General features: G+C 37.9%; 1 protein-coding gene across 1 annotated transcript; it reads left to right on the top strand.

The window, feature by feature from the left end:
* Positions 1 to 47,682: 47,682 nt before the first annotated feature.
* On the top strand, positions 47,683 to 61,625 carry LOC111914829 (uncharacterized). Its single transcript, XM_023910535.2, has 6 exons — positions 47,683 to 47,715; positions 47,835 to 47,888; positions 48,071 to 48,185; positions 48,372 to 48,426; positions 48,564 to 48,577; positions 60,634 to 61,625. Exons 1-6 carry the CDS (start codon positions 47,683 to 47,685, stop codon positions 61,623 to 61,625), a joined length of 1,263 nt encoding a protein of 420 aa, XP_023766303.1.
* Positions 61,626 to 72,089: the final 10,464 nt, after the last annotated feature.

Here is a 72,089-nt window from a genome sequence, read left to right as displayed (position 1 = left end):
CACTACAGCTAGATCATTACAGTACATTACTATACTATTACATAGATAAGTTTACGTTGTCAAGTTTACATGAGTACAATTACATGATCACACTTACACGAGTACACTTACATATACATAGAACAGATGTCACTAGGTGCTATAGCATGGACCCAGTTCAGGATCTAACTATACTGATGAATCGCAACGTAATTGTGATATCTATATCGAGTATACATGATCATAGTAATGTGGATGCTCACGGCTTGCAGATATGCAGGGGTCGTGGGTAGGTCCCAAAATCCCTTTGATAGGGGAGCGTACAGCCTGGGATCTAGACATCACATTATACATTATCCCTCAAATAAGGCAGCGGAGTACCGATGTAGTTATTTATTACAAATACTACAGTACTTACACGATTACCCTAGACATAAGGACATTGGTACGGTTGTAGTTCGACACTACAGCATAGTACTATCTCGTTTTCCCATTTACATTCACTTCGTGAACATTCACACGACGCACGGAAATGTAGAAACTATATTTTTGGTTAATGATAGTCATACCAGGGAAAATACATACTCTTACAAGAGATACATGCACAAACACTAGATGCCTTGGTAGAAGGCTACATTCAGAGCAGCTAGGTCTTGGTAGAAGACTACCTTGAGAACAGTTAAGTCTTGGTAGAAGACTCCTTTTGTTACTAATAGGAATCATAGGGATTTCTAGGGCTTTTCAAACGTTTACAGTTGTTTTACATACATTTTCATACCTACAGTTCATTTACATTTTCAATACTTACAATTCGTATACATACAAATACTTACATTTCAAATACATGCAAGTATTTTCATACAAATTAAGACACTAACATACTTATGATTCACCTGCTTTAATGTTGATACTCTCTTTCAAAATTACTTGTATCCTCAGGTCATCATAGACAGGTACCAATGCAAGGATTAAGGAAGATGGAGCTCGTTCAGGACTCATCTTCCATTTTGATTTATTCATTTGTGTCTATTATACATATCAGAATACACATGTATTAAAATTATATTATTAATGCAATGGATGATGTTGTTGCTTGTTTACTACTTTTCATTGTTGTGATACTGTACATGACGTCCTCCGCCCCAGAACGTTTCCGTCGTTCAATGGTTTTGGGGTGTGACAGATTGGTATCAGAGCATTGTTTATAGTGAATTAAGTATATCAACCCATAAAAGATATACTAACTATAAATACATAAGGGATTAAAAGTACTCTGACCAAGAGTTTATACTTTAAATAATAAAATATTTAAGTAAGTATACGTGCTGCATTCATACTAAAATCAGTGTCACTAGGACAGTACAAAAGAATTACGATTGTTGGGCTACACAAGTGGGCTTAGAGTCATATGGTCAAAACTGGGAAGATATAGCCTGATCACCGATATTATCCGAAGGTTGACTAGCATGTGCCTAAGGTTAAGTGTGTGGTTGCAACAATGCTAAAATCTTACTAACCCTACCACAATGAGAACAATAGAACATAACATTAAAATTAAAATACTATAGGAGTATTTGGTGTTACTATAAGTACTTTATACTTGAGAACTAAAACGGGGTCTTCATTACTAAGTTGATAGTTGATAAGTGGATACACTAAGGCTATATGTAATTAGGATGTTAAAGACTTAGAATCTGTGGAAATTTTACTTTACCCCTATTCTGTGTGAATTTGGAGTTAAGATCACTTATTCGAAGGCCTATCCTGTTTAGTTTACACATAGCTGGTATGCACTTCACAAATAGCGATGTAACTAATGAATTTTTTCTAAATAATTATCTAGATAGTTCGTCTAATAGTTATTCTCTTACCCTAAATTCTCGCATAGAAAAACATAGATGGACTCCATCCCCTCGGCAACCATTATCTTCCGAATGAAGTCATAGCTGGTTGGTTTAGAGAAGAACCAGATAATGATCATCCTATCCCTTTGAATGATCACCATGATGAAAACCCTTCGGACGATGCTAACTCCGAACCAGAGGTTGAGAACCTACCCTAAGCAGCTCCCTTTCCAATTCCTAACCCTCGTCCGGCTTTTCATGGCCCAACGCCTGAGTGGGTGGCATGTTCAAAAACATGGAGCCAAGGACAAGATCAACCCATGCCATTTAATGGAGACCAAAGCTTTTACGACCTGAGCAATGGGGGCTTAGCAGATAGAGTCTTGCGAATCTTGGTCCGCAGAGAGGCCCGAAATGAGATTTAAGGTAGGACAGCCCTACATCTGATTACTGAAGTTGTCGCCTATGCTAGAATGCATACCCTCTGCACCATTCGTCTAGAAGATGCTCGCGACAGATCTGAGAGAATCCATGAGATCCTGCTGCAAGCATTGGCTGAATCACGAGCCGAAGTCATAGAGCTCCGAGTACGCTAGAGGGTGTACGAAAGACACCTACTTGATGTGGAACGTCAACTGGCTAAATTGAGAGTTCACCAAAGGGATGACCCTCGCCGGTAGAAGACGCTTTACTTTATTTTTCCTTGTTAACAGGAATCGTTTTCTATCTACGCCCGATGTGGCTTTTTCTATGAAATTATCTTGTACCGTAAGTACTTTTGGTTAGATCTCTAGGCTGTCAAGAACTATCTTCTCCGGATATGATGTAAGACCTTTACAAGATCATTTTCCCAAACTTTTACGTCATGAATATCAAAGATATTAACAGTCGGCTAAATTTTGTGTCATTCTTTATTCAAGTACTCTTATCATACTTTTATTGGAGTCTATCTGAATCATGCTTTAGTCAAGTCATTGGACTATAGTAAATTAGCTCCGGAGACATTCCAAGTCTCTTTTAGTGTTTGGATCTTGTTATTCACCAACCCACGATACCTCGACTTGAACGACAAACGTCTTGAGACCATTCTACAAACTCACTTCCATTCTGTACTAGGACTGCATCATAGGGATGTAGGTCAAACCTTTGTGATCATACTTCCAATCCGTTCTAGGACTGCATCATAGGGATGTAGGTCAAACTTTCGAGAACATAGTCGTACTCTTTTACATGAACAATCTAAGTACATCAAGGGTCAACCAGAATTGCTCAAAAAATCCTTATCTTTCGTGTTACAGAATCATGTCGTCACCCGGAAACAATCAGTCGAACAGCGAGACCTCTGCCTTTACTATGGACGCCGCTACCTTCCAAACAGCAGTTACAGCTGCCGTGGTAGCTGCCGTAACCGTTGTCCTTGCTCACTGTGGCACTATCAGCACAATCAATATTGTTGATGGGAATGAATTTTCCAATCGTGGTATCCATCCAGGAAGTCATTGAACGGTAACGGCCACAGGCCCGCAAAGCCAAAAATCAAAGAACAAGAAACGGAAGCGTCAAGCCCCGAAAGAATGCAAGAAACCTGAAAACTTGCCATGCAACAAGAAGTGGAAACCTCTGCCATCCCCGTACCGAGCAGACCATACAAAGGAACACTCCCGAAGTGCGACCGGTGCAACTACCACCACGAGGGAATGTGTCGAGCCTTGCAATGCGATAATTGCAACAAGATGGGGCACATTGCTTGTTTCTGTAGAACTACCTCCGCCACTGGGGCAAGCCTAGCTTGCTATAATTGTGGTGAGTTTGGGCACTATAAAAGAGATTGCCCGAAAAAGGAATTCAAGGAAAGAACCCGCGTCCCCATAACTCCTACTAAACACTTCACTTCCACCACCAATGTGGGTGCAGTCCATATATGTCACCAATGCGGTGAAATTGGACAACTCAAGAGGGATTGCCCGATAGCGAAGAACTCGGGTGCAGATGTGAAGATTCTTAGGATCACAGCTGCAAGGGAACCTACTTCGGAACCTTCGTTAATGTAATTTAAGCGTTTCGTAGTAACAGACTTATAAACTATCCAGAACTAGTGCAACTAGGGTCTTACCTTTTGCGAGATCCTGTCTTTATAGGGATGCTCGTGCTGCGTATACTTGTCTTTTGCAGTATATCTTATTCGCAGCAATGGCCTTGTTGTAAATCTAAAGTACTGTAACTCTGTTCATGGTTGCACGGTTGTGTTTTGTCCGTAAACGTCTTATGTTCAAATCTAATGTCTTTAAGTTTCTGTATCATTCCGACATTATCATACAACTAGATTCAATTTGATCGACACCATACCAGCCTCATACGTACATATCTTTCTTCTAGATCGCTTTTCCAGCGAAGCCGACATATCAAAACACCAAAGTACTCATGCCAGGAGTACCTCTTAGATATTTTCTTTCCGAAGAAATCCCCAAAGTACCACTCGTGCAGTACGTCAAGTTCAATCCAAGGATTCATACGATTAATCTATCACTGAGGAATGTATACATAAGAGTGATATATAATCAAGGTTCTACAGGTTTAGAATTGATGATTCCACTTTAACTTCTTTTTCCCCGTTGGGATGTGAGCTTAAAGAAGAATCAGTTATTCGACTACCTTTTCAATCTTAATTACATACGACTCATATACACGAGATTGTGATTGTGAAAACATGTATGAATTCTAATATGAACTTCAGGACGGAGAACTGCCTAAGCCTACGAGTAATCGCATCGTCATGTGAACAAACTTAGAACCCAGTACGACTTTTGTAAACAGATCGCCCTATAGTCTAAACACCTATGGAAATACCAGAACAGTACAGACAACTTAGCGAACCACACAGAAATAGAATTAGAAGACTAGGCTTCCTACCCTAGTGAACCCCAGTCTTATTCTTCCAGAGATCGACGGATTGCATCGTATGTGCCTCGGATATCGAGGACTCCGTCAAGATTTTCATTAGAAATCGTTATCTCTGCCTCGCATAGATGAAATGGTTGAGCAAATGCAAGGAAATAATTACTTTCAGAAATGGATCGGAGATCCGAATATCACCATTTCGAGTGTTAAGGAAGGATGTCCGGAAGATTATCTTCCGAACTCGATGCGGACACTTCGAATCCGTAGTGATACCCTTCGGATAGGACCAATACGCCCATAGCTTTCATGAGCTAAACGAATAGGTAAGAAGGAACCAATGGAAACATTACCTTCAGAGGAACTTTTCGCAAAGTTCTATGAACTCGAGTTTTGGAACTGAACTGTCAAAAATTCCTAAAGACACACTATTAGTGATGTGGAAATTCTTGAGTACTCTGGAAAATTATCCGAAATCGTTCAGAGTTTGTCAACACCAGAGACACCGACAGAAATTCGCCAAATTCTAGGTCTTGCATACCTACTGTCATAGTTCATCTAGAACTCCTCGTGAATCATAGAAACCCTTTCGACATTGACCCATCAAGGGGTGGCCCTTGACTGGGAAGTTAAACAAGAAAAAGAAACCTTGGAGATTCTAAGTGAGTGACCAAGTTCTTTAGGGGAACTCACTCTGGGAATGGCTTAAAACGCTTCGTATCGCGTAGAAAGCTAAATCCAATACAGTTAGGACCTCCGAGATTCTTATCAGAATCGGTCCTGTGCCTCGCTCAAACTAGACCTACTCCGTGAACTCAGTTGCGTACATTCTACTCTTCGCGTCTCGATCGTGAAACCGTATCTTTCCGTTAGGACTCTTGTAAGTCCACTCGTCGAGATCCATGCCTTTGTATTTGAATCGTAGTGATCCTCGACCGAGAGGTCAAGCGGACGAAGCATCGCCACCTCCCATTAGTGCAGGTTCGTTGTGATACCAACCAAGAACCCGATTTCACTTAGGAGCGCTAGAACCAATCGATTAGAAAGTTTCCTGCTCATGACTCGATCATTCGTACCTACTTCCTTGTCTAATTTTCTAATTTCGGGACGAAATTCCCTTTAACGGGGGGATGATGTGACAACCCGAAAATTTCTAGCTTGCATTCTTCATTTCTTATCAATAATAGACTGACTCGTTTTGTTATCTTGTAGTACCATTTAGGGTCTATTGGAACATTCTAAACGTGTTATAATCAGGGTTGGAGTGTGGAAATGGGTTAACTCAAAGTGTAGGAATCAAAAAGAGGCCAAACACTCCAACACATGGAGTGTGCGGCCACACACTTGAGTGTGCGGCCACACACATGTGTTTGCGGCCTCACACCCTTCCCAACCGCACACTCCACCTATATATACCACACTTAGTCATTTTTGAACACTTCTTTCACTTCTTCAAGCATAGGACTCGAAAATCCTCTCAAGTATCATCCATTCTCCTTGAAGATCTTCATAAAAGGTACCAAGAACACCAAGAACACCATCTGGCCGCACACATGGCAGCACACACCTTCTGGTAGCACACATGGCCGCATACAGGGCCGCACACATGTGCTGGCAGCACACTAGGCCGCACACCTAGCCGCACACACACATATAGTGTGTATTTTGGCCATACATTCCTTTGTAAAGCTTTATACCCCTTCATACAATCATATATGGTTGTAACACTTCAATATAAGTGTTTACTAGTCCCTAAGGTGGTCCTAATTCATTAATTAGTTGTTCAAAGCACTAATTATACTCATATATGTGTCAATATATGCTAAATAGGATCCGCGTGTGTACTCAAGTCACCACTTGATACTTAGCAACTGATCCAACATTTTCATCAGAACCACTCACTACAGGTGAGTTCATACCCCCTTAAATAATGTTTTAAACTACTTTTAAATGTTTTATGGGGGGGGGGGGGATACAAGTAGAATTATGCTAGTTATTATATCAATCACATGTGATTAATAAGCAGCATTCAAATGATTGGCTACTCATTAGCCGTTTTACTAAACAGTTTCCTTCAAATGACTTTCATAAACACTATATGTGTTTCAAACTCCTTATTTCTCTGTACATTTTACTCCGTATATCACTTTTCAAACTTATTTACAATTGTGTTTCAAACAAACGTTTCTTTATACTCAACTGCTTTATCAAACCCATGCCTTCAAAACCACTTTATAGATCGACACCAAGTCGGTCTTTTCTTAGAAAATATTTATGTTCAAAGGTTTTACAAATCTTATTTTATGCTTTTAAATTATAAATTGCATGCCTCTATATGTATAGTTATATAAGAAATGGTTAAAAGACTTAGGAAGGCTATCCACCCTATTTCCTTTTCGCGCTTGAGATGTGGTCTGGTGGGATATCGGGTATTCGTCCGAAGGTCGCATAAACATTAGTTATATATCACATATACATAAATAGTCATAAAGGTCTTTCCAGTTCATCCCATACCCTTGGGTAGCAAGGGTATACATCCATGTCCATACGTACCAGTTAGATTACTAGTAAACTACCATGCAGGTAGTTTAGGAAGATACTAGAACTATTACTAGAATGCGATACCATACAATGAGTCAGTTCATTCATGAGTCAATACTTGCTAGAACATTACAGTACATTACTATACTTGCTAGATAGAGAGCATGTACACTACAGCTAGAACATTACAGTACATTACTATACTTGCTAGATAGAGAGCACGTACACTACAGCTAGAACATTACAGTACATTACTATACTATTACATAGATAAGTTTACGTTGTCACGTTTACATGAGTCTAATTACATGATCACACTTACACGAGTACACTTACATATACATAGAACAGATGTCACTAGGTGCTATAGCATGGACCCAGTTCAGGATCTAACTATACTGATGAATCGCAACGTAATTGTGATATTTATATCGAGTATACATGATCATAGTAATGTGGATGCTCACGGCTTGCAGATATGCAGGGGTCGTGGGTAGGTCCCAAAATCCCTTTGATAGGGGAGCGTACAGCCTGGGATCTAGACATCACATTATACATTATCCCTCAAATAAGGCAGCGGAGTACCGATGTAGTTATTTATTACAAATACTACAGTACTTACACGATTACCCTAGACATAAGGACATTGGTACGGTTGTAGTTCGACACTACAGCATAGTACTATCTCGTTTTCCCATTTACATTCACTTCGTGAACATTCACACGACGCACGGAAATGTAGAAACTATATTTTTGGTTAATGATAGTCATACCAGGGAAAATACATACTCTTACAAGAGATACATGCACAAACACTAGATGCCTTGGTAGAAGGCTACATTCAGAGCAGCTAGGTCTTGGTAGAAGACTACCTTGAGAACAGTTAAGTCTTGGTAGAAGACTCCTTTTGTTACTAATAGGAATCATAGGGATTTCTAGGGCTTTTCAAACGTTTACAGTTGTTTTACATACATTTTCATACCTACAGTTCATTTACATTTTCAATACTTACAATTCGTATACATACAAATACTTACATTTCAAATACATGCAAGTATTTTCATACAAATTAAGACACTAACATACTTATGATTCACTAGCTTTAATGTTGATACTCTCTTTCAAAATTACTTGTATCCTCAGGTCATCATAGACAGGTACCAATGCAAGGTTTAAGGAAGATGGAGCTCGTTCAGGACTCATCTTCCATTTTGATTTATTTGTTTGTGTCTATTATACATATCAGAATACACATGTATTAAAATTATATTATTAATGCAATGGATGATGTTGTTGCTTGTTTACTACTTTTCATTGTTGTGATACTGTACATGACGTCCTCCGCCCCATAACGTTTCCGTCGTTCAATGGTTTTAGGGTGTGACAGATTGGTATCAGAGCATTGTTTATAGTGAATTAAGTATATCAACCCATAAAAGATATACTAACTATAAATACATAAGGGATTAAAAGTACTCTGACCAAGAGTTTATACTTTAAATAATAAAATATTTAAGTAAGTATACGTGTTGCATTCATACTAAAATCAGTGTCACTAGGACAATACAAAAGAATTACGATTGTTGGGCTACACAAGTGGGCTTAGAGACATATGGTCAAAACTGGGAAGATATAGCCTGATCACCGATATTATCCGAGGGTTGACTAGCATGTGCCTAAGGTTAAGTGTGTGGTTGCAACAATGCTAAAATCTTACTAACCCTACCACAATGAGAACAATAGAACATAACATTAAAATTAAAATACTATAGGAGTATTTGGTGTTACTATAAGTACTTTATACTTGAGAACTAAAACGGTGTCTTCATTACTAAGTTGATAGTTACTAAGTGGATACACTAAGGCTATATGTAATTAGGATGTTATAGACTTAGAATCTGTGGAAATTTTACTTTACCCCTATTCTGTGTGAATTTGGAGTTAAGATCACTTATTCGAAGGCCTATCGTGTTTAGATTACACAGAGCTGGTATGCACTTCACAAATAGCGATGTAACTAATGAAGGATTTCTAAATAATTATCTAGATAGTTCGTCTAAAAATTATTCTCTTACCCTAAATTCTTACATAGAAAACATAGATGGACTCCATCCCCTGGGCAACCATTATCTTCTGAATGAAGTCATAGCTGGTTGATTGAGAGAAGAACCAGATAATGATCATCCTATCCCTTTGAATGATCACCATGATGAAAACCCTTCGGACGATGCTAATTCCGATCCAGAGGTTGAGAACCTACCCTAAGCAGCTCCCTTTCCGATTCCTAACCCTCGTCCGACTTTTCATGGCCTGACGCCTGAGTGGGTGGAATGTTCAGAAACATGGAGCCAAGGACAAGATCAGCCCATGCCATTTAATGGAGACCGAAGCTTTTACGACCTGAGCAATGGGGGCTCAACAGATAGAGTCTTGCCAATCTTGGTCCGCAGAGAGGCCCTAAATGAGATTTAAGGTAAGACAGCCCTACATCAGATTACCGAAGTTGTCGCCTATGCTAGAATGCATACCCTCTGCACCATTCGTCTAGAAGATGCTCGCGACAGATCTGAGAGAAACCATGAGATCCTGCTGCAAGCACTGGCTGAATCATGAGCCGAAGTCATAGAGCTCCGAGTACGCCAGAGGGTGTACAAAAGACACCTACTTGATGTGGAACGTCAACTGGCTAAACGGAGAGTTCACCAGAGGGATGACCGTCGCCGGTAGTAGACGCTTTACTTTATTTTTCCTTGTTAATAGGAATCGTTTTCTGTCTACGCCCGATGTGACATTTTCTATGAAATTATATTGTACCGTAAGTACTTTTGGTTAGATCTCTAGGTTTTCAAGAACTATCTTATCCGGATACGATGTAAGACCTTTACAAGGTCATTTTCCCAAACTTTTATGTCATGAATATCAAAGATATCGATAGTCGGCTAACTTCTGTGTCATTCTTTATTAAAGTACTCTTATCATACTTTTATTGGAGTCTATCTGAATCATGCTTTAGTCAAGTCATTGGACTATAGTAAATTAGCTCCGGAGTCATTCCAAGTCTCTTTTAGTGGTTTGATCTTGTTATTCACCAACCCACAATACCTCGACTTGAAAGTAGCCTTCTACCAAAACCCGATTGTACGACTATTAATAACATTGACACTGGAATTTTATATACTTCTGTAATTGTCGTAATGACAGTGTAAGTACTGTATTTGTAATAAGTGACTACTTTAAGTACTATTTTGCCTTAATTGAGGGTTAAGGCATAATGTGATGGCTAGATCCTATGCTAAATGCTCCCTTTTCAAGAGATTCTAGGACCTACACGCGACCCCTGCATGAGTGCAAGCCGCGAACATCCACATTACTATGATCATGTATACCCAATATAACTATCACAATGCGTTGTGATTCATTGGTATAGTTAGATCCTGAAAACGTTCCATGTTATAGCACCTTACTATGTTCTGTTCTGTTATCGTATATTGATATCGTATCAATGTAAACGTATTGCATTAGTATAGACTCATGAACTGGACTGACTCTATGTGTGCTTCATTTTCCTAGAAGTAATGAATAGCATTCTCCTAAACTATACCTATAATAGTTTACTAATGCTCTACTTGGACTGTTACTGAAAAAGACTCGTTTCACTACTAAGTTATGCTTGTACTTTAAAAAACGGAGTTTTGTATAACTATAAAGTAACATAACCTTTAAAAGAGTTTGGAAATGTTTTGACAACTTATAAATAACATAAGTAACATTTTGAAAGATGTTTATAACAAACATTTACACAATTATCATTGTGTTTAACTTGTATCCCCCCCCCCCTAAAACAGTTAAAATAGTTAAAAGATTCATTACGGGGTATGAACTCACCTGATGTGGGTGATTCAAAAGGGGTATGCGTGTACGGATGAGAAGTTCCACGAATGAAGTCCCAAGACACAATAAGTCCTAAATGATATATAATGACACATATTGGCATGAATATAGTGTTTATAACAACTATATGAAAGGAAACACCTTCCGGGACTAGGAAAGACCTTGACCAAGTGTTGGAATCACATGTGATTCAATAAAAGATGGTAGAATGGCACTTACATGAGTTTACTACCATGGGTTTATGGCCCAAGGGAGTTTACGGCCGTAAACTCATGGTTAATCATGTGTAAATGCAAGCTTGAAGGCTATAGATGTTTTAGGAACCTTAGCTCTACCCTACGATGAGGACGACCACTTTCTTTGAAGCTTTTGGGGTGTTCACGACCCTAATGAGTTTACAACCGTAAACTCATGACCATTTACGTTTATGAGATTTGTTTAGGGTACTAAAAGTCATAGTGAAGCATCCTAACTTCAAGTCTAAGCCTTAGGAAGTGTTTGTGGCACCAATACACCCTTAAATTGAGTTTTCGGCCCATGGACTACATTGACATGTGTTTGCGGCCGTAATCACCTATGGGTGATGGTATTTTGATTGTTTTGAATACTAAACACATCAAGCTAAAGAGGCAGGCTAGTCTCTAGGCTTGAGGAAGGAATTTGGGGCATCTTTGCACCATAAAAGGGAGTTTACGGCCCAAGAACATCCTTGGCCGTAAACTCTCTTCTAACCTTTGTTTCTTGATGTTTCTAAGGTCTAGACATGTTTAATATAGTGTACAACAAGTTATAATAAGAGTGCTTACGATATAGGAGCTTGAACTAGTCGATTTGGCCAAGAACACTAGTGTGTGTTCTTGGTGTTCTTTTGAAGATCTAAGGAAGAAGGTTGGATGATAGTTGAGAGGATTTGGGAGAAAATCCGGCTAAGAAAGGAAGAAATGAGAAGAAATGACCCAATGCCCTATATATACTCTTGAGTTTATGACCACGTGAGTTTACGGCCATAAACTCATGGTCTTGTGGCCGTGAACTCACTTTGATGGGGATTTGGTTCGATTTGCTACACTGTGGTTCTAGCGGGTACTTTCTAACACTTAATCCTTAAGTTTTTTAGGCTCAAAACTCCTTAGAATGACTTGTAACCATGCTAGAACTTTGTACTAATGATTTTGACACTCAGTTGAGTTGACTGATTGAGCTTATAAAATAAAAATTTTCGGGTTGTCACATCATCCCCATGTTAGAGGGAATTTCGTCCCGAAATTAGCTTTCTTAATATTACAACTGGGGTTGAGCTCTTCTGCTTTGTAGAATACTCACTCGTAGACCTGGCAACTTTGCCCTGGTGTTCCTGATAGGATTCATACTTGGTCCATCTATCACTACCTCGTATATACAAGTCGTATATAATTAGGGTTAGTAAGACGGTCGGATGTGCGACTCTGCCCCAGGTCCACAACCCAACGAGGACAGGAGATAGGGCGGAAACACACATACTATGTCTGCGTAATCATAATCATATACCACCTTCGCGTATAAACCCAATAGTAATAGGTGGGCTGTATTCGTCCATAGCCTCTATGCTCGAACTTGGTCTGTTGGACGAGTGGTATTTCGTGACAGTCTGCGGACGTCTGACGATAAGGCTTCGGAGGACAAAGTACTCTTCACACGACTACTTCGGGGGTTTCAGAATGCAAAAGATAAAATTTTTGATTCAGGTCGGACTTTCGATACGAATGATGAAAGTTTCGAGAACTTGCCGATTGAGGCGATAGAAACATATGGACTCAGTATGGTGAGGACCACGCTAATTCATCACGAAAGAAAACAACAGACTCTATACTGAAAAAAAAATTTGGTCAAATGAAAGAAACGTCTGATAAACGACGATGTATCCCTGGCATGCTCGATATTGCACTTCTAGTATGTTCAACAATGTACTCTTTGTAACTGATCTTGTGTTTCCTGTTTTCTATTTGAAGTTAACACTCTTATGTATCATACCGCTATGTGCGCATACATACAAACAAAAGTGCTTTACTAACCGAAGGGATACTTATATACCATAATCCTTCCTGGTACCACTACCATCGCCCGTCATATACAAGTTATGAATATTTAAGATGAGTCTGGCAGTCGACTGAGCATCTCTGCCTCAAATCCTCAACCAATTAAGGAAAGGGGACCTAAGCGGAGTCACTCACTCTAAGTCTGCAACATCTTAGTTGCGCACAACCCTGATGTATATGGTGAGCCATAATAGCTTCTCTAAGGGATCCTTTTAGTTCTCTTGAATATTACGGCCTATTTCAACATGTGAGTTGTGATAGTTACTTTTAAGTGTCATCCCTAAATTTTAAATCTTATATAAATATAAATTAATTTTAAATGTAATTACTATTTTGAAAACATACCACTACTCGTTGACGACTCCGGGGTAGATTCTCCTGCGGTGATCATCAGAATACGTCCATCCGCGCCCGAGTTCCTGATTATCAGGCAGTCCCTATGATTGTGTCCAATCTCACCACAGCCATAGCAGGCTTGGTTTTCTTTAGCTCCGAGGACTTGGGAGATCGATTGAGCCAATGCCCTGTAGTAACAGACTGTGTGTCCCTTTCTGTGGCAGTTCAGACACTTCATTTCCCGGTATACTCCGGTGTGGTGAAAGTTGCACTTTCCACACTTTGGAAGGTTTCCAGCATATCGACTGGCAGGTGCTGAAGCAGTAGGCGTCGTTGCGGCGTACATAGTACTTGCTTGTTGCTCTTGTGGGGTGTCTTGTGTTGTTTGCTTCTTCTTTCTCTTGTTCCCCGACTTCAGATTATAGTCCTCTTCCCTCGATGGCTCGGGAATTGGGACTTTTACACCATGGCCGAATCCATGGACGGTGAGTCACTGAGCCATGCGTTTAGCACTATCGAACGTGGCTGGGTTAGAAGACAGCTCATTTCCTTGGGTCGGAGCAGTCAGACCCCAAATGTATCTTTCTATCTTCTTGCTCGTCGAGGTAACCATCTCGGGGCATAGAGCTGCTAGTTCGATGAACCGGTCCGTGTAGGTCACTATGTCTGAGCTGACCATAGTGAGATCCCACAGCTCTTGTTCCAGTTTTTGAATCTCGCCTAACAGGCAGTATTCTTCCCGCATTAACTCTTTTAGGTTTTCTCAACCTATTGAGTTTGCCACTGATAGAATCAATGAATTAACATGGCTGTTCCACCATGTTAGGGCCTTGCTAGAGAAGGTGCAGGCAGCAAACTTCACTTTGCTTCCTTCTGGGCATAAACAAATTTTGAAAACCAACTATGTTTTCTCAAACCATTGCATGAGGGCAATGACTCCTTCAGTCCCTTTAAAGGAAAATGGTTGGCATCTGGTGAAGTCCTTGTAGGACAACTCTCCCTGGCACACAGGGACTTCACCTTGAGTACAATCAGTAGGCGTTTCACCTCCACTTGTTCTGATGGGGTGATATTGAGCCATGGTTGTTGCCACAGCCGCGGCCACTGCAACGTTCAGAGTTGTTGCATCGATTTTTGGAGGAAGTATTGGAGTTATCGGAGTATTGTGTCTTGGTGATCTGTGAGGAGGCATCTTTGCTAAAAGAAAACAAAGATGAGACAGAATAAGTCTTTAGCGATGTACACAATCCGAAAGCTGAAAAGACAAGGTTATCCTAGTTCTGGATGTATCAGGTCCTGACTTCCACAGGGTTCTAGAATAACTGTTACCAGCTGAAAAGACAAGGAGTATTGTGTCTTGGTGATCTACGAATTTGAAATAACTATCCTCGAATGAATATATGTTTCCTGAATAACTGTTACCAGCTGCATGCAAGAAAATAATCCTAACACATGTAATGTGAGCAGTGTTTCCACTCGCTCGACCAATTAACAAGATTAATATTTATTAGTGTGACGTGTAAGACGTTTTGATTACCCCGCCTGATCCTTCCTTGAAAACTTCTCATGAACTTGTCCTTGTTCCTCCTGGACTCTTCTGTTGTATACTATGAGGAAGTGGTTACATCTATCTGGGCTTGTCGCGCGAGAATGAAAGTGACTAAAGAACCTATGAGCTTTAAGGTAACTTTATGGGGGTGATCCTTACGGAATCCTCCTATAATTGTACAAGGTACACAAGTTTGTATATAATTGAAGATCAAATAGACCTTCGAATAATTGATCCCACCTCAACACTACTTCCTTAAGAGGAATGGATAGCGAAGAGTTGGTCATAGATTCTATGTCTATAAGATCTTGATTATATATAAAACTTTAGGAATATACCTTGTAAGATTATAGACCTATCCGCAAGGGACTTTTAAGTTATCACATAAGTTATTTATATGGACTAAAATACTCCTATAGTATTCTAACGTAATGTACTTAGTATGTTCTAAACTCGTTATCGCGCTATCGTATCATAGAATACTCCCATAGTACTCTAACTCTAACTGTGCTTGTTCTGGCGTTCTCTTGACTGGTGTTCCGGTAAGTTTTAACCCTGTTGCAACACCACATCATTCCCAACCACATGTTGGTCATATCTTGAATGAATATAGTTGTTCAGGCTATATTGATCCTAGCTATGATTACATAAATGTTCAGGTTGACGACAGTGCCCAACCTTTAAATACTTTTAGTTCTGTTCTCCTCGTGACACTAGTTCTATTATATACACGTATAAGCAAGTAGGTATATTTTTATAACTTGTAGTTATACTCTAAAATATATCATTATCTAGATCACTTAAGACCCATTGTATTTATAGACGTATATCTTTTATCAGTTGATATACGTAGTTCTCTATAAACAATGCTCTGATACCAATCTGTCACACCCCAAAACTGGAACGGCGGAAACGTTCAGGGGTGGAGGACGTCATGTTTAGTATCACGAGATATGTATATGGTAAGCAAGTAATGAATGAACAACCATTTCATTTAGAAAGAAAGTGTTTACAATGTGTGTGTTCACAAAACATAGAAGTCATAAACAAATAACAAAACAAGACTTGAAGCTATAATGATGCATCTTCTGAAGTCCCAGCACTAGCACCTGTCTAATAGTCTCCTGAGAATACAAGCTATTTGAAAGAGTTGATCAACAATTATGTTGGTGAGTTCATAAGATTTTAGTGATGTGAGTAAGTTGTAAAATGTGGTTGAAAATGTATATGTACATGTGATGTAAACTGTAAGTTCTATTTTGAAAAGTTCGCCTGTTCCTCTAGAAAATCCTATATTTCCTACTTGAATGAAAGTTAAGTAAAATGACACTACATGTCTTTCTATGGGTACTAAGTGAGTCCAAGCTATATACACTCATAATAAACAAACAATCGATTGTGCGCATCTGCCCTAAGCTCACAACCCAACGGGGAACAGAAAGTAAGGCGGATAGCACACATTCAATTGGTTGTTAGATCATTGTCATATATAACCCTGGTGTATTCAATTGTTACTCATGGAGTTATTTGTAATGGTTCCTTTATATTTAATGAAAAGTTCTTTTAAGAAAACCTATATTTCTTATAGTAAAATATTGACCACAGTGACTACTTTTATAAAAGCTTTGTTTATACTGCTATATATAATCTGATATCGGGTAGAATAGTTAATTGGGTGAATCTGCCCTAACTCCACAACCCAACGAGGATAGGAAGTAAGGAGGAAAACACACATTTAACTATCTATTGGGTATTAGTTTTATATATAAACATGGTGTATAAACGAAGGTGTTATAGAGCTTTTCACCTAAAGTCTTCAAGTGTATATTGGCTTAATAAAATGGATTAAGCCCTTATCTGGGAAGTTTCTAGTTTTGTACACCAAAAGTAATGACTTTGAAAAGTATGTTTTGTACTAGAAAAGTTGTGCTTTGACTCTTTGTCCTATAACCTGATCCATACCTGGTACCCTTATGATGACTTAATGTATACTAAGCATAAATATATATAGATTCGGGTAGATAATAGATTGGGTGAACTCGTTCCAAGCCCACAATCTAACGAGAACAGGAAATGAAGCGAAGTGAACACATCCTATTAGTTGTCGGAATCTATTAGTATATATGTATCCTATAGTGTATACATTAAGAAATCAAAAGATTAGCATTATCGTCCTAACTTTTAAAAGTAGCCTTCTACCAAGACTCGACTGTTTTGAAAGTAGTCTTCTACCAAAACCCGACTGTACGATTATTAATAACATTGACACTGGAATTTTATATCCTTCTGTAATTGTCGTACTGACAGTGTAAGTACTGTAGTATTTGTAATAAGTGACTACTTTAAGTACTATTTTGCCTTAATTGAGGGTTAAGGCATAATGTGATGGCTAGATCCTATGCTAAACGCTCCCTTTTCAAGAGATTCTAGGACCTACACGCGACCCCTGCATGAGTGCAAACCGCGAACATCCACATTACTATGATCATGTATACCCAATATAACTATCACAATGCATTGTGATTCATTGGTATAGTTAGATCCTGAAAACGTTCCATGCTGTAGCACCTTACTATGTTCTGTTTTGTTATCGTATATTAATATCGTATCAATGTAAACTATACCTATAACAGTTTGCTATTGCTCTACTTGGACTGTCACTGAAAAGACTCGTTTCTCTACTAAGTTATGCTTGTACTTTAAAAAACGGAGTTTTGTATAACTATAAAGTAACATAACCTTTAAAAGAGTTTGGAAATGTTTTGACAACTTATAAATAACATAAGTAACATTTTGAAAGATGTTTATAACAAACATTTACACAATTATCATTGTGTTCAACTTGTATCCCCCCCCCCCCTTAAAACAGTTAAAATAGTTAAAAGATTCGTTACGGGGTATGAACTCACCTGATGTGGGTGATTCAAAAGGGGTATGCGTGTACGGATGAGAAGTTCCACGAATGAAGTCCCAAGACACAATAAGTCCTAAATGATATATAATGACACATATTGGCATGAATATAGTGTTTATAACAACTATATGAAAGGAAACACCTTCCGGGACTAGGAAAGACCTTGACCAAGTGTTGGAATCACATGTGATTCAATAAAAGATGGTAGAATGGCACTTACATGAGTTTACTACCATGGGTTTATGGCCCAAGGGAGTTTACGGCCGTAAACTCATGGTTAATCATGTGTAAATGCAAGCTTGAAGGCTATAGATGTTTTAGGGACCTTAGCTCTACCCTAGGATGAGGACGACCACTTTCTTTGAAGCTTTTGGTGTGTTCACGACCCTAATGAGTTTACAATCGTAAACTCATGACCATTTACGTTTATGAGATTTGTTTAGGGTACTAAAAGTCATAGTGAAGCATCCTAACTTCAAGTCTAAGCCTTAGGAAGTGTTTGTGGCACCAATACACCCTTAAATTGAGTTTTCAGCCCATGGACTACATTGACATGTGTTTGCGGCCGTAATCACCTATGGGTGATGGTATTTTGATTGTTTTGAGTACTAAACACATCAAGGTAAAGTGGTAGGCTAGTCTCTAGGCTTAAGGAAGGAATTTGGGGCATCTTTGCACCATAAAAGGGAGTTTACGGCCCAAGAACATCCTTGGCCGTAAACTCTCTTCTAACCTTTGTTTCTTGATGTTTCTAAGGTCTAGACATGTTTAATCTAGTGTACAACAAGTTAGAATAAGAGTGCTTACGATATAGGAGCTTGAACTAGTCGATTTGGCCAAGAACACTAGTGTGTGTTCTTGGTGTTCTTGGTGTTTCTTGAGTATCTAAACAAACATGATTTTCATGGATGAAATCAATGTAAGAAGCTAGTTAATAAGATGTATTAACTAATCAAGGGATAGAATACTCACTCTTTTGAAGATCTAAGGAAGAAGGTTGGATGATAGTTGAGAGGATTTGGGAGAAAATTCGGCTAAGAAAGGAAGAAATGAGAAGAAATGACCCAATGCCCTATATATACTCTTGAGTTTATGACCACATGAATTTACGGCCGTAAACTCATGGTCTTGTGGCCGTGAACTCACTTTGATGGGGATTTGGTTCGATTTGCTACACTGTGGTTCTAGCGGGTACTTTCTAACACTTAATCCTTAAGTGTTTTAGGCTCAAAACTCCTTAGAATGACTTGTAACCACGCTAGAACTTTGTACTAATGATTTTGACACTCAGTTGAGTTGACTGACTGAGCTTATAAAATAAAAAATTTCGGGTTGTCACATCATCCCCCTGTTAGAGGGAATTTCGTCCCGAAATTAGCTTTCTTAATATTACAACTGGGGTTGAGCTCTTCTGCTTTGTAGAATACTCACTCGTAGACCTGGAAACTTTGCCCTGGTGTTCCTGATAGGATTCATACATGGTCCATCTATCATTACCTCGTGTATACAAGTCGTATATAATTAGGGTTAGTAAGACGGTCGGATGTGCGACTCTGCCCCAGGTCCACAACCCAACGAGGACAGGAGATAGGGCGGAAACACACATACTATGTCTGCGTAATCATAATCATATACCACCCTCGCGTATACACCCAATAGTAATAGGTGGGCTGTATTCGTCCATAGCCTCTGTGCTCGAACTTGGTCTGTTGGACGAGTGGTATTTCGTGACAGTCTGCGGACGTCTGACGATAAGGCTTCGGAGGACAAAGTACTCTTCACACGACTACTTCGGGGGTTTCAGAATGCAAAAGATAAAATTTTTGATTCAGGTCGGACTTTCGATACGAATGATGAAAGTTTCGAGAACTTGCCGATTGAGGCGATAGAAACATATGGACTCAGTATGGTGAGGACCACGCTAATTCATGACGAAAGAAAACAACGGACTCTATACTGAACAAAGTTTTTGGTCAAATGAAAGAAACGTCTGATAAACGACGATGTATCCCTGGCATGCTCGATACTGCACTCCTAGTATGTTCAACAATGTACTCTTTGTAACTGATCTCGTGTTTCCTGTTTTCTATTTGAAGTTAACACTCCAATGTATCGTACCGCTATGTGCGCATACATACAAACAAAAGTGCTTTACTAACCAAAGGGATACTTTTATACCATAATCCTTCTTGGTACCACTACCATCGCCCGTCATATACAAGTTATGAATATTTAAGATGAGTCCAGCAGTCGACTGAGCATCTCTGCCTCAAATGTGACAACCCGATATTTCAACTCTTTGTAACGACCAAAGTGGGTCAAGTATTGTAACCACTTTTGAGTAATAAAATTTACTTTCATAATAAAATGTACAAATAAGTTCTATTTTATTTCCTTCTATGATTAAATGTCTTTGAACCATGATCGTACGTGAAAAGAACGCCCAAATCCGACTTCATTTAGCGAAGTTATGATTTTTCCAAGTTCGGCTTAGCAACAGACAGCTAAAAACTCGAATCGGAAATCGAGCGACTTTTGACCGGAATGACCTAAACGAGAATCGAAGGTCTCGACAATGGTATTCCAGCGGTAAAAAGTCTGGCAAAAACTGACATCAGATAAAGAAGATATGAATTTTTGAAGTTTATTAAATAAATTAATTATTTATTTTAATCAAAATTCGGATATTATCCGAAGGGGAGTCAGCGTCCTCATCCGAGGTACGCGCTGCGTACTCCTGTACGCCCTGCGTAACCGAGAGGATTGGCCTCTGATCATCCACGTCGCACTATCCGAAGAATCCGACCCGTCCGAAGCTCCAACCCGTCCGACCTGCCGTCCCATCCGACCCGTGTACCCAGCAACCCGTCCCATCCGAAGCCGAGGCAGTCGAGGCTTCGGTCATGCATGACGTACGCGTACGCGCTGCGTACAAGCGTACGCCCCGCGTACCGAGGCAAACCAGCCTTACTATAAATAGGATGCGAGGGCTTCCAAGAAAAGGGCTCATTTCTCTCCTCTCTCTCACAACCTTGCCTTGTTTTCCGTGTTCGTTCAAACCCGAAGCTCTGGTCTTTTTGGCTCAAGTCCCAAAGGTCGATTTTACTCCCGAGATTCTCGAGAATCCCGAGGAAAATCCGTTTCCCGAAACAAAACTCTGCCCGGTTTTCCATCTCGCTATCTTCAAACTTTCAAAGTGAGTTTCATACCCCTTAATCAACCTTTTTAATTATTCTAAATGTTTTTATATGCTTTCAAGGGGGGGGATTACAAGTAAAACACACGAGTATTATCGTGTGTTACATAAAGAAACTCTTTTATATGTTGTTATATATTCAAATCACATGCAATTTATAAACCTTTAAGGAACTTTTATATATATATAACATATGTTACAATAGCATTCTATCTTTTAAAATATAAAGTTGTTGTAATGCATGTATAAACTAAACTGTTCTTAGATTATTCTTGTCTATCTTAGACTCTACACCAAAAATCTGTGCTTTCATAAACAAGTGATTCTTTTTCTAGGTATTTCTAAACAAACAAGACACACTTTTTGAAAACTATAATAGGTAAAGTTTTACGAACAGATTTCTAACTCTTATGTACTAGAAACATATATTTCAAGAAGTTTACTTTCGTATACAAGAACAAACGTAACATTTTAACAAGTAGATCTGTTTTTATACCACGGTTTTGTGAGACACTAACTTCATGTACGTTCGAGTACACATTTCAAGTCCTGTATTATATACCAGAATCCCTTGGAGGGGGAGCATGGTGTTTGTGTATAGATCTATACGGGCTTGACAACCCGCGCCCTGACTGTTAGCTGCAGTCCACCGTTTGGGGTGACAAACGTCATAACATTCCAACGCCTGAAGAACGTTGTGTATAGGCATTCCGAGTCAATAGTATGGTTATAAAACTCACAAGGGGTATTAAAAATGCATTGATTTACAAGGTTTTCAAACTCATTGGTTATTTTACATTTACATACATTTTGGAAACAAACATTGGTCTTGAGTGAAGGCTACTTTTATACTAGTAGAAAATATAGGATTTTCTAAACACAAACAAACAAAGATAAAACATTTCATTTCATTCAAATATTGTCACTTAAATACTTATGAAATTCACCAGCTTAAATGCTGATCTACTCTTTCAAAATTACTTGTATGTCCCAGGAAATCAGTAATTTCAGGTATTCATTACGCTTTTGATGAAGGGATGCTGCGGCGCCGGTTTAATTGTGACATCCCCAAAATCTCGGCCAGAAAAGACCGATTTCATTTATGCTTTTTAAAACATTTTCAGAGTAAATTCATTTGATTTTTAAAAGATATGCGGAATTTGTCCCCAAAAACAAAACATGATAAAATAGATATTTATCAAAAAATTTCATATGATTTCATTTCATAATCAAAAGTCGGGATGTCATGTTCTGATACAGATCACAAAGCATAAACGATAACATTACAAGTCGTTCGACAAATATATACATATACAGACTTGTAAGCAAAAACAACTTGATGATTCGCCCATCTTAAGCTCTTGCGCCACTTCCTGTAATACAAATCAACTGAGTGGGTCAGGCTTGGGAGCCTGGTGAGCATATAGGGTTTTCAAACCCACAATAATTATATTTAATTTCATCAACCAACAATAAACCCGATTACCCATTCCCGTTATCCTCACCTTACGTTCCTAAAAATAACGTCTATTATAAGGAACTTATTTCAGGATTTTCATCGGGACGGACATTACTGCAGAGGGGCTTCCTCAACAATAAGTATCCTAAAGGCAACCATGTGGGGGATAGAGTACACCGGTGAACACGTCGTTCACAACACCTACAGGTAATGAGCCTGCTAGTGTTCCACAGGACAGTCTAGAATAGTCTGTGGTCGTCATCCATACTCTGCTGAATGACTAGAATAACACCAATAACACCGAGGCCTCTCATCTGTTTATTTCACACCAATTATCTACCCATGTTCTACCCAACATACTAGTAGATAAAAATATACATTTTTATACATTGTTTAAAAACCTGTATAGCATGCTTTAATCAATACACATTCCACATAACAGATGAGGCATACACACATAACACGTATTTCATAGAGAATATACATTCACACATATAACCACAAAATATATACACGTAGCACGTATTTTATATTAAATACTTCATAATATTGTGTTGGAGAGAAAATAACTACACACTCACTTGATCAGAAGATGATCCGACAGCACTACGGCTTATAGAAGTAGCGTCTCTCCGCAGATCTGGAAGATCTTCACAAAAACCGGCTCCTCGCGGGCAGGGCTTCGGCTCGGGAATAACGCTCTTCGGGATTCTCGGGGCTTCGGATCTCGCTTCGGGGCTCGGGAATAATACCGGGGCTTCGGGGTATAATCGGCACGCAAATCGAGGCGAAAAGGCTAGAGAGAATGAGGATTTTGCAAAAGAAAAGAAGCTGCTTCAGACCTCCTTTTATAGCCTGATCCTCGGGGTTACGCGGGGCGTAACTTCGGGGTACGCGGGGCGTAATGCTTCGCAGATCGTCATCGCTTACGTCACTGGTCCACCTTCGTCATCGCTTACGACTCACTGCTCCGCAGAACTCGAGTGCCCTACTCTATACGCGGGGCGTACAGCAGTACGCGGGGCGTACAGCAGTACGCGCTGCGTACTTCGGATAGACCGCCTCGCTTCTCTTCGGATAATATCGAAGTTTAAATTAAAATAAATATTAAATATTTATTAAAACTTCAAAAATTCATATCTTCTTCATACGAACTCCGTTTTCGACGTTCTTTATATCCACGCGAAGGTCAGACCATACTCTACAACTTTCATTTAGACTCCGTCGGCTAATTTTGACTTTTATTTTTATTATTTATTTTTAGAATGCTCGGACAGGAAAACTTCGTTATAAACTCATAACTTCTTCGTCCGATGTCCGTTCTTGCCTATCTTTTCATCGTTTTGCTACTAACAACGAGATCTTCGATTCTCGTTTAGATTGTTTCGGCTAGAAACCGCTCGATCTCAAATCGAGTATTTGGGCTGCATACTGCTAAGTCAAAACTTAGAAAAATCATAACTTCCTCATACGAAGTCAGATTTGGGCGTTCCTTTTATGCACGCTCTCGGTTTAACGAAACCTACGACTTTCGTTTAGATCGCTAAGGCTAAATATCGCTCTATCTTAAATTCATATTTTGCGTCACTCGGCGTCGTGCCGGTTCCGTCGCGAAACTTCGACAGGTCATAACTTCTTCGTTATAACTCGGATTTTGGCATTCCTTATATCTCCGGAATCCTTGTTTCAACCACTACAACTTTATGCAAAGATATCGGGCTTATCTCACACTTAAATTTTGACGCTTATTTTATTCTTAATTCATTAAATAAGAAAATAAACACATAAATCACATAATTCACATAATTCACAAATAATACATTTTTATTATTTGTGAATTGGGGTTACAATGGTTAACCTAGACTATTACATTGCTAAAATGGCAAGCCTAGAAACACGGGCGTTACAATTCTCTCCACCTTAGAATGATTCCGTCCCCGGAATCACACACCAGCAAACAAATGCGGATAGCGACTCATCATGTCACTCTCCGTCTCCCAAGTGAGATTCGGCCCATTCGCGTGTTTCCATCGGACAAGCACTAACTCAACCATCTTATGTCGCAACTTCTTAGTCTTTCGGTCAACGATTGCCTCCGGTTCCTCGATCAACCTTTTGTTCTCATCGATCCTCAACTCCGAAAGTGGAATTATGTCGGGAACTTCTCCCATGAACTTCCTCAAGTAACACACATGAAAAGTGTTATGAATTCCATTCAGTTCTTCTGGTAGTTCGAGTTTGTAAGCTTGGTTCCCAATCCTCTGAAGAACTTTAAACGGTCCAATAAACCTTGGACTTAACTTTCCCCTTTTACCAAATCTTATAAGTCCCTTCCACGGCGAGACTTTAAGCAAAACCAAATCTCCAACTTCAAAAGTCATCGGTCTTCGCTTTTTGTCAGCATAACTCTTTTGACGGTCCTGAGCTGCTAACATTCTTTCCCTAATTATTTTCAACTTTTCTGCAGTTTGATGGACTATCTCCGGTCCCATAAACTGCTTTTCCCCAGCCTCAAGCCAACAAGACGGCGTACGACACTTCTGTCCATACAATGCTTGATAAGGTGCCATCTTTATGCTCGAGTGAAAACTATTATTATAGGAAAATTCTACCAAAGGCAAATGTTCATCCCAATTACCTAGGAATTCCAAGGTACACGCTCTCAGCATATCCTCAAGTGTTTGTATCGTTCTTTCACTCTGACCATCAGTCTGCGGATGATAAGCTGTACTTAAACACAACTTGGTACCCAATTCCTCTTGTAGACTTTTCCAAAATCGTGAGGTGAAACGACTGTCACGATCCGACACAATCGTTAACGGAACACCGTGAAGCCTCACAATTTCCTTCACGTAAGAATTCGCAAGCTTTTCCATAGACCATTTCTCGTTGGCTGCTATGAAATGCGCACTCTTAGTGAATCGATCAACGACCACCCAAATCATGTCGTGACCACTTTTTGTTCTGGGTAGTTTAGTGACAAAATCCATAGCAATGTCTTCCCACTTACCCATAGGCACAGGTAATGGTTCTAAACTCCCGTATGGTTTCTGATGTTGTGCCTTGACTCTTGCACAAGTCACACACTCGGCCACGTACTTCGCAATGTCGAGCTTCATCGTCGGCCACCAATAATAGGGTTTTAGGTCCCTATACATTTTTGTGCTACCGGGATGAATCGAGTACATGGTTTTGTGAGCTTCTTCCATCAGAAGATCTCTGACTCCTCCTGTCTTAGGTATCCAAATTCGATCTTGGAACACCTTCAGTCCGTGACTGTTTACACCGAACACCAACGTTTTGCCCAAACGTTCCTCCTTTCGGTCATTTTTCTCAGAAGCTTCGCCTTGAGCTTTCTTTATACTTTCCAAAATAGTCGAGACAACTTCAATTCTCAACGCTCTTGGCCTTTTCTTTTCAAGATTGACCTTCCAACTGAGAGCATCAGCAACAATATTGGCCTTACCGGGGTGGTAAAGTATCTCACAGTCGTAGTCCTTAAGTAATTCCAGCCAGCGTCGTTGCCTCATATTCAATTCTTTCTGACTAAAGAGATATTGGAGACTCTTATGATCAGTGAAAAGTTTGCACTTCGTGCCATAGAGGTAATGCCTCCATATTTTCAGTGCGAAAACTACCGCTGCCAACTCCAAATCATGAGTCGGGTAGTTCTTTTCGTGCTCTTTTAGCTGTCGAGACGCATATGCGATCACCTTATCCCTTTGGGTCAAAACACAACCCAATCCAACCCCAGACGCATCGCTATAAACAGCGAAGTCTTCAACCCCATCGGGTAGAGAAAGTATCGGTGCCTCGCATAGTTTCTTCTTTAGCTTCTCGAATGCTTCTTTATGCTTATCATTCCAAGCATAAGTAGCTCCCTTGTGGGTCAAAGCTGTTAATGGACTAGCGATCGAAGAAAAGCCTTGGATAAACCTTCGGTAATATCCGGCTAATCCCAAAAAGCTTCGGATCTCCGTGGGACTTTTCGGTTGTTCCCACTTCATCACAGCTTCGATCTTCGCTGGATCAACCATTATCCCTTCTTGGTTGACCACGTGACCCAAGAATTGGACTTCACGAATCCAGAAATCACATTTGGAGAACTTCGCATACAACTTCTCCTTCTTCAAGACTTCCAACACTTCTCGCAAGTGTCTGCCATGCTGCTCTTGGCTTTTCGAATAAATCAGAATGTCATCTATGAACACTATCACGGATTTATCAAGAAAAGGATTGCAAACCCTATTCATCAAATCCATGAATGCTGCTGGAGCATTGGTTAGTCCAAACGACATAACCAAGAACTCGTAGTGTCCATATCGCGTTCTGAATGCAGTCTTCTCTATATCTTGCTCCCTTACTTTTAGCTGATGATATCCTGACCTCAGGTCGATCTTTGAAAAATAACTGGAACCTTGTAGTTGATCGAATAGGTCATCAATCCTTGGCAACGGATATCTATTCTTTATTGTTGCCTTATTCAGCTCTCGGTAATCAATGCACATCCTCATGCTTCCATCTTTCTTCTTTACGAATAACACCGGAGCTCCCCAGGGTGATGAACTAGGTCTAATGAAACCTTTGTCCAATAACTCCTGAAGTTGCATCATTAGCTCCTTCATCTCCGTCGGTGCTAATCGATAAGGTGCTTTTGCAATTGGCGTTGTTCCAGGCAACAAGTCGATACGAAATTCTACTTGTCGATCGGGCGGTAATCCAGGAAGATCTTCGGGAAATACTTCCGGATAATCGCACACAACATGAATATTTTGCATCATCTTCTTTTCCTTCTTAGCATCGATCACAAATGCTAAGTATGATGTACACCCCTTGGTCAAACATTTTCTGGCTTTCATTAGAGAAATGATTCCAGAGTTTACTCTGCGTTTATCTCCGTACACCATAAACGATTCCTTCCCAGGTGGATTTACTCTCACTATTTTCTTCTTGCATAAAATTTCCGCATCATTGGCGCTAAGCCAATCCATTCCCAAAACGATGTCGAAACCGTTAAGTTCGATAGGCAATAATTCCTCGTGGAACTTATTCCCATTCAAGTCAATTAAAATGTTTTTCATACGATGGCTAACAGGTACAAACTTGCCACTAGCAACTTCGACTAATAAAGCATTATCTAGTCTATCAACAGGCAAAGCTAGTTTTCTACCAAATTCATGCGATATAAAGGAGTAGTTGGCTCCAGAATCAAATAAAATTTGGGCAGGCAATTTTTCATACGATGGCTAACAGGTACAAACTTGCCACTAGCAACTTCGACTAATAAAGCATTATCTAGTCTATCAACAGGCAAAGCTAGTTTTCTACCAAATTCATGCGATATAAAGGAGTAGTTGGCTCCAGAATCAAATAAAATTTGGGCAGGCAATTTGTTAACGAGAAAGGTACCTGAAGCGACATCAGCTTCATCTTTAGCAGCTTCCAGTGTCATCTGGAATGCTCTCGCCTTTGGCCTTGGCGGAATGTTGGGTCTTGCTGCTTCCTTCTTTTTCGGACAATCCCTTGAGATGTGCCCCTCCTCACCACAACCATAACAAACATTCTTGGTGAAGGTGCAGTCATTGGCATAATGCCCTAGCTTTCCACATTTGAAGCATGTGGTTTCCCCGCCACACTTCCCATAATGCTTCTTCTTGCACTTGTCGCACCATTTCGCCTCTACCTTTCCTCCACTTCCTCTCGAACTAGACTTCGAGAATTTACTTTTCTTGCTGGACCCTGAAAATCCATCGATTTTCCTTTTTTCGCCAACCTCTGACCTTTCCAGACCTTTTTCCCTGATCTGGGTCTCAACATTTCTAGCAGCCCAGATGGCGGCTTTCAATGTGGTTGCTTGCTTAACCATTGGACCATAGTCCGCTGGTAGTCCAAGGGCAAACTTGTTGACCTTAGAGAGTTCTGTAGGCACCAAATATGGGATAAACTTCATCTTTTCCGTGAAACTTGCAGCGTATTCAGTAACGCTCAATTTCCCTTTCTTCAAATTCTGAAATTCATTACTGATTTCCAGAAGGTCCTGCTCGGAGCAGTATTGCATTTTTAGTTGTTCCACAAAGTCTTCCCAAGACATTTTGCTTGCTTCTCCCTTGGGCATGGAGTCAGCTAACAGCTTCCACCAGCTCAACACGCCAGATTTTAGCAGGGGGGTCGCAAGAGCGGTCTTCTGCCTGTTGCTGCATTCGCAACTTTCAAACATAGTCTCCATTTCGGAGACCCAGTCCATAACTTGCACCGGCGTCGGGCTTCCGGATAGACATGGTGGTTTGGATGCCATGAAATCCTTATACTTGCACCCACGACCATCATTTCCTCCATACTGGTTATTGCGTCTAACCACTGGTTGTTCGTCTTGACCAATGATCCCACTAAAGTTTTCTCCTTCAGACTGCCCTCCATTCTCCTCGGGCTCTTCTGCTTGAATTGACGGTTCTTCACGATTCTGCCTAAGCAGGCGTCTTGTTTCTTCCATCTGACGATCCAACATCATTTGAATCATCATTTGTACACCAGCCACTGTTATCGGCTCAGGGGCATCAGCTACAACAGGTACTTGCTGAATTACAGGCGGTTGATTCCTGTTTTCATCAGCATTTCCAACTCCGCTTCTTGTTCTCACCATTTTTGATCTACACACCGAATAATTTCACCTTATTACTCCAAACGATTACATGCTAGTTCTAATATCGTATACATACGCTTAGAATCCTAAACACATAAACCTTCAGATCCGGTTGGCAACAAACCGTAGATCCGAACAAACAATATCATATATGGCAACATATAACATTTAGCACATAAAAGCATTTTAGGCAACCTTCCTAAAATAAACTAGTGCTCGTGTCTAAAATTTATCAGACACACATCTCACAATCTCCACTTAGCATACTAAGTTTAAGTCTAGAAATCCAACAAATTCCTAGTTCGCTTAAACTAATGCTCTGATACCAACTGTGACATCCCCAAAATCTCGGCCAGAAAAGACCGATTTCATTTATGCTTTTTAAAACATTTTCAGAGTAAATTCATTTGATTTTTAAAAGATATGCGGAATTTGTCCCCAAAAACAAAACATGATAAAATAGATATTTATCAAAAAATTTCATATGATTTCATTTCATAATCAAAAGTCGGGATGTCATGTTCTGATACAGATCACAAAGCATAAACGATAACATTACAAGTCGTTCGACAAATATATACATATACAGACTTGTAAGCAAAAACAACTTGATGATTCGCCCATCTTAAGCTCTTGCGCCACTTCCTGTAATACAAATCAACTGAGTGGGTCAGGCTTGGGAGCCTGGTGAGCATATAGGGTTTTCAAACCCACAATAATTATATTTAATTTCATCAACCAACAATAAACCCGATTACCCATTCCCGTTATCCTCACCTTACGTTCCTAAAAAGAACGTCTATTATAAGGAACTTATTTCAGGATTTTCATCGGGACGGACATTACTGCAGAGGGGCTTCCTCAACAATAAGTATCCTAAAGGCAACCATGTGGGGGATAGAGTACACCGGTGAACACGTCGTTCACAACACCTACAGGTAATGAGCCTGCTAGTGTTCCACAGGACAGTCTAGAATAGTCCGTGGTCGTCATCCATACTCTGCTGAATGACTAGAATAACACCAATAACACCGAGGCCTCTCATCTGTTTATTTCACACCAATTATCTACCCATGTTCTACCCAACATACTAGTAGATAAAAATATACATTTTTATACATTGTTTAAAAACCTGTATAGCATGCTTTAATCAATACACATTCCACATAACAGATGAGGCATACACACATAACACGTATTTCATAGAGAATATACATTCACACATATAACCACAAAATATATACACGTAGCACGTATTTTATATTAAATACTTCATAATATTGTGTTGGAGAGAAAATAACTACACACTCACTTGATCAGAAGATGATCCGACAGCACTACGGCTTATAGAAGTAGCGTCTCTCCGCAGATCTGGAAGATCTTCACAAAAACCGGCTCCTCGCGGGCAGGGCTTCGGCTCGGGAATAACGCTCTTCGGGATTCTCGGGGCTTCGGATCTCGCTTCGGGGCTCGGGAATAATACCGGGGCTTCGGGGTATAATCGGCACGCAAATCGAGGCGAAAAGGCTAGAGAGAATGAGGATTTTGCAAAAGAAAAGAAGCTGCTTCGGACCTCCTTTTATAGCCTGATCCTCGGGGTTACGCGGGGCGTAACTTCGGGGTACGCGGGGCGTAATGCTTCGCAGATCGTCATCGCTTACGTCACTGGTCCACCTTCGTCATCGCTTACGACTCACTGCTCCGCAGAACTCGAGTGCCCTACTCTATACACGGGGCGTACAGCAGTACGCGCTGCGTACTTCGGATAGACCGCCTCGCTTCTCTTCGGATAATATCGAAGTTTAAATTAAAATAAATATTAAATATTTATTAAAACTTCAAAAATTCATATCTTCTTCATACGAACTCCGTTTTCGACGTTCTTTATATCCACGCGAAGGTCAGACCATACTCTACAACTTTCATTTAGACTCCGTCGGCTAATTTTGACTTTTATTTTTATTATTTATTTTTAGAAGGCTCGGACAGGAAAACTTCGTTATAAACTCATAACTTCTTCGTCCGATGTCCGTTCTTGCCTATCTTTTCATCGTTTTGCTACTAACAACGAGATCTTCGATTCTCGTTTAGATTGTTTCGGCTAGAAACCGCTCGATCTCAAATCGAGTATTTGGGCTGCATACTGCTAAGTCAAAACTTAGAAAAATCATAACTTCCTCATACGAAGTCAGATTTGGGCGTTCCTTTTATGCACGCTCTCGGTTTAACGAAACCTACGACTTTCGTTTAGATCGCTAAGGCTAAATATCGCTCTATCTTAAATTCATATTTTGCGTCACTCGGCGTCGTGCCGGTTCCGTCGCGAAACTTCGACAGGTCATAACTTCTTCGTTATAACTCGGATTTTGGCATTCCTTATATCTCCGGAATCCTTGTTTCAACCACTACAACTTTATGCAAAGATATCGGGCTTATCTCACACTTAAATTTTGACGCTTATTTTATTCTTAATTCATTAAATAAGAAAATAAACACATAAATCACATAATTCACATAATTCACAAATAATACATTTTTATTATTTGTGAATTGGGGTTACAATGGTTAACCTAGACTATTACATTGCTAAAATGGCAAGCCTAGAAACACGGGCGTTACAATTCTCTCCACCTTAGAATGATTCCGTCCCCGGAATCACACACCAGCAAACAAATGCGGATAGCGACTCATCATGTCACTCTCCGTCTCCCAAGTGAGATTCGGCCCATTCGCGTGTTTCCATCGGACAAGCACTAACTCAACCATCTTATGTCGCAACTTCTTAGTCTTTCGGTCAACGATTGCCTCCGGTTCCTCGATCAACCTTTTGTTCTCATCGATCCTCAACTCCGAAAGTGGAATTATGTCGGGAACTTCTCCCATGAACTTCCTCAAGTAACACACATGAAAAGTGTTATGAATTCCATTCAGTTCTTCTGGTAGTTCGAGTTTGTAAGCTTGGTTCCCAATCCTCTGAAGAACTTTAAACGGTCCAATAAACCTTGGACTTAACTTTCCCCTTTTACCAAATCTTATAAGTCCCTTCCACGGCGAGACTTTAAGCAAAACCAAATCTCCAACTTCAAAAGTCATCGGTCTTCGCTTTTTGTCAGCATAACTCTTTTGACGGTCCTGAGCTGCTAACATTCTTTCCCTAATTATTTTCAACTTTTCTGCAGTTTGATGGACTATCTCCGGTCCCATAAACTGCTTTTCCCCAGCCTCAAGCCAACAAGACGGCGTACGACACTTCTGTCCATACAATGCTTGATAAGGTGCCATCTTTATGCTCGAGTGAAAACTATTATTATAGGAAAATTCTACCAAAGGCAAATGTTCATCCCAATTACCTAGGAATTCCAAGGTACACGCTCTCAGCATATCCTCAAGTGTTTGTATCGTTCTTTCACTCTGACCATCAGTCTGCGGATGATAAGCTGTACTTAAACACAACTTGGTACCCAATTCCTCTTGTAGACTTTTCCAAAATCGTGAGGTGAAACGACTGTCACGATCCGACACAATCGTTAACGGAACACCGTGAAGCCTCACAATTTCCTTCACGTAAGAATTCGCAAGCTTTTCCATAGACCATTTCTCGTTGGCTGCTATGAAATGCGCACTCTTAGTGAATCGATCAACGACCACCCAAATCATGTCGTGACCACTTTTTGTTCTGGGTAGTTTAGTGACAAAATCCATAGCAATGTCTTCCCACTTACCCATAGGCACAGGTAATGGTTCTAAACTCCCGTATGGTTTCTGATGTTGTGCCTTGACTCTTGCACAAGTCACACACTCGGCCACGTACTTCGCAATGTCGAGCTTCATCGTCGGCCACCAATAATAGGGTTTTAGGTCCCTATACATTTTTGTGCTACCGGGATGAATCGAGTACATGGTTTTGTGAGCTTCTTCCATCAGAAGATCTCTGACTCCTCCTGTCTTAGGTATCCAAATTCGATCTTGGAACACCTTCAGTCCGTGACTGTTTACACCGAACACCAACGTTTTGCCCAAACGTTCCTCCTTTCGGTCATTTTTCTCAGAAGCTTCGCCTTGAGCTTTCTTTATACTTTCCAAAATAGTCGAGACAACTTCAATTCTCAACGCTCTTGGCCTTTTCTTTTCAAGATTGACCTTCCAACTGAGAGCATCAGCAACAATATTGGCCTTACCGGGGTGGTAAAGTATCTCACAGTCGTAGTCCTTAAGTAATTCCAGCCAGCGTCGTTGCCTCATATTCAATTCTTTCTGACTAAAGAGATATTGGAGACTCTTATGATCAGTGAAAAGTTTGCACTTCGTGCCATAGAGGTAATGCCTCCATATTTTCAGTGCGAAAACTACCGCTGCCAACTCCAAATCATGAGTCGGGTAGTTCTTTTCGTGCTCTTTTAGCTGTCGAGACGCATATGCGATCACCTTATCCCTTTGGGTCAAAACACAACCCAATCCAACCCCAGACGCATCGCTATAAACAGCGAAGTCTTCAACCCCATCGGGTAGAGAAAGTATCGGTGCCTCGCATAGTTTCTTCTTTAGCTTCTCGAATGCTTCTTTATGCTTATCATTCCAAGCATAAGTAGCTCCCTTGTGGGTCAAAGCTGTTAATGGACTAGCGATCGAAGAAAAGCCTTGGATAAACCTTCGGTAATATCCGGCTAATCCCAAAAAGCTTCGGATCTCCGTGGGACTTTTCGGTTGTTCCCACTTCATCACAGCTTCGATCTTCGCTGGATCAACCATTATCCCTTCTTGGTTGACCACGTGACCCAAGAATTGGACTTCACGAATCCAGAAATCACATTTGGAGAACTTCGCATACAACTTCTCCTTCTTCAAGACTTCCAACACTTCTCGCAAGTGTCTGCCATGCTGCTCTTGGCTTTTCGAATAAATCAGAATGTCATCTATGAACACTATCACGGATTTATCAAGAAAAGGATTGCAAACCCTATTCATCAAATCCATGAATGCTGCTGGAGCATTGGTTAGTCCAAACGACATAACCAAGAACTCGTAGTGTCCATATCGCGTTCTGAATGCAGTCTTCTCTATATCTTGCTCCCTTACTTTTAGCTGATGATATCCTGACCTCAGGTCGATCTTTGAAAAATAACTGGAACCTTGTAGTTGATCGAATAGGTCATCAATCCTTGGCAACGGATATCTATTCTTTATTGTTGCCTTATTCAGCTCTCGGTAATCAATGCACATCCTCATGCTTCCATCTTTCTTCTTTACGAATAACACCGGAGCTCCCCAGGGTGATGAACTAGGTCTAATGAAACCTTTGTCCAATAACTCCTGAAGTTGCATCATTAGCTCCTTCATCTCCGTCGGTGCTAATCGATAAGGTGCTTTTGCAATTGGCGTTGTTCCAGGCAACAAGTCGATACGAAATTCTACTTGTCGATCGGGCGGTAATCCAGGAAGATCTTCGGGAAATACTTCCGGATAATCGCACACAACAGGAATATTTTGCATCATCTTCTTTTCCTTCTTAGCATCGATCACAAATGCTAAGTATGATGTACACCCCTTGGTCAAACATTTTCTGGCTTTCATTAGAGAAATGATTCCAGAGTTTACTCTGCGTTTATCTCCGTACACCATAAACGATTCCTTCCCAGGTGGATTTACTCTCACTATTTTCTTCTTGCATAAAATTTCCGCATCATTGGCGCTAAGCCAATCCATTCCCAAAACGATGTCGAAACCGTTAAGTTCGATAGGCAATAATTCCTCGTGGAACTTATTCCCATTCAAGTCAATTAAAATGTTTTTCATACGATGGCTAACAGGTACAAACTTGCCACTAGCAACTTCGACTAATAAAGCATTATCTAGTCTATCAACAGGCAAAGCTAGTTTTCTACCAAATTCATGCGATATAAAGGAGTAGTTGGCTCCAGAATCAAATAAAATTTGGGCAGGCAATTTGTTAACAAGAAAGGTACCTGAAGCGACATCAGCTTCATCTTTAGCAGCTTCCAGTGTCATCTGGAATGCTCTCGCCTTTGGCCTTGGCGGAATGTTGGGTCTTGCTGCTTCCTTCTTTTTCGGACAATCCCTTGAGATGTGCCCCTCCTCACCACAACCATAACAAACATTCTTGGTGAAGGTGCAGTCATTGGCATAATGCCCTAGCTTTCCACATTTGAAGCATGTGGTTTCCCCGCCACACTTCCCATAATGCTTCTTCTTGCACTTGTCGCACCATTTCGCCTCTACCTTTCCTCCACTTCCTCTCGAACTAGACTTCGAGAATTTACTTTTCTTGCTGGACCCTGAAAATCCATCGATTTTCCTTTTTTCGCCAACCTCTGACCTTTCCAGACCTTTTTCCCTGATCTGGGTCTCAACATTTCTAGCAGCCCAGATGGCGGCTTTCAATGTGGTTGCTTGCTTAACCATTGGACCATAGTCCGCTGGTAGTCCAAGGGCAAACTTGTTGACCTTAGAGAGTTCTGTAGGCACCAAATATGGGATAAACTTCATCTTTTCCGTGAAACTTGCAGCGTATTCAGTAACGCTCAATTTCCCTTTCTTCAAATTCTGAAATTCATTACTGATTTCCAGAAGGTCCTGCTCGGAGCAGTATTGCATTTTTAGTTGTTCCACAAAGTCTTCCCAAGACATTTTGCTTGCTTCTCCCTTGGGCATGGAGTCAGCTAACAGCTTCCACCAGCTCAACACGCCAGATTTTAGCAGGGGGGTCGCAAGAGCGGTCTTCTGCCTGTTGCTGCATTCGCAACTTTCAAACATAGTCTCCATTTCGGAGACCCAGTCCATAACTTGCACCGGCGTCGGGCTTCCGGATAGACATGGTGGTTTGGATGCCATGAAATCCTTATACTTGCACCCACGACCATCATTTCCTCCATACTGGTTATTGCGTCTAACCACTGGTTGTTCGTCTTGACCAATGATCCCACTAAAGTTTTCTCCTTCAGACTGCCCTCCATTCTCCTCGGGCTCTTCTGCTTGAATTGACGGTTCTTCACGATTCTGCCTAAGCAGGCGTCTTGTTTCTTCCATCTGACGATCCAACATCATTTGAATCATCATTTGTACACCAGCCACTGTTATCGGCTCAGGGGCATCAGCTACAACAGGTACTTGCTGAATTACAGGCGGTTGATTCCTGTTTTCATCAGCATTTCCAACTCCGCTTCTTGTTCTCACCATTTTTGATCTACACACCGAATAATTTCACCTTATTACTCCAAACGATTACATGCTAGTTCTAATATCGTATACATACGCTTAGAATCCTAAACACATAAACCTTCAGATCCGGTTGGCAACAAACCGTAGATCCGAACAAACAATATCATATATGGCAACATATAACATTTAGCACATAAAAGCATTTTAGGCAACCTTCCTAAAATAAACTAGTGCTCGTGTCTAAAATTTATCAGACACACATCTCACAATCTCCACTTAGCATACTAAGTTTAAGTCTAGAAATCCAACAAATTCCTAGTTCGCTTAAACTAATGCTCTGATACCAACTGTGACATCCCCAAAATCTCGGCCAGAAAAGACCGATTTCATTTATGCTTTTTAAAACATTTTCAGAGTAAATTCATTTGATTTTTAAAAGATATGCGGAATTTGTCCCCAAAAACAAAACATGATAAAATAGATATTTATCAAAAAATTTCATATGATTTCATTTCATAATCAAAAGTCGGGATGTCATGTTCTGATACAGATCACAAAGCATAAACGATAACATTACAAGTCGTTCGACAAATATATACATATACAGACTTGTAAGCAAAAACAACTTGATGATTCGCCCATCTTAAGCTCTTGCGCCACTTCCTGTAATACAAATCAACTGAGTGGGTCAGGCTTGGGAGCCTGGTGAGCATATAGGGTTTTCAAACCCACAATAATTATATTTAATTTCATCAACCAACAATAAACCCGATTACCCATTCCCGTTATCCTCACCTTACGTTCCTAAAAAGAACGTCTATTATAAGGAACTTATTTCAGGATTTTCATCGGGACGGACATTACTGCAGAGGGGCTTCCTCAACAATAAGTATCCTAAAGGCAACCATGTGGGGGATAGAGTACACCGGTGAACACGTCGTTCACAACACCTACAGGTAATGAGCCTGCTAGTGTTCCACAGGACAGTCTAGAATAGTCCGTGGTCGTCATCCATACTCTGCTGAATGACTAGAATAACACCAATAACACCGAGGCCTCTCATCTGTTTATTTCACACCAATTATCTACCCATGTTCTACCCAACATACTAGTAGATAAAAATATACATTTTTATACATTGTTTAAAAACCTGTATAGCATGCTTTAATCAATACACATTCCACATAACAGATGAGGCATACACACATAACACGTATTTCATAGAGAATATACATTCACACATATAACCACAAAATATATACACGTAGCACGTATTTTATATTAAATACTTCATAATATTGTGTTGGAGAGAAAATAACTACACACTCACTTGATCAGAAGATGATCCGACAGCACTACGGCTTATAGAAGTAGCGTCTCTCCGCAGATCTGGAAGATCTTCACAAAAACCGGCTCCTCGCGGGCAGGGCTTCGGCTCGGGAATAACGCTCTTCGGGATTCTCGGGGCTTCGGATCTCGCTTCGGGGCTCGGGAATAATACCGGGGCTTCGGGGTATAATCGGCACGCAAATCGAGGCGAAAAGGCTAGAGAGAATGAGGATTTTGCAAAAGAAAAGAAGCTGCTTCGGACCTCCTTTTATAGCCTGATCCTCGGGGTTACGCGGGGCGTAACTTCGGGGTACGCGGGGCGTAATGCTTCGCAGATCGTCATCGCTTACGTCACTGGTCCACCTTCGTCATCGCTTACGACTCACTGCTCCGCAGAACTCGAGTGCCCTACTCTATACACGGGGCGTACAGCAGTACGCGCTGCGTACTTCGGATAGACCGCCTCGCTTCTCTTCGGATAATATCGAAGTTTAAATTAAAATAAATATTAAATATTTATTAAAACTTCAAAAATTCATATCTTCTTCATACGAACTCCGTTTTCGACGTTCTTTATATCCACGCGAAGGTCAGACCATACTCTACAACTTTCATTTAGACTCCGTCGGCTAATTTTGACTTTTATTTTTATTATTTATTTTTAGAAGGCTCGGACAGGAAAACTTCGTTATAAACTCATAACTTCTTCGTCCGATGTCCGTTCTTGCCTATCTTTTCATCGTTTTGCTACTAACAACGAGATCTTCGATTCTCGTTTAGATTGTTTCGGCTAGAAACCGCTCGATCTCAAATCGAGTATTTGGGCTGCATACTGCTAAGTCAAAACTTAGAAAAATCATAACTTCCTCATACGAAGTCAGATTTGGGCGTTCCTTTTATGCACGCTCTCGGTTTAACGAAACCTACGACTTTCGTTTAGATCGCTAAGGCTAAATATCGCTCTATCTTAAATTCATATTTTGCGTCACTCGGCGTCGTGCCGGTTCCGTCGCGAAACTTCGACAGGTCATAACTTCTTCGTTATAACTCGGATTTTGGCATTCCTTATATCTCCGGAATCCTTGTTTCAACCACTACAACTTTATGCAAAGATATCGGGCTTATCTCACACTTAAATTTTGACGCTTATTTTATTCTTAATTCATTAAATAAGAAAATAAACACATAAATCACATAATTCACATAATTCACAAATAATACATTTTTATTATTTGTGAATTGGGGTTACAATGGTTAACCTAGACTATTACATTGCTAAAATGGCAAGCCTAGAAACACGGGCGTTACATTAATCTCGTATTTTTGACATCATATTGTAATTGAGTTTTGAACATGTAACTTTTGACAAATGTAAACTTTCAATTATATATATGATGGTTGTATTGCTTTCTTTACTATGTATTCATTTGTTACGTTACCACATGAAGTCATCCGCCCCCGAACGTTTCCGCCGTTCCGGTTTGGGGGTGTGACATCAAATCCTCAACCAATTAAATAAAGGGGACCTAAGCGGAGTCACTCACTCTAAGTCTGCAACATCTTAGTTACGCACAACCCTGATGTATATGGTGAGCCATAATAGCTTCTCTAAGGGATCCTTTTAGTTCTCTTGAATATTACGACCTATTTCAACATGTGAGTTGTGATAGTTACTTTTAAGTGTCATCCCCAAATTTTAAATCTTATATAAATATAAATTAATTTTAAAAGTAATTACTATTTTGAAAATATACCACTACTCGTTGATGACTCCGGGGTAGATTCTCCTGCGGTGATCATCAGAATACGTCCATCCGCGCCCGAGTTCCTGATTATCGGGCAGTCCCTCTGATTGTGTCCAGTCTCACCACAGCCATAGCAAGCTTGGTTTTCTTCAGCTCCGAGGACTTGGGAGATCGGTTGAGCCGGTGCCCTGCAGTAACGGACTGTGTGTCCCTTTCTGTGGCAGTTCAGACACTGCATTTCCCGGCATACTTTGGTGTGGTGAAAGTTGCACTTTCCACACTTTGGAAGGTTTCCAGCATATCGACTGGCAGGTGCTGAAGCAGTAGGCGTCGTTGCGGCTTACGTAGTACTCGCTTGTTGCTCTTGCGGTGTGTCTTGTGTTGTTCGCTTCTTCTTTCTCTTGTGTCCCCGACTTCTGATTATAGTCCTCTTCCCTCGATGGCTCGATAATAGGGACTTTTACACCATGGCCGACTCCATGGTCGATGAGTCGCTAAGCCAGGCATTTAGCACTATCGAATGTGGCTGGGTTAGAAGACATCACATTTCCTTGGGTCGGAGCAGTCAGACCCCAAATGTATCTTTCTATCTTCTTGCTCTCCGAGGTAACCATCTCGGGGCATAGAGCTGCTAGTTCGATGAACCGGTCCGTGTAGGTCACTATGTCTGAGCCGACCCTAGTGAGATCCCACAGCTCTTGTTCCAGTTTTTGAATCTCACCTAACGGGCAGTATTCTTCCCGCATTAACTCTTTTAGGTTTGTCCAACCTATTGGGTTTGCCACTGATAGAGTCAGTGAATTAACATGGCTGTTCCACCATGTTAGGGCCTTGCCAAAGAAAGTGCAGGCAGCAAACTTCACTTTGCTTCCTTCTGGGCATAAACAAATTCCGAAAACCGACTCTATTTTCTCGAACCATTGCATGAGGGCAATGACTCCTTCAGTCCCTTTAAAGGACAATGGTTGGCATCTGCTGAAGTCCTTGTAGGAGAACTCTCCCTAGCGCACAGGGACTTCACCTTGAGTAGAATCGGTAGGCGTTTCACCTCCACTTGTACTGATGGGGCGATATTGAGCCATGGTTGTTGCCACAGCCGCGGCCACTGCAACGTTCAGAGTTGCTGCATCGGTTTGTGGAGAAGGTATTTGAGTTATCGGAGTAGTGTGTCTGGGTGATCTGCGAGGAGGCATCTTTGCTAAAAGAAAACAAATTAGTTATTAATATAGATTATTAATATAATTAATTTTGAGGCCCCAATTGTCGTGAGGTCATGGGCGTCGCCCAATTTGCTCCGGTAGGCTGGCCGCCCAACTTACATCTTATGGGGCTGGGGCAGCCTACCTCCATAGACATAAACCAAGAAACTTTTTCTATCATATATTAACAATCATATTAAATAAGTATATTTTAAAATCATAGACTATCTACCGCTTTTATCTTTGTTCTATCTAGTTTTCTGTTTCCAGTTTCTTTGTAATTTATAATATTAAATACTTCAAAAAAAAAAAGTGGAGTAAGATTTCCCATCAATTACATTCAAAGAGTATGCAAATCCAATAATTCGTTAAATATATGTAAGAACTCCCTATCTAGAAACTTCTCACAGAAATTCAAAAGTATGTAATAGAAGCTGTTGCGATTTTTGCTTGTAGAGGTGTAATATGGGTTTATTTCTTGTTGAGCATCAAGATGAATATTTCTTTTGAGCACTAATTAGGAGACGAGTGAAAGACTAGAGGTGTACCAATTAATCTTTCAGGAAAAATCCATCTTAGCAATCAAACGATTAAGCCCATGAAGAATCAAAAGAAAATATTGGTAATATAAAACATGTTTTATGACTTTACACAAGTGCTCTCAATCTACTAGTTTTGAAGACATCGAAGCTTGATTTGATTTCATTGTTTTGTTTCAAATGGCCTTGAATTTGAATTTGTTTATAAATCTAACTTTAAGCTATGACATTCCAAATATGCTAGAAAAGAGAGGTGATAAGTTGTGCACATAAGGTGTTTAACAAAATGCTTTAATAGCAAGTTATACCCAAAACGGTGGTTCTGTTGTTGATGTCCTCGAGTGGAGGAAAAAATGTTTTTTTTTTTTCAAAAACAATAATATTATAATTGAATTTAAAATAATATTAGTTTGGTAAATATTTTAAAAATAACATTAATTTGGTAAATATTTTTTAAATAACACTAGTTTGGTCAATAACTCGGCAACAAGAAGCTGTTTCACGCAGTAAAATAATTGACAAAAACTTGAAACATATACTTCATACAATTTAATGTTTTGGTGGGGAATTGCATGTACATTATTGTTATGGAACACGACAAAGTCATTTATTTGGATTGTGGCAAAAGGTGAAGTCTTTGGACTAGGGGGCCGTCCAAACTTTGTGGACCGTTGATGTCAATTGGGATTTAATGAATGAGGTTGGGGTTAAACCAAGTACCATGATCTTTTGTTTTCTCACTTATGGAAATCTTATATATATATATATATATATATATATATATATATATATATATATATATATATATATATATATATATATATATATATATATATATATATATATATATATATATATATATATATATATATATATATATATATATATATATATATATATATATATTTGAACCAATGAAAACATTGCAACACATCACTTCCACAATATATTACTTGTGAAGAAAGAAATGGACACGTGTCATTTGATTATTGGTTCCGGTAGTTGTTGCCCTAGTTATTTGTTTTCCATAGAACTCATTCCTATATATATATATATATATATATATATATATATATATATATATATATATATATATATATATATATATATATATATATATATATATATATATATATATATATATATATATAGGTTCAGGTTCATTTGAGACCATTCTAATTTTGTGAGACTGTGAGACCAAATCTAAAAACAATTTTAAAATGCAAAATAAATGGAAGAAATCCAAAAATTCTTTTTTTAAATATTATTTTCGGAACTTGAATTAACTAAAAAAAATAAAAATAAATAAAAATAAAATAAAAATAAATAAAATTCCGTTTTTTTTAAAATACGTGAAATATTCTAAATAGAATATTACACTAACATATTCTAAAAAATAATTTTAAAATGCAAAATAAATGAAAAAATCTAAAAATTCTTTTTTTAAATATTATTTTCGGAACTTAAATTAACTAAAAAAATAAAAAATAAATAAAAAAAATTCTTTTTTTTTTTTGAAAAATACGTGAAATATTCTAAATAGAATATTACACTAAAATATTCTAAAAAATAATTTTAAAATGCAAAATAAATGAAAAAATCTAAAATTTTTTTTTTTAAATATTATTTTCGGAACTTGAATAAACTAAAAAAAGTAAAATAATAAATAAAAAATAAATAAAATAAAAAAATACGTCTCACGGTCTCACAAAATATATGTGGTCTCAAATGAACCTAACCCTATATATATATATATATATATATATATATATATATATATATATATATATATATATATATATATATATATATATATATAAATCTCACTCTTTCTAAAAATAACTTCAATATAATAATATTATTTTTTAAGACGTCCAAACGATTTAGCCAATAGTACAATTAACAACCAATAAAATAATATTAAATTTATAACTTACCTTATTTAGGTGGAAAAGATAGGCAAAGATTCAAACTAAAAATATATTATGCCTAAAATAAAGTTAATAAATCTTTATCTATTATACCAAATAAAAAACGTGTCCCATATATAGTGGAAAACTAGAAATCCTAGATGGCGATTCAAATTTTAAAATTGAAGGTTACAATTATGCTTTTATTATTGAGGTTAATATGTGGATAGTAAATTAAAATATGTCAAATAATATTGATTATAATATTTATCTTTATTATACAAAATACACAAAAATACAAGTTAGTTATTAATATAGATTATTAATATAAAGTGAAAATGACCGACAAAGTTATTCATTGTTTTTTTTTTAATTTAAAACATTTACTTTTTAAATAAAGTGGTAATAAGAATTATTATACATACATACACGTCATTTATATCAAACCTAAAAATAAGAATTATCAAAAATAATTTCAATATGAAGAAAATAAAACTATGCATTTTACATTGTTTATTATTATTATTTTTATATTTGAAAATATTTGACAAAACAAGAAAGTAAGTCTTAAATAAAAAAAAACTGAATAATTAATAATTTTTTACAATAAAAATCAAACATGTCTAATTTAACCAACTATTTTAATAATACTATATTAATTAATACCCAATAAATTATTAAATACAAAGACTTCATATTATAACTTAATATGTATACCACAAAAAACAATAGAAAAATATGGATAATATAAAAAACTCTTGTAAAAGGACTAGATGTGTAATTTGCCCTGTTATTTTTTTTTAAAAAAAAAACTCGAAAATATGGATATATTTTGATTTTTAATATTTTACCCAAAACAATAATATAATTTTATTTTTAACACAAAATAATAATGCAACTTATATGTTAAAAGAAAACAACATACAAAATACTTTGAAACTAAAAATCGTACCTTTATTTTTGACGAAAGATAATAATAAATTTTTATTTTTAACCCAACAATGCACAATCATCGTCTACTTCATTGTGTTATTTATGGATTTTTACATGTTTCCGCAATGAAACAAATCGTCGCAAGAAATCTATTTATTGAAGTTTTTAACTTTCGTTTAAAAACTATTCACCGAAATGAAACTAATTGCTGAAACAAAGTTATTGCCGTCCGTCGCATTGCGCGGGTAGATGGCTAGTATATATATATATATATATATATATATATATATATATATATATATATATATATATATATATATATATATATATATATATATATATATATATATATATATATATATATATATATATATATCGAATATCGAATTTGGATCAATAAACGGTTAAAGGCTCGTCTACAATCTTAATATTATATTTTGAAAATCTATAACTAAATTAAATATCATACAAATATAAAATATTATCCTAACAAAACTATAACTATGTTTTCAAATATTTTGTCTAAAAAGTCGTTATATTATTATTATACATTTTCAATGTTTTTCTTAAAGGTCGTTGATGACTAAGGTGCGTGCATAATGAGTCTCTTTAATAAATGAAAATATTTTTGTCACATGTAACATTTTCATTTATTTTGTCACATATAATTTTGTGGTTATTTTAAATTAAGTTATATTCCACATGTTATTATATGGTTTTTTTTTTTTCATTTTATTAAATTCTAGATGGTATTTAAATACAATAATAAATGCATATCAATTTTATAATGAATTTTCCTTCTAATTTCATAATTACTAAATTAAAGATTCATTAATTTTTTTTAATTTATTTATCTAAATTATTTGTTTAAATTTAAAAGAGAAAAAAAAAACACTTTAATTTTTATAATTCTATATTTTCTCACTTTTATTATAAATTCATAATTCTCAAATGTTTAGAATTTTGTATTTATTTTTTTTTAAAATAAATTCATGTAATACATGGGTCTCACGCCTAATTGAATAACAAAAGAGAAATCAAATTTCTTTCTGTATTTTTTTTCTCTTCATTAGATCGAGAAAAATGTCAAAATTAAGAGAGTGAGAGAGAGAGAGAGAGAGAATGATATCCGTAAGTCATAATCTTTTATGATTAAAAGAACAAATAGGAAAAAATATAAAAAATATTTAATTTTCCAAAAAAAAAATAATAACGTAACACCATCTTTATGGGGACGGTTTTTTAGAGCTTATGATTATTACTTATTTTTAATTTTTAATTGATCACTTAACCCGTTAGAACATATAGTTTATTTATATTTTTTTACAAATCATTATTTATATATATATATATATATATATATATATATATATATATATATATATATATATATATATATATATATATATATATATATATATATATATATATATATATATATATATATATATTAAATGGCCAATATATTTTTTGTTTGTATATTTAACCCCTATCATTTAAGCATATTTTATTTTACCCTTTAATTAGAATATATATATATATATATATATATATATATATATATATATATATATATATATATATATATATATATATATATATATATATATATATATATAGGAATGAGTTCTATGGAAAACAAATAACTAGGGCAACATCTACCGGAACCAATAATCAAATGACACGTGTCCATTTCTTTCTTCACAAGTAATATATTGTGGAAGTTATTGTGAAGGTGATGTGTTGTCATGTTTTCATTGGTTCAAATATGTGTTGCCCTAATCATTCATTTTCCATATAACTCTTCCCTATATATATATATATATATATATATATATATATATATATATATATATATATATATATATATTATCTTATTATACAAACCTTATTATATCTAAAAATAGATTTAAGACGTCCAAACTTTTAAGCTGAATGTACAAACATTTATCAACAAATTACAAAATACAATGTATTAAGTACAAATGTAAAATTAATATTGAAACATTCAAACCTACATCCTTACCCAATATAGAGGATTTAAATTTTTTAAAAAATCATATATCTTTATCTTTATTACTTATTATGCAAATTTGGTCAAAGGCTAAATTTTAAAAGGTACAAGCTCTTACTGTATTATGTACATTCATTTTATGCATTACAAAATCATATATCTTAATTGGGTCAACATTTGAAAAAAAGAAAACTAATACCAGCTCCGATATATCCCATCACTCCTTATCTTATCTTGATCTGTCATTTCTTTTTCATTTGAATTCAAACTTAAAACTCAGTCAAACAAATCTCCAATTTATCGCCTAATGGTTTTGCTTATGAGACGCTCAATTCAACATATGTGTTAAACCTTAAGTTACTATGGCTTTAACCCAGTTCCCTTCCATGTCCCATCCAACAACTTCAACAGAAGGGCAACTTCTCCGCTCCTATATTTATGAAAATCCCTCTGCTTCCTGAATACACGATAATTTGAAGAGACTCATCCCTACGCTCAGTCAATGCCATCTCCTATTACAAATTAAATATTTAGGTGTTTACATTCTACAATTTCTTTGTGCTCTCTCTCTCTCTCTCTCAGCTTGATGTGTGCATCGTTGATTCCATGTAGGTTTGCTGGTTCTTATTAATAGAAGATTGATCGAAGAGGTGGTGATTGAAACATCGATGTCGGTCCCATGTCAGGTAGTACCAGGTAAGAGCCCTAACATTATATATGTTTTCTATCCCTAAATTGTTATATTTTTTTTTAAAGTTTTGTATCGGTTTTTCGTTCTTGCACATTGCGATTTTATGTATTGGTCGAAGACACAACTTCATCTTTCTCGCTGTAATCTCGATGAAGAACCCTAGCTTAAGGCTCCCCGAGCTCCCCTGTTCTCTAACCATGGATGTTTTGAGACAACGACAACCCTCATCCATCTCTCTCCGTAAAAAAACACCTAAGAGCCACCAGCACAATTAAATAAACAAATAATGATGTTGATAATCTCAGTCTCAATGAAAAGGTAATGTCTTTCATTCATATCTGCAATTAAATAAACAAATAACGATTTCAAGTTGCAAAAGGAAACTTGAAGGGTTATGTTCCCAAAATGGAACAATCTAGTAGGCTTTTTCATATTGTTATTCCCAAATAGTTTCATATTGGTATGATTCTTTCATTATGTTCTTTAATCATATATTATATTTGCTTTTGGAATACCGGTTGTTTTTGTTCTTTTGATTCACAAGTTGAAATTTTTATGTTTCCAAGGTTAATATCACAGTTCACGCTTCTAGACTATTAGGTTATGGGAAGAAATGTTTCCTAAAATTTGAATTTTAAGAGAAGATTGATTATTTGATCTTATGTAGCATCTTCATATCCAGATCTTGTAAAATGAACCCAGGGGCTCGACTATAAGAGGAGTCACAACAAGATAAGAAACTTTTTCTCTCCTGAACTTTACTCAGGTAAATTGTATTAATTACTGAAATTTGTATAGTTTATTACATCATTTTTAACTAATTGAAAATGGTGTTTTTCCATGAAGGAGATGTTAATCAGGTAGAGGTGGTGGTAACTTCAAGTAATCAAATTTAGACATTAGATTTGTTCTTTATCTTTACCATCGTTTTCTAAAAGTATCCCATGTATATATATTACTTAATATGTTCATCTTGTAGATCAAAATAAGCATTTACCGGTTCTTACTAGAACACAATTGGCCAATTTTGCAGGTTGTCATACACTCAACATTGCTAACTGATGGAGAGTATGACTGGCCGACAACATGTGAGTATGTCATTTCTCCTGGAACATGCTAATATTTTTTTGTCAAGAATGGTGTTGTCATGGGCTTTGTTTTCATCTACTGTAGGTTTGGGTGTTGGTATCTTTAATGGTACAATTATAAATGTAGTTACCCATTACTAACACCATCGCACCACCAAACAACAACCACTACACCTCATCCCCATTATTCACCTCCACCTTCGACTATAAAGAAAAGAGAAGAACAGTAAAGAGCAACATATGTGAGATTTAGTCGATTATTCTAAATAGACATTGTTAGTTACATCACATGGAGCAACATACATGAAAACCACACCATTTAACCTTTATTTCGAAGCTCTAACCTCAGTTATCATTTCTGTTTTGGTCATAAAATTTCCAAAATTTCACCGGTTGATATTGATTTCCTCACATCTGCCTTTTGGCAGGTGCTGTTGATGTTGAATCAACCGGAGACCCTGATATTCCATTCCATCCAGGAAGGCAAGTTAGAGACTAAAAGGTTTTGTTATGGTTATTTATTTTTCATTTATCAAGGAACTGAGCTCGGACGTCTCCGCCATCTGGTTCGGGGTGTGACATTTATAGTTGATGTTTTTCAAAATGACTTGTATTCTCAGGGACCCAGTAACAGGTAGTCAACTCTGTTTTAAGTTCAAGCGATGCAACACTATGAAATTTTACTTTCTGTCACTTTTGTGTAACTTATGAATAAGCATAATATCTATCACACCCCAAAATCGGGAATGGCGGAAATGTTCTGGCGCGGAGGACGTCATGTAGTGTATCACAACAATGTAAAGTAGTAAACAAGCAACAACATCATCCATTGCATTAATAGTATAATTTTTAAATACATGTGTGTTTTTTCATATCATAATCAACATAATGAATGTTCAAAAATAAAAGACGAGTCTTGACTGCTCTATCTTCACGAAACCTGGTCGTCGTACCTGTCTATTTGTGACCTAAGAATACAAGTTATTTTGAAAGCGAGTATCAGCAATAAAGATGGTGAATTCATAAGTATTAATGTGTCTTAGATTTGTAAAATTGTAAAGTAAAGACTTGTAAATGTTTGAAAACCCTAGAAAATCCCATATTTCCTACTAGTATAAAAGTAGTCTTCTACCAAGACCCGACTGTTTTGTAAGTAAGCATCACTATAAATGTGACGGTTCTTCACTGTTTAACTATTATTATAAAAGTTATAGTCTACCTCGTCGTTTATGTGTATGAGTCACAATATAAAGGTAATAAGGAAAAATAGTTTATCTATATCAAATATATCCTACCTCGTCGTTCATGTGAATGTGTCACAAAGTAAAGAAAGGAAAATAATATAATAACTAAAGATGTATCCTTTTGCACTAGGATATTCACGGCGTGGAAACTCGCCGAAAAGGTACAACCGTAGACACCCGTCGATGATCATTTTCCCTACAGTAGCTAACAGTCTTGGGAGTGGAATGGTAAGTCCCAAAACGTTGTAACAGATCGTATTAAACATATTAATGTAAACGTGTTCACGTAAGCGTATCTATGTAAACGTATTCTTCTAAGCGTATTCATGTAACATGTAATGTATTAGTATAGACTCATGAATGAACTGACTCTTGTGTGATTCCTTGTACTTGGAATGGTAAGTAATATCTCCTAATTATACCTATTATAGTTACTAGTAATGTACATGTATAACTGAAAGTATGTCTTTGCTACCCAAAGGTACTGAACTGACTGGAGGAACTTTTATGTCTATATATGTATACATGATATATAACTAATATTTAGACGACATTCGGACGAGTAACCGATGACCTAAAGCCACATCCCAACAAGGAAAAGGAAAATAAAGCGAGCCAACAGTCCTAAGTCCTTTAAAGATTATTTATATAACTATACATATTTAGGCATGTATTTGACAATATAAAAGCATAAAAGAAGTTTTTTAAAAGCTTTGAAAGGTTTAATACTAAGAAATGATGACTTGATGTCAGTTTATAAAACAATTGAAAGTATTTTGTTTGATAAGACAGTTTAAGTATAAGGAAAACCTTTGTAACAGAGTTTGAAAGGAAACCTACAATATGTAAGACAATTTGATAAAGAGTTTTAAACATGTAAAAACGTTTAAGAAAGTCATTTTGAAGAAATCTATTTGGTAAAACAGTTAACGTATCGTAAATCCATTTGCATGCTAGTTGTTAATCACATGTGATTGATATAACAACTAGCATGATTCAACTTGTACCCCCCATAAAGCATTTATAAACATTTAAAAGGTTAATTAAAGGGTATGAACTCACCTGCAGTGAGTGGTTTGGACGAACGGACTGTATAGGATGCTAAGTGTCAAGTGAAGACTTGTACACACTCAAAGATCCTAGTTCACATATAATTACACATATATGTATCCAGTTAGTCTTTTAAACAACTAATTAACAAATTTAAGACATCCTAGAACATGTAAAACACCTTTTATAAGTGCTATAAGTCATAAGGATTGCATCTAAGTGTTGTAGGACATTGGTATTGAGTTTAGGGTTTAAGGAAAACCCCTTATTGGAGTTTACGGTTTTGTGACCATCTCTCATTGAGTTTACGGTCGTAAACTCATGGGTTTACGGCCGTAATCTCATGCCCCTTTGACCATGTGTTGTTTTGAAACTCTACAAGTCCTTAGAAGCATTTCTACTTGAAGTATAAGCCTATGGAAGGGATTAGGGCACCATTTCACTCCTAAATGGAGTTTACGGTCCTTAGACCATTTTTCTTTGGGTTTACGACTGTAAAACCATATGGTTTATGGTATTTTGATGTTTTCAAGCCCTTAACTCAACAAGGAAGGGATCTAAGCAAGTTTCCAAGGCTTAGGAAGGACTAGGGAACACTTTGGCACCCTAATTAGGGTTTACGGTCCAAGAACATCTTGGACAGTAAACACCTTGATGTTGGTGTTTCTTGGGTGATTTCTTGATATATGGTAGTGTAACAAGCCTTAAGATACTCTAGGATAGGAGTACTTACAAGATAGTGGCTTGAAAAGGTGCTAAAAGTCCAAAGACACTAGTGTGTGTTCTTGGTGAAACTTGAAGATCTAACCTTTTGGAATGATTTCATGGGTGGAAGTGTGTTAGATCACTAGATTAAGTATTATATCAACTTATTAGGACTAGAAACACTTACAAGTTGAAGATCTTGAAGAATTGTTCGATGATACATGAGAGAGTTTTGAGATTTAGATCTTGGATTTGCGAAAAATGGCAAATAATGACTAAGTGTCATATATATACCCCCACATTAGGGTTTACGGCTGTAAACACCTTTGTTTAGGCCGTAAAATCCAAACTCTTGGAGTTTTGGAATAATATTGTTGCACAATAAACCCTAGGGCATCCTCTCTCCTGATATTTCCTGAAGTACTAAACTTAAAACCCTCAAACTTAATCCAAAAAGCTTGAAAGTTAGCAGAAACTGTTCTGACTTCTATCGAATTGAATGGTTGTACAGAATAGAAATTTCGGGTTGTCACATCATCCCCCTAGAAGGAATTTCGTCCTGAAATTAGAGTTTAAGAAAATAAGTAGTTAAAAATAACTAAGTGAATTTAGGTCCTCGCTTGTCGTTCCAGTGAACCTTCACTATCGGGATACGGATTTGTTTCGTTTGCTTGACCTCCTGGTCCATGATCTCTATAGGTTCTTCCACAAAGTTGAGGTTCTCGTTGATCTCGATCTCGTCGATTGGGATTTCAAGAGTTTCATCGGACAGACACTCTTTCCAGTTAGAGAATCGAGGGTAAAATGTACGTTACTGAGTTCGTGGTGTAGGTTAGGTTTGTGAGTTACAGGGCCAATTCTGGCAAGAATCTCGGAGGTCCTAACCATCTTGGATTTAGCTTACCATGCTTTCTGAAGCGTATCAAGCCTTTCCAGTATGAGACTTCCAAAAGGATTTGGTCTCTCACTTGGAATTGCAAAGCTTTCTTCCTCTTGCTTCTCTTCCCAGTCAAGGGCCACTCCCTTCTGAGTCAAAGTCATAAGAGGTTCCATATTTCACGAGGAGTTCCGAACAAACTTACGACGGTAGGTCACCGAGACCCAGAATTTGGCGAATTCTGTAAGCGTCTTCAGTGCTGACAAATTCTCAACGGTTTTGATCTTTGGAAGGGTCCTCAAGAATTCCCACATCACTAATAGTGTGTCTTAGGAATTCGACTCTTCAATTCTAAAACTCGTATTTAGAGAACTGCGCATAAAGCTTCTCTGATCGTAATGTTTCCATGGTTTGTTGTAGATGCTCTTTATGATTTTCTTCTTACTACGAGAGTATATAAGTAAGTCATTTACAAGGAAAATGACAATCTGATCCAAGTAAGAATGGCGTACCCTATTCATTAAGTTCATGAATACTACGGGCATATTGGTCCTATCCAAGGGGTATCACTACGGACTCGTAGTGTCCGTATTGAGTTGGAAGATTGTCCTCGGGACATCCTTCACTAACACTCGTAACTGGTGATATTCGCATCTTGGATCCATTTCTGAAATGCACCTCGTTCCTTGTGGTTGATCAACCAATTCATCTATGCGAGGCAGAAGGTAATGATTTCTAATGGAAATATTGTCGAGGTCTCTGAAGTCGATGGACTTACGAAACAATTCGTCTTTCTTCCTAAAGAACAAGACCGGAGCTCTCCAGGGTGAGAAGCTTGGTCTTTCCATTCCATTGATGCGTAGTTCATTAAGTTGTCCTGGTGGTTCTTGTATTTCCGTGGGCGTTAGATCATAGGGCGATCTGGTTACAAAAGCAATATTGGGCTCTAAGTTTGTTCGCATGATGATGTGATTACTCGTAGTCTTGGGCAGTCTCCGTCCTGAAGTTCATATTAGAAGTCATACATGGTTCATCAATCACAGTCTCGTGTATATGAGTCGTATATAATTAAGATTGAAAACGTAGTCGAATAAATGATTCTTCTTAAACCTCACATCCCAACAAGGAAAAGAAGTTAAAGTGGAATCATCAATTCTAAACCTGTAGAACCTTGATTATATACCACCCCTATGTATACATTCTTTAGCGATAGATCAACCGTATGGGTCTTTGGATTGAACGTGACGTACTGTACGAGTGGTACTTCGGGGAGGTTTGCTGAGTTTTCTTCGGAAATAATAAGAAGTATGAGGTACTCTATGCATGAGTACTTCGGTGTTCTGGAATGACGGCTTCGCTAGAAAGACGTTTTCGGAGAAAGAGATGTGCGCACGAAACTGGTATTGTGCGGATCGAATTGACTCAAGTTGTATGATAATGTCAGACTTACTTAGAAGTAAAAGAAATTAGATTTGAACATAAAGGCGTTACAGAAAAAACACAACGGTGCAACTTTTAACAGAGTTACAGTACTTTAGAGTAACTATAGGAATACTGCTGCGAACAAAGTCTACTATAAAAGGCAAGTATACGCAGCACGAGGATCCCTTAACTGACATGATCTCACAAAAGATAAGACTCGAGTTGCACTAGTTTTAAGCATATTTTAAAATCATACATAATACTGACGATTGGAAGTGAACCTATACTACAGTAGGGTCCGTCGTTGCCTCTTTCCATTATGAGGTCAAACTCCTCCGGATTCACCGTCGTTCTTCTTTGTTGGACAGTCCCTCTTGAAGTGTCCGATTACGCCACATAGATGGCATATCCGAGAGATTTCGACATTGGTGGTTGAAGTAATGTGTTGGATCCGAGTCCTGCAGCAGCTGGTAGTATGTCCATTCTTGTTGCATTTAAAGCAGTGTAACGGACGACAACTACCCAGATGATGGAAGCTGCACTTATTGCATTTCGGTAGGTTTCCAGCATACTGCTTGGCTACGCCACATAGATGGCATATCCGAGAGATTTCGACATTGGTGGTTGAAGTAATGTGTTGGATCCGAGTCCTGCAGCAGCTGGTAGTATGTCCATTCTTGTTGCATTTAAAGCAGTGTAACGGACGACAACTACCCAGATGATGGAAGCTGCACTTATTGCATTTCGGTAGGTTTCCAGCATACTGCTTGGCTGGTGTAGGGACAATTGGGATACCAGAAGGGATGGTAGTAGGAGGTACAGATGTCGTGGCTGTGAAGGTTGCCACAGGTTGTTGTCTTTTGCTCGCCCCTTAGGGTGATTTGCCTTTAGCCTTAGCCCAAAACTTTCGTTTGTTATTCTTGGGCTTGGGATTCCGGGTGTCGTGGTAGCTTGTTGCTCGTTGGGGTACTTGATTGTTACTTGGATTGGAATTATTGTTAACAGTCCTGCTAACATTTGCGTTTTTAGCGTTAACGTGGGTCAGAACAGCTTACACGACAGCCGAGATTGCAGCTTGAAAGGTAGCTGTACCAATCTGAAGAGTTGGTGTTTGGTTGATGGGTTGATCGTTTTTCTTCGGCGACATGATTCTGTTACAAGGAAAGAAAATGAATTTGTGAGCGAGTATGGTTGATCCTAGACGTAGTTCGATCGTTCATGTAAAGAATAGAAGTACGTTCTCGTGGGTTCGACCTACATCCCTATGATGCAGTACTAGCAAAGAGTGGAAGTAAGTTCATACAATGGTCTCAAGACGTTTTTCGTTCAAGCCGAGGTATTATAGGTTGGTGGATAATATGATCCAACCTTTGAAAGAGGCTTGAAAATGATTCCAGAGTTAAATTACTAAAGTCCAAAGACTTGACTAAAGCAAGTTTCAGATAGACTCCAATGAAAGTATGATGAAAGTTTTTGAACAAAGAGTGACACGAAAGTTAGCCGACTGTCAATAAAATCGATGTTTAAGATGTAATAAGTTTGGGAAAATTGACCTTGTAGTAGGTCTTACATCACATCTAGAGTAGAAAAGTCTTTGACAACATAAAGACCTAACTAAAGGACTTACAGTACACGGTAGTCACATAGAAAAGTGCTACACAGAACTTAGACAGGAACACGGTTCTTTAAAAAAAAGAAGGAAGTAAAGTATCTCCTACTGGCGACGGTCACCCCTATGGTGAACCCTTAGTTCAGCTAGTTAACGTTCCATATCAAGTAGGTATCTTTCGTACACCCTCTGACGTACTCGGAGCTCTATGACTTCGGCTCGGGTTTCAGCTAGGGCTTGCATCAAGGTCTCATGGTTTCTCTCAGATCTCTCACTTGTGTGATCAAGGCGATTGATGCGAACGGTATGTATTCTTGCATTGGCATTAACCTCTTCAATACGTTGGAGAGCCGTCCTGCCCTAAATTTCATTTCGGTTAGCTCTACGGATCAGGATTGGTAGAACTCTGTCTGCTGAGCTACCTTCGTTTACGTTATAGAAGCTTCGGTCTCCATTAAACGACATAGGTTGTTCTTGCTCTTCGCTCCATGTTTCGAAGCATTCTACCCAAGGAGGCATAGGGCCATGAAAAGCCGGACGAGGGTTAGGATTTGGAATGGGAGCTACCGGGGGTAGGTTCTCAACCTCAGGTTCGGAGTTATCATCATCCGAAAGGTCTACAGCATGGTGATCATTCTAAGGGATTGGATGATCATTCTCGGGTTCTTCTCCAAACCATCTAGCATTGCCTTCATTCGGAAGGTACGGGTGCCGTGGGGATGGAGTCCAACCATGTTATCTACGTGAGAATTTAGGGTAAGGAAATAATTATTAGGCGAACTATCTAGATAATTATTAGAAAATCTTCACTAGTTACATCACTATTTGTAAAGTGTATACCAGTTATATGTAATCAAAACAGGATAGGCCTTCGAATAAGTGACCTTAACTCCAAATTCACAAGGAATATGAGTAAAGCAAAAATTTCATAGATTCTAAGTCTATGACATCCTAGTTACATATATCCTTAGTGTATCCACTTAGCAACTATCAACTTAGTAACGAAGATCTTTTTTTTAGTTCTCAATTAAGTAATTGTAGTAACACAAAATACTCCTATAGTATTTTAGACTTAGGTTCTGTTATAATGTTCTCCTTGTGCTAGTGTTGGTAAGTTTTTAGACTTGTTTCCGTATCACAACCATTCTTGGCCATGTGCTAATCACTCCTCGGACCAGCATAGTTGATCAGGCTATGCCACTCCCAAGACTGACCATACATCCCCGAGCTTACGTGTGATATTCAACAATCGTAATACTTTTGTTCTTATCATTGTGACACTGATTTTAGTATGAATGCAGGCACGTATACTTAGTTAAATATTTTATTATTTAAAAGTATAAACTCTTGGTCAGAGTATTTTTAATCCCATTGTATTTATAGTTAGTATATATTTTATGGGTTGATATACTCAATTCACTATAAACAATGCTCTGATACCAATCTGTCACATCCCAAAACCGGGAACGGCGGAAACATTCTGAGGCGGAGGACGTTATGTAGTGTATCACAACAATGTAAAGTAGTAAACAAGCAACAACATCATCCATTGCATTAATAGTATAATTTTTAAATACATGTGTGCTCTTTCATATCATAAACAACATAATGAATGTTCAAAAATAAAAGACGAGTCTTGACTGCTCCGTCTTCACGAAACCTGGTCGTCGTACCTATCTATTTCTGACCTGAGAATACAAGTTATTTTGAAAGCGAGTATCAGCAATAAAGCTGGTGAATTCATAAGTATTAATGTGTCTTTGATTTGTAAAATTGTAAAGTAAAGATTTGTAAATGTTTGAAAACCCTATAAAATATCATATTTCCTACTAGTATAATAGTCATCTTCTAGCAAGACCTGACTGTTTTGAAAGTAGCCTTCTACCAAGACCTGACTGTTTTGTAAGTAAGCATCACTGTAAATGTAACCGTTCTTCCCTGTTTAACTATTATTATAAAAGTTATAGTCTACCTCGTCGTATATGTGTATGAGTCACAATATAAAGGTAATAAGGAAAAATAGTTTATCTATATCAAATATATCCTACCTCGTCGTTCATGTGAATGTGTCACAAAGTAAAGGAAGGAAAATAATATAATAACTAAAGATGTATCCTTTTGCACTAGGATATTCACGGCGTGGAAACTCGTCGAAAAGGTACAACCGTAGACACCTGTTGATGATCATTTTCCCTACTATAGCTAACAGTCTTGGGAGTGGAATGGTAAGTCCCGAAACGTTGTAACAGTTCCTATGTAATAGTTTCTATTAAACATATTAATGTAAACGTGTTCATGTAAGCGTATCTATGTAAACGTACTCTTCTAAGCGTATTCATGTAACATGTAATGTATTAGTATAGACTCATGAATGAACTGACTCTAGTGTGATTCCTTGTACCTGGAATGGTAAGTAATATCTCCTAATTATACCTATTATAGTTACTAGTAATGTACATGTATAACCGAAATTATGTCTTTGCTACCCAAAGGTACTGAACTGACTGGAGGAACTTTTATGTCTATATATGTATACATGATATATAACTAATATTTAGATGACATTCGGACGAGTAACCGATGACCTAAAGCCACATCCCAACGAGGAAAAGGAAAATAAAGCGAGCCAACAGTCCTAAGTCCTTTAAAGATTATTTATATAACTATACATATTTAGGCATGTATTTGACAATATAAAAGCATAAAAGAAGTTTTTTAAAACCTTTGAAAGGTTTAATACTAAGAAATGATGACTTGATGTCAGTTTATAAAACGATTGAAAGTATTTTGTTTGATAAGACAGTTTAAGTATAAGGAAAACCTTTGTTTGAAATACATTTGTAGCAGAGTTTGAAAGGAAACCTACAATATGTAAGACAGTTTGATAAAGAGTTTTAAACACGTAAAAACGTTTAATAAAGTCATTTTAAAGAAATCTATTTGGTAAAACAGTTAACGTATCGTAAATCCATTTGCATGCTAGTTATTAATCACATGTGATTGATATAACAACTAGCATGATTCAACTTGTATCCCCCCATAAAGCATTTATAAACATTTAAAAACATTTAAAAGGTTAATTAAGGGGTACGAACTCACCTACAGTGAGTGGTTTGGACGAACGGATTGTATAGGATGCTAAGTGTCAAGTGAAGACTTGTACACACTCAAAGATCCTAGTTAACATATAATAACACATATATGTATCCAATTAGTCTTTTAAACAACTAATTAACAAAGTTAAGACATCCTAGGACATGTAAAACACCTTTTATATGTGCTATAAGTCATAAGGATTGCATCTAAGTGTTGTAGGACATTGCTATTGAGTTTAGGGTTTAAGGAAAACCCCTTATTGGAGTTTACGGTTTTGTGACCATCACTCATTGAGTTTACAGTCGTAAACTCATGGGTTTATGACCGTAATCTCATTCCCCTTTGACCATGTGTTGTTTTGAAGCTCTACAAGTCCTTAGAAGCATTTCTACTTGAAGTATAAGCCTATGGAAGGGATTAGGGCACCATTTCACTCCTAAATGGAGTTTACGGTCCTTAGACCATTTTTCTTTGGGTTTACGACCGTAAAACCATATGGTTTATGGTCTTTTGATGTTTTCAATCCCTTAATTCAACAAGGAAGGGATCTAAGCAAGTTTCCAAGGCTTAGGAAGGACTAGGGAACACTTTGGCACCCTAATTAGGGTTTGCGGTCCAAGAACATCTTGGACTGTAAACACCTTGATCTTGGTGTTTCTTGGGTGATTTCTTGATATATGGTAGTGTAACAAGCCTTGAGATACTCTAGGATAGGAGTACTTACAAGATAGTGGCTTGAAAAGGTGCTAAAAGTCCAAGGACACTAGTGTGTGTTCTTGGTGAAACTTGAAGATCTAACCTTTTGGAATGATTTCACGGGTGGAAGTGTGTTAGATCACTAGATTAAGTATTATATCAACTTATTAGGACTAGAAACACTTACAAGTTGAAGATCTTGAAGAATTGTTCGATGATACATGAGAGAGTTTTGAGATTTAGATCTTGGATTTGCGAAAAATGGCAAATAATGACTAAGTGTCATATATATACCCCAACATTAGGGTTTACGGCTGTAAACACCTTTGTTCAGACCATAAAATCCAAACTCTTGGAGTTTTGGAATAATATTGTTTCACAATAAACCCTAGGGCATCCTCTCTCCTGATATTTCCTGAAGTACTAAACTTAAAACCCTCAAACTTAATCCAAAAAGCTTGAAAGTTAGTAGAAACTGTTTTGACTTCTATTGAATTGAATGGTTGTACAAAATAGAAATTTCGGGTTTTCACAATATGTAAACTATGTAAGTTTGTATTCTCAATGTATGTCGTTTGGGTTGCTATGTTTCATTTGTATTCAACTGTTATGTAATCATATCTACGGTAAATATGTTTCGTTTGTATTCAACAGTTATGCATTTAGAAGATTTGGACATCGCGATTAAATTTAGACAGTTATGTAATCATATCTAGGGTAAATATTTTCTGATCAACTAGATTTATTCAAGATATGACCAAAAGGATCTAAGAACAAAACATAAAGACATAAAATACTATAAGAGTGTTTCAACATTTTATGAATCTTTCATATGTTCTCTTGTGCTTATATTCTTGTGCAGATGCCATGGCAGGTTTTCCCCATCCTGGACATCCTTATTTCCCTAACCATGGGAATGACGGATAGATCGTGGAGGACCCTTAGGAGGATCCTAGGGAGATCCTGGAGGATGAGTTGAAGTAAGAAGTTGAAGAGGAAGAAGACTAAGAGAAGGAGGATGAGCTGGGCGCGGAGTCCGAAGTCATCGATCCTCCCCACATGGCTAGAGTACCCGCTCACCGTTGGGGCTATAATAGCCCTACGTCCCCTGGGCATATGATCTTGAGAGATGGATCCGGCATCAAGGGCAAAACCCACCTTTTGGGATGGAGCGAGGATTTTATGACCTTCGCCATGGAGGACCCGCTGACCGAGCCCTTCCCTTCATGGTCCGGAGGATTTCAGACATTGGAGATAAAGCTCAGACGATAGCCAACCGAGTTATGGAGATGAGAGCTATCGTAGAGGTCACGACTGCACGCACTCGAAACCTCGAGAGGGATTACAACCCTATGGACCGACTCATCGAGGACCTTACTGCCGCACAAGCGGAGGTAAGGGAATACCAAGAGAGACATATTGCTCTTGAGGAGAGAGTGCTGGTAGCTGAGTGCCGACTAGCTGAGCTACATGGTGCTTTTACTTTATCCCAGGCACCACAGGGGACTACTCGACGTGAGGAGGATCTATCCTAGTCACCCGCTATGATAGACTAGATATTTGGGTATGCGTTAGTGCTACCCTTTTTCTTTAGTTTCTATGTAGGACCGACCCTACGTCTAAGTGATTACACTATTTGAATGGTCGTTATGCTGTCGAATTATTATTTTGATGTATTGTAGACCTTACAAAGGTCAATTTTCCAAAAGTTATGTACCTCTACTTTATCATTAATGAAACAAACATGTGTTTTTTTATTTATGGATGTTGTTATCTCCTATGTCTTATCTATTCATTTTTATTTGGTAAAACAAGATTTCAATTATAAGTACAAAATAAAGGTCGATAACCACTAGACTTGACATATCTAAATGCGATGTTTCATTACAATAGTAACCATATCATAACCCTTATCAAAAACTTATCAAATTCCACCAGTGGCAGTAGAATGCCGCCTTGAAGATATAAACGACGCCAGAACAATGCAACAGCACCACCGCCACTGCCGCCTCCACCACAAATAAATTTGGCCACATTCCAGTTGTCAGTTTCAGCCACAGTCATTGCTACTCTAGCACATATTAACAACAATGGTGCAAATAGAGGCGGAAGCAGAAACGGAACGGGCAGTTACAACCATGGGGTTACTCAAGGGCTTCAGCGAGCATGCACATATAAAGAGTTTACAAACGGAAAACCAAGACCATTCAACGGAAGTGGAGGTGTTATAGCCCTAACTCGATGGTTTGAAAGGACAGAGTCATTCTTTGAGATCAGTGGCTGCCCGGAGGAAAACAAAGTTAAATCCGCATCCTGTAACTTTGCCAATAGAGCCCTTACAGGGTGGAATGGCCACATCAAGGCTCTAACACTCCTAGTGGCGAATTCAATGACTTGGGGGGACCTCAAAACCATGATGCTTAAAGAGTACTTCCCTAGAGGTGAGTTACAAAAACTTGAACATGAATTATGGAATCTCACTGTGAAGGACTCGGACATTGAAGCTTACACTGCCAGATTCAGCGACCTGACGATCATGTTTCCGGGAATGATCACTTCTGAAAGTAAGAAGGTGGAACGTTTCAGTTGGGGACTAACTCCCCCGATTCAAGGGAATGTGATTGTTGTAGACCCAACAACGTTCGATAGCGCCAAGTGCCTTGCGCAAAAGCTATTTGACCATGGGGTACAAAAGGGAATGATGACTTCCGTCACTGAACCAAAAAAGGGGAAAGATAACAAGAAACACTCGGGAAACAAGAGGAAAGGGCAACAAACTCAGAAGTGTACAAAGAAGCAACAAATCGTGGCGGTTCACGCCGCTACCACTCCTGCCACACTAGCACCTACCAAACCATATGCGGGAAATATTCCAAAGTGTGATAAATGCAACTTTCATCACAACGGTGCATGCCGAGAGATGCACTGTACCAACTGCAATAGGAAGGTGCACATCAGTCGATATTGTGGAACACCAACCTAACATGCCAATCAACTTACCAATACTGGTGTAAGTAAAGCATGTTATGGGTGTGGAGAAATGGGTCACTACAAAAGAAACTGTGAAAAGGCCAACAACAAGAACACAGGGGTAACGGGAAGAGTCCTAGCAATAGGACATGAGGAGGCAGTAAAGGAACCTGGTTTGGTCATTGGTACGTTCCTCCTCAACAACATTTATGCATGCATTTTATTTGATAATGGGGCAGAAAGAAGCTTTGTGAGGCATATGTTTAAACACCTACTCAACCAAAATCCTCATGCATTAAACGGAACATTTACCATCGAAATGGCTAACAGAAAAATAGAAACAACAAACGATGTATTCATAGGGTGCACACTAACTTTAAATAACCACTCCTTTCGAATTGACTTAATGTCGGTAACGATTAGGATTTTTGATGTGATCATCGGCACGAACTGGTTAAGCCCCCACTGTGGTGATATTATGTGCTACGAGAAGGGCATTCGCCTTCACCAACCCGACAATGAAGCCCTGGTTATATATGGCAATAACCTCGGTACGAATCTATGTCTCATCTCGTATATCATGGAACAAAATTGTTTACACAAGATGAACTACGCATTTTTAGCTCATGTAGTCGATAAAAAGAAAGAAGAAAAGAACATCAAAGACATTCCGGAGGTGTGCAATTTTCCCGATGTGTTTCCCAAAGACCTTCCGGGAATACCTCCCAAACGACAAGTCGAATTTCGGATCGACTTAATACCCAGAGCCACACCAATCACCAATTCACCATATAGATTAGCTCCTATGGAGATGCAAGAGCTTTCCAGTCAATTAAGTGAATTACTGGACAAGGGATTTATAAGGCGAAGCTTCTCACCCTGGGGAGCTTCGGTATTATTCATGAAGAAGAAGGATGGGTCGTTTCGTATGTGCATCGATTACCGCAAACTCAACAAGCTCACCGTCAAGAATCGATACCCTCTTCCCCGGATCGATGATATATTTGACCAACTACAAGGAGCAAGTTACTTCTCAAAGATAGATTTAAGGTCTGACTATCACCAACCATGGGTCTAAGAAGAAGGCATCCCCAAGACTTCATTCTGAACCCACTATGGTCACTATGAATTCGTAGTGATGCCCTTTTGTCTAACGAATGTGCTTACGGATTTTATGGACCTGATGAACCAAGTCTGCCGACCCTACCATGACAACTTCGTGATTGTTTTTATCGATGATATAATCATCTACTCACGAAGTAAAGAAGAACACAGTAAACATTTGTCGCAGGTTCTGGAAACATTAAGGGCAGAGAAATTCTATGCAAAGTTCTCCAAATGCGAGTTTTGGATTCGAAGGGTGGATTCTCTGTGCCATGTGGTCAGTGAGTAGGGAATGCATGTGGACCCCTCCAAGGTCAAAGCAATTGAAGACTGGGGAACCCCAAGAACCCCAATGGAGACCAGGAAATTCTTAGGCCTCGTTGGTTACTACAGGAGGTTCATACAAAATTTCTCTAAGATCGTCAAGCCGCTCACCGTCTTAACTCAAAAGGGTGTACCCTTTATCTGGGAAAAGAAACAAGAGGCTGCTTTCCAAACCTTGAAACAAGCTCTATGCAGCACCCCTATCTTGACTCTCCCAAAAGGAATAGAAGACTTGGTGTTTTATTGTGACGCATCCAATCCATGATTATGTTGTGTACTCATGCAGCGAGGAAAGGTCATAGCCTACACCATACACGACTTAGAGTTAGGAGCAGTCGTGTTTGCACTAAAGATTTGGAGGCACTATCTCTAGGGTACATACTACACCATCTTCATGGATCACAAAAGCCTCCAACATATCCTAACCAGAAAGAGTTAAACATGAGGCAACGACGATGGGTTGAGTTGCTCAAGATTATGAGTGTGAGATCCAGTACCACCCGTGCAAAGCCAATGTGGTGGTTGATTCCCTAAGCCGAAAAGAATACTTGGGTCGCCGAGTCAAGTCACTAACAATGACCATTCATTCCCACTTGTCTTCACAAATCAAAGAGCCTCAACTGGAAGCCTTGAAACCGAAAAACATCATAAATGAAGCTTTGCGTGGGATGGACAAGAACCTTACAATCAAAGAGGACGGAGCCTACTACCTTATGGACCGAATTTGGACCCCAAAGTTTGGTGGGTTCAGAGACGTGATTATGAATGAAGCCCACAAGACAAAGTACTCTGTCCCACAAGACAAAGTACTATCTCAAGAAACATTATTGGTGGCCGAATATGAGAGCCGAAATTGCTACCTATGTAAGCAAGTGCATGACTTGCGCTAAAGTTAAGGTAGAGTATCAGGAGCTCTTGGGTCTATTATAGCAGCCAGAAATACCTGAGTGGAAGTGGGAATGGATAACAATGGATTTCATAACCAAGTTGCCCAAGTCAGCGGGCGAACTTGACACTATTTGGGTAATCGTGGACCGATTGACCAAATCCGCCCACTTCCTGCCAATAAAGGAAACTAATAAAATGGAGAAGTTAACCATGACCTATATAAAAAAGATTGTGAGATTACACGGCATGCCAGTATCTATTATATCTGACAGGGATAGTAGATTTACCTCTTGGTTTTGGCAGTCACTCCAGATGTCATTGGGAACTCAGCTCGATATGAGTACTGCTTACCATCCCCAAACAAATGGACAAAGTGAATGGACCATCCATACATTGGAAGATATGCTATGAGCCTGTGTGATAGACTTTGGCAAGGCATGGGATATCCACTTTCCACAGGTCGAATTCTCGTACAACAATAGCTATCACACAAGCATCAAGGTCGCTCCCTTTGAGGCTATATGTGTACGTAAATGCAGATCACCTCTCTGTTGAGATGAGGTTGGAGACACCCAACTGGCAAAGGGACTAGTACCCAACAATACTCTCACAGGTCCTGATATCATCAGAGAAACAACTGAAAAGATCATTCAAAATAGGGAACGACTAAAGGCGTCCAGAGACCGAAAAATGAGCTACATCGATAAACGACGAAAGTGTTGGATTAGGTGTCTAAGCCCAGAACTATTTTGGTATGTACTTGACTCGATTATGAGCATGGTCCTTTTGGGTTGCGTTCACCATAGCAACTGATAGGATGAATTGAGGAGAAAAAGGATTAATTATGATTTATTAATATATTATATGAGCAATATATTAAAAGAGAAATCATATTGTTTAATTAATATTGATCAAGAATTAATTTTATGGTCAAAAGATATTAATTATATAAAGGGGACCGATACTGTAATTATAAGATAGTTACAAAGTTGGGCTTAGGATCCATAAGGATGCCGTGGACGAATTCTATATGAGAGTACATATAGAAATCGTCCAAGGGCCTTCTGGAAGGATCCATTGGGCTGCTTAAGGACTAAGCAACTGGATTAGGGTTTCCAAGTTGATAAACCTAGAAGCCTAGCTATAAAAGGAACCCTCTAGGCCACCAAATTCGTCCCTAACACTTCTAATAGAATCTTGGAAGAATTTTGTGCCCCCTCCTCCCTCTCCTAAGTCATCTTGTTACTAGCAGTGTTTGTGACTCCATTAGAGGTGCAACATTTGAGGCACTAGGCTTTCAGAAGTCAAGATCAAGGAGGTTTGTGATTGTTATTGGTACATAACAATCAAGGTAATATTCCTAACCCTAATTATACGTGATTTTTCAGATTTATATACTAGTCAATTAGGGTTTATTAGTTCGGTATTTAATGTTGTATGTTTACTTAGAAAAACCTAGATCAAAGCAATTAGGGTTGCATGAACACCATACGAATGACGTTATTCTCATAACACATCAGTGGTATCAGAGACTAAGTCGTTTTTCTAGTGAATAGATGAAAATGTGAACCACCAAAGATCAAGAAAATCGAAAATTTTCCCTTCTGACTGGCTGACTCGCCGAGTCCATATCAGGGCTCGATGAGTAGGTCCTACTTGACGAGTTCCATTGTGGACTCGATGAGTCCAAGGGTCTGTTGCCGGGATTTTTGATTTTCTAGCCAGATTTTGTTGAGGATAATTGCCAAAACTCGTTTTTCTTGCCAAAATCCGATTTTTTTGAAGTTTGGAATGGTTATCCTCATCAAAATTGATGGATTCGGTTAAATATGGATAATATAGGATTATTATAAGTCAAATATTTGACCTAGTAAGATTGAAAAGTTTCAATTTACACCCTTTAGATTTTATAGTTTAAATTTGAACTTAAAAGTTTTGGTTTTTGAAATTCAAATAGTTAAACCCTAATGTTTTGAAAGGTTTCAAAACTTGTCCTCAAGTTTGGGAATTTAAAATTTAATAAAAGTTATTAATTTTGAAATATTAAATTCTAAAACCCTAGTATTTTGAAAAGTTCAAATTACACCCTGATGGTTTTATTAATTTAATTAAGAATTTAATTAAAAGAGATAGTTAATAAATCCATAGTTATATGGTTTAAGTTAATCAAATTGAAAGTCTAATTTATTAGTAGACTAAACCTCATAGTATTTTAAAAGTGTAAAATACACCCTTATACTATACAGAATTAAGAGTTTAATATTATATATGTATAAGTAAATGTTAGTCTTACCGTTAGTTGGCATCATTCACGAACCTGGTCTATAAGGGGTTTTTAAGGAAGCGGCCTGTAAAATGACCGCCATTGGGTATCCACTCTTACCCACCACACTCTTGACTATTGGTGGATCGTTAGCCTAACGGGTAGGATAGGACCCAACCTTCCATTATAAGTATAATGAAGTACGAAGTAACTAAACACTCTTAAAATTTCCCAAATCTTAGTTACTTTAGAAAAAAATGCGGATTTGGTGCTAACCCATGAAATTACACTTTGCACCTTGCCAAGACGTTAGTGGAGCGTGTGTGGTTAACCGACACACTAATTTGGGTCTGGAAAGGATGGCAAAGGGTGACTCAATGTTTGTCATAGGTCAATGGAGCATGTGTGGTTAACCGACACATTGATTAAGTGATAGTGACATTGAGGGTACCAAGTATATTTGCATGGTTATCCACACCTTGTTTGTGATCCTCGACATCCCAGTCACAAACATGAAGGACACAATCGAGATTTAAACATGCCATTGAAAAGTTCAATGAACCTCAAAGGATCTAGGAGTTTCAATTCATTTAAAACCTAATTTTCAATTTTCGTTTTTCATGGTGGAAATTGGTAAATCGTCATTTACCTACCTCTAACTGTTTTGCAATTTGGATTACGGCATCCCTCTTCCAAATTGTAGAATATTGTGTTGGATCCTAGCCTTAATATTTCATTTGGGTGCTATATTGAGGATTTTATCAACTAACTTGAATTTCTCCCATTTTGTAGATGTCAAAGTCTATCAACTATGATCTTCCTAAATCCGTTGGAAAAAGTTTTCCGCTTGAAGACGATGTTCCACAATTGGATTGTGGAAATCAAAATCATTCTTCACTTCCTCCACCTCCTCCAATAATTCTCCCTGGCCCATGTGTTCCAAGACTTGAAAAGTTCAAAGTCACTCAAGCCCTATTGGCAAAGAGACACAAAGATGGAAAGTCTGTATGTGCTCATGTCTTGGATATGAAGTTGCATATTGATAGATTGGGAATGTTGGGCGTCAATGTCTCAAGGAAGTTGGTTGTTGACTTGGTTCTTCAGTCACTTCCTAAATCATATAGTGAGTTCATGAGAGAGTACTATATGATGGACCACGATGTGACCCTCATTGATTTGACTTATTTGCTTATTGTTACTGAATCAGAAATAATTTGGCGCACTAGTCAAGCAAATTTGTCTGGTAAATGAATATCCCAACATTCTATGGGCAATGGCAACATTGGAAGTCCAGAAAAGTTTTCTCTATGCAAGAGAAAGGCTGAGTCTGAGATAGTCCCGTGTATCATTCCAGAAGAATCCATATGTTTCTACTACCAAAAGAGGGGGCATTGGTTACAAAGTTGCCTTGACTACCTAGGAGATCTAAGAGATGGTAGAGTCAAGATGTATGACTCTGCTTTAGGTAAAATCCACTATCTAACTCTATTAAGTTCCTATTTTTTGATTCTAACATGATGTGATAAGATTACATTTTGATGTTGTGTAGGATTGAAGAAAAAAAAGGAATATTAAAGGAAGAAGTGAGCTGAGTCTGATCGCGAAGAAATGGATTTTGATCGTATGATTCGATGATCGGATTTTTAGCTACTACTTAGAGTTATGATAGATTGCTTAGGAATATGTAATAGCGTAGTTTTCAATCAAATTTGTGTTGTAAGGACAATTTTTCCGCACCTTTTATAAATTAAATAAATTTTTAGTTTTGTCTTATTTATATCTCCTTGCAATGTCATTTGTGAAAATTGATACTTGTGTGTTTCTATTATAAGAAATATTAAGTGGATGTGATTCTTAGTTATGTTATTTATGGTAGTATCGTAATCTTCTAAATAAGGAAAGATTCACACCGTCTAAGTTTCAATTGGACAAAAGCTTGGAATCATATGATTTGAATCATCTAATGTATGGAAATCTTGGTACTTAGGAAAGTAAGACTAATTCCTTGTTCACACAAGTATGTGAGTCAAGTGAAGGACTAAAGGACTAGAACACAACGTTGTGCATTGGTCAAGTCCACCACAATTAAAAATAAGATTATTTGTCATGATTTACTAAAAGTCTAGTAAATGTGGTTATGATTACAAGATTAAGTGTAATTCTGAATCATCGAAAAGTTTTAATGAATGATAGAACAAATAAGAAGAATCAATTCGGCAAAAGGATAAAAGTTTCTCTAATCTGAAAAGATGGGAGAGTACTTTAGTATCATGTTTTATGATCATCTCATTGATTATGAAACCATATCACAATTGATCCTCTAAGTAAATCTTAGTGCACTAGTATGGCTAAGAAGAGGAATCAAGAATTGTTGAAGTGGTTAAATCAAAAGATGAATCATACTTCGTTCCAAAATCAAGTCTTAGAATTGTACTCCAAGATTGTGATATTGAGTGACACGTCTTTAGTAAGTTTAAAACACTCATCAAGTGTGGAGTAGGAAAGGTTTTCTTATTCCTGCACATTTGAGATTGGTAAGTTGTGATGTCTTGGAAAAGACAAAGACCGACTAAGACCAATTGTATGAAGTGTTGTCTTGATAAGAATCTGCTCTAATTCTTGAGTATTTGTTTGTCAAGAAATGTTTCTTGACAATGGAATCTTATATGCCAGGAGGTCAGTGGGAGTCTAAATGATCTTGAAAAGCTTCAAGAATTGATCGATCACTAGTTGACATATTCTTGTTTTCTGTGCCATTCTAGCTGAGTTAACTACACATGTGAGTTCTATGAGTTCTCATTCGAATGCATAGAGGCAAAGCACCTTGATTAATGAAAGTTCATTCATCTGTACAGGTGAGTTGCTTAACAACTTGGAAGCAATGGTGGGCGCTCGTGCTGCCATGAGGCAAGAAATTAAGATTGAACAAGTTCAGCCCATATGATTTTGGATTTGTCCGAAACCTTGTCTTGTGATTATGGTTATGGCAAATTCACATGGATATGAACACATACACCATAAAATCTAAGTGTCATAAGGCTTCTCTCCTTCATGAAAATAATTGTTAGGAAACGCTTTCACTAGGAAGATTTTAAGGAGTTAGTTGTTGTGTAAATTGCATTCTCAAATTCGATCTTGATTACGACATCCCTCTTCATGGTTCGAATTGTGAGATTTTGAAATTAGTTTAAACATTTAAGACTTATTGCTATAAGTGCTGAAATTGTTTAAACACACATATGAGCTATCTAAGGAAAGCTTTATGAGTTTGAGAAGCCTAGATAAAGGCTTATCAAAGCATCTCGTATCAGAAATATGAACTTCCGTTAAGAAATTCAATAAGTATTGTTTTCTAGAAGTCCACTTGTTTTCTGAATAGTTGTCAAAGCTAGTGGGAGCATAAGTGTTATGCTGGTAAAGATATAATTATCATGTTAGTGGGAGCATGATTATTATGTTGTGAGTTAGCAATATTAATTATAGAAAACAAAATTTTCACTTTGCAAAGTTGCAGGGGTTGAAAAGTTGTTTTGCTATAATTAAGGGAGAGGAAATTGTACTTCATTTCAAAATCTAAAAGCTTAGATAACGAAATTTTAATCAAGTTTAGTCAAAGGACATATATGGATGTTATTTTGAAAAGGTTCAACTTAAAAGAATTCTATAAATGGCAATATTATAGCAATAAACTAGTAAAGTATCACAGTTTTCATTATGAATCGTGTCCCATACGCTTCGGGTATAGGATCGATTGCATATGTTGTAATATTCGAACGTTCTAAATTTTCCAAATTCCTAGGGTAATAAGAGGGAAAAGGACTAGAATCGGATTTGACTAAAATAATTAAAGAATTGTCAAATACAATCTAAGGTTCGCCAAGGATTGGTCACTTGTGGGCAGTTGGAAGTATAGTAATGAATGGACCATATTGACATTATTATGAATAAATATGACTCTATTTAGAATGAGTTGTAATATGGAAAATATGGAAATGTTTCCTTAAATGGGAGTTGGATATCAAGAATCTATGTCTAGATTAGAAACTTTTATGCAAGAAGGATGTTCAAAGGAATGTACTTTAAATGTGAGACTTCATATCTATGGAATTTCCTTGTAAAAATTTCCAGTAGAGCACTTTGTAATATCATTGGCAAAGTCTTGGTGGATTTGGTGATGTGACATTATGAGAGGATCGTTGCATAAAATGTTAGAATCTAACATATTCTAATAGTGGCAATAATTTAATATTCTTACACTTATGATAAGGATTAGGAATTGTGAAATGAGCATCATTGGAAATGTGTTCATTTGATCTATTTCACAAAGTAAGGACAATAGGTAAACATAGTGTGCATGCTTGGAGTAGGGGGAAACTATTGTTTTTTAATTCAAGTACTAAATTGATTATCCGAAACATAATACAATGAATAATGTGTAATCGATATGGTGACTAAATAAAGGGTGTTTTATGTATACTCAAAAGTTTGAGACCATATTGGATTCGATTATTCTTGTGTTTCACTTTGCATGTTTTGACTTCTAGAATAATAAGATTATTTAAACCATCCACAGTTGATCATACTTTGGAAGTAGGTAATGAGGTAAGATTGTCATGAATCTGACTGTAGATTGTCTGAAGTGTTTAGACAAAGCAAAATTCTGCTGTAGTGTGCATGAGTGCTCCTTAAATAAGATTTGAGTATTGGATTAAACTAATGCTCACTTGAATCACTTCATGGATTTTATCACGAGTGATTAGTGATACGATAATATCTTATATTCTTGAAATCGAGACATATGAGTTGTAATTTACAAGTCGATTGCACATTGATAATATGTAAATGCACCAGTAACTTGGTGTTATAAAACATATTGTTGTGTGTGATTTGATGAGTAGGTACAAGCGAGCATTTGAGTTGAAGTTTATCCATTCCTTTTACCCTAAGAGGGATAAAAGCGATATATGTGGGATCCTCGATGATTTAGTGATGATACCCTAAAGCGCTTGGCCAAGCCAGGACTGATTTGATTTATTCAATTACCATTCATCATAAATTGGAAATCGGGAAACAAAAGTTGGAGAAAGAGAATGATTATAATCCATGTCCTAGTCCATATGCTAGTCAATTAGGGTTTATTGCTTTGTTATTCAATATTGTATGTTTACTTAGAAAAACCTAGATCAAAGAAATTAGGGTTGCATGAACACCATAGGAATGATGTTATGCTCATAACCCATCAGGAAGCCCTTGGAATTTCATGTCGGTTATCGTGTATTGCTCAAGGTCTCTCATTGGAAATGGATGATACACTTTGGGAAGCGTGGAAAATTAAACCTAATATATATTGGACCATTCGAGATCCTTGCCAGGATCGGTCCGGTGGCTTATAAACTCCAGTTACCATCAGAACTCAACAATGTACACCTTGTTTTCCATGTGTCTAATTTGAAGAAATGCCTATCTGACGTGACTCTCGTTGTCCCGCTTGAGGAGATTGAGGTAAACGAGAACCTATATTTCATCGAGGAACCCATGGAAATAATGGATAGGGAGGTGAAACGAACGAAACAGAGTCACATCCCCATTGTGAAGGTCCGATGGAGTGCCAAACAAGGACCTGAGTTCACCTGGGAATGCAAAGACCAAATAATGTAGAAGTATTCACATCTCTTCCCTAGTTCTTGAGAGTCGCTCTAGAACAGATTTCGAAACGAAATTCCCTCTAACGGGGGGTTGATGTCACGACTAGAAAAATTAGGGTAGAGAGTTTATTCATGTACAAACAATTTCACTATATATCCATGTTGAAATGAATTATTGTAATTCAAAATGACAATGTTATATGAGAGCATATATGCATACACTAAGAATCAAGTTGTAATAACCTCTTATAAA

Source organism: Lactuca sativa, chromosome 5, assembly GCF_002870075.4.
Source record: "Lactuca sativa cultivar Salinas chromosome 5, Lsat_Salinas_v11, whole genome shotgun sequence".
In the NCBI taxonomy this organism is placed as follows: Eukaryota; Viridiplantae; Streptophyta; class Magnoliopsida; order Asterales; family Asteraceae; genus Lactuca; species Lactuca sativa.
The sequence above is the reverse complement of the archived record's forward strand: the minus strand, read 5'-3'. Positions and strand labels throughout refer to the sequence as shown.

Bases quoted from the DNA above. Each gene is read 5' to 3' on its own strand.
- LOC111914829 (XM_023910535.2), top strand. From the start codon at position 47,683: ATGGTGTTTTTCCATGAAGGAGATGTTAATCAG. The intron at 47,716-47,834 runs GTAGAGGTGGTG...TTCATCTTGTAG, and splicing joins ATGAAGGAGATGTTAATCAG to ATCAAAATAAGCATTTACCG. The intron at 48,186-48,371 runs GTGAGATTTAGT...GCCTTTTGGCAG, and splicing joins AACAGTAAAGAGCAACATAT to GTGCTGTTGATGTTGAATCA.